Source organism: Lygodium microphyllum, chromosome 30 (assembly GCF_053477565.2).
Source record: "Lygodium microphyllum isolate KBCC chromosome 30, Lygodium_microphyllum_v1.1.10, whole genome shotgun sequence".
NCBI lineage: Eukaryota > Viridiplantae > Streptophyta > Polypodiopsida > Schizaeales > Lygodiaceae > Lygodium > Lygodium microphyllum.
Window position 1 is genome coordinate 31957731 of NC_141164.1, and position 72089 is coordinate 32029819.

The window sequence follows — 72089 nt, forward strand, 5'->3', positions numbered from 1 at the left end:
ACACTCTAGCTTTTGCCTCGAGTTCAACCCATCTCCCATATGCAAACAAACTAGCACTCCCCTAGGGAGAGAGCATGAAGGGTTTTTCCTTGAGGGTACAAATCAATTTGGGAACTTGTAAGTTTCACCTCCAGCTAACATCCTCTATGGTACCCAGGTTCAATTTGGTAGCTTGTAAGTTCCACCTCAAGCTAACATCCTCTACAGTGCCCAATTTCAATAGTCCAATTGATTCCAAATGGCCTCCCACTGGCAAATCTTAATTCTATGAGCTATATCTAATCCACATTACCTCTTCATGCCTAGCCTCTAATACACAAAACAACTTCGATTCCTACAATGAGCTTCAACAACTTTAACATCCAATTTGAGATCTAACAATAGCCACTACTCTCCTCACAATGATTCAACAACTATCCATGACATTCATCATCTTTGGTGCAAGCTAAAGCGTGCTACCTTTGACAATGAATGCCCTGGGATGGATACTTGTCTAGGAGGGAATAATGTTAACTGTAAGATGAAGGGCAGTAGAACCACAAAGAAAAGTGTCAAAGACACATAAATGTGGAAAAAGTGTAGAAATTACATGACACAGTGTACAAAATCTGAGTAACGAGTAGAGAACATGCAACAAATATGAGAAAATCAGAGACTACTTTAATTTTAAATGAACTAATACAAAGATGGCCCTATCCACCCCATACACTTCCATTGTGAAGCTTAGATGGCAATCTAGATAAATGATAGGTGAAGAGCTTAAGGGTACTTGGAAAACTTTGATTGGGTGAAAGGTAGATTGACGATGGCTTTAGAAGGGTCTTCCTTTTATAGCTTGGGAAGGTAGTCTAGTTAGGTTGTTCGACTATATTATGAATCTTTCCTAGTGGATCCCTAATAACTCCCACATCCCATAACTCGATGCATTATACCTCGAGTTGCTACCAGCATGACTACTCTATCTAACCCAAAGGCTAGATCCACAAAGATCACCTTTTTGCCATCTAGTCACATAGACTTCATTTGACATACAAGTCATGACCCACCCAATTATCCATGCTCACACATGGCTTCTCCTCATAATGGGGGCCTTACAACTTAGAGCACCATGAATCATTGGTGGCACTTTACGAAGGTGGGGCATGGAGCATATCTAACAAAAAGTAAAAAGGAGTAAATAGAATTGCAAATCAAGTGAAAGGCACAAATACCATAAATTTTGGTCAATGTCCAAAAAAACAATTATTTGTAATATTATTTTGAGAGCTCGGCATAGCACCCATGCAAATTATAATAGTTTCTACCAAGAAGAAAGACCCATAGCTCGGTAAGAGCATGGGCACTAGCTTTCATTCACTTTTACGATAGTCTATATAATCTAATATGTATGAAGAATAAACTAAAAATGATTGACTGGGGCCAAATAGGAGAGACTAGTGTCCAACTTGAGTGGAAGCCCAAACTTAAAATCCCATGTATAAAGACTTGAGAGTATACTTCTTCTTATTGCTTCTAGTCTATCTACTTGTGCTTCATCTTGAGAGTGAGTGAGAGTGAGATTGTGAGAGTGAGGGACTGGAGAGGTGAAGTCTCTTCCTTGCACGTGCTCTATCTTCTTACTTGTCTTGGGTGAGAGGTGGATTGGAGAAGGGATTGGGTGTTTGCAAGTTGAATCAAGAGCCATGGAGTAGAGGATACTGATCAAGTACCATCACATGAATTGAGCCACCATTGAGCTTTTGTAAGGTTGTGGGTTCACTAAATCCTTATTCATTTGTTTATTCTTGCTTTTGTATGGTTTGGGTGAAGAATTGACAGATCAATGATTTCAGAGGATGCATAGGATATATGAGAATTAGTTGTTATATCAGATGAAGCACGTGAAACAATAAGCATTCTATCATCTGATAGTCAACTTTGTGAAAGCTCTAACAAATGGGAAGAAGATGCATAAGCAGCCTCTTAAGAAAGTGAAAACAAGAAAGCTTACTTTCTAGATGCAATACAAGCTATTATTTTGCCACATAGGGCAAGAGGTGGTACACCAAATGTGCAAATAGAGGGCACAAGTGATGCTTCAACTAGTGAGTAAGAAATAGTGAGATTTATTGAGTAGCATGTTAAGAACCCCATGATGCCTCATTAAGAAAGAGTGGAGGTTAAAATTCCCACTCCAAGTCAGCACATTATGGGCAGTCTCATATATGCTATGATTGCCACTTTTGCTTGGACATTGCATTTGTAGTGGGAGTAGTGAGCAGCTATATGTTAAATGTTGGCAATAAGCATTTGGAAGCAATGAAAGGCATTTTGTGGTACTTGAGTGGTATAAGAGATATGTGCATATGCTTCAGGAGATGTAGTGATGGTGTACTTGGACATAGATGTAGGCTATACACGAAATGTTGACAACAAAAATTCAACCACATGATATGTTTTTACCTTGTACAGTGGTGCAATCTCATGGATATCTTCCTTGTAGAAATGTGTGGCATTATCTACCATTGAATTTGAGTATATTGCAACCACAAAGGCATGCAAATAAACCATATGGCTTATTCATCAACTAGGAGGCTTGGGTCTCAGTGAAAACATGCCATTGTTACATAGTGATAATTAAAGTGTTATCATGTTGGCAAATAATCATGTGTTTCATGTGAAAACCAAGCACATAGAAGAGTTGGGCTTATCAAAGTTCATATTCATGATAACCTTGTAGACTTTGTCAACGATTTTGCAAACAATAGATGGTTGCATGAACATCTATATGTGAACACTCAAAACAACACTTGATGCACTCAAGCACCTATACATGTATATTTGCACACATGTGCACAAATTTGACATTGCACTTGCACCCTTACATGCCCTAACACTAAAACAAGTGCACACACAACTTGATGGTACTATAATCATACAAAACATGCACACAAAGAGCATATGTAGCAAAGAAAAATTAGTACAATTCTCTCTCTCTCTCTCTCTCTCTCCTCCCTTCTCCCCCACTCCCCAATCTTTCCCCTTTCTCCTTGCAAATCCCCAACCATGCAAGCAAACAAACATGTACAAAGAATGTTTCTTAATCTTACATGAAAGTGATGAACTAAGTGTCTTATGCAAGAGAGCAAAGATACCAAATATTTATGAATAGATTGTCATTCATAGGTAGAGACACCCTTGGGTAGGCTTGGCCCTTGAGAATGTGCATGGATGGATGCTCATAATGCTAATGTATGGTTGCTTACTACTTCAACACTGAGCTAAGTTGGTAGTGTGCTAAACATGCATTATTGAGGGACGTGAACCATGTCATTGCACTAATGTGCAATGCTTTGAACATGTTGGGGGCACACAAGCTTTATGGCAATGACATAAAGGCCTTGAAGTCACCAACACGCAACCTTGCCTAGATCAATCATCCTTTGTGTGTGGAATGGTGGAGCTTGCAAGTCTACTGTGACCACTAATGGTGCCATAAGGGTTAAATAGTCAAGGATAGTTTGGTATCAAGGTACAGACGACTTTGTGAATGCTGCATTGTTTCTATGAGTAGCAAGTGATGAGTTGTATGCAACAATGACTTTCAGCTTATAAAGGGCCTAAAGATGATGAATAGAAGAGCCAAGTCAAACTCGACTAATCATATATTGTGTTAACAAAGATGCTTTAAGTGATTTGGAGTTGGTTATAATGCTTTTTGTATGCTTCTTTCACAAAGATACATAATGAATTATTGAAATTGTAGTCTCTTAACATTAATATATGTAGATGCTAAATAATAAATTGGCTATCATAAATGTATAAATCAGTGGGGTTTTAAATAACATTATGCACGAAGCGTGCTCAGTGCTATTTGTCCATCTTTTGTGAGCAAAGGTGCCTTCCTTGGAAAACTGGGAAGCAAATTAGAAGGCAGCTCAGCTTGCGAGGCCTCAAAAGACTACAAAGTGTGTGTCCTTGGCCATGCTAGCTAGTAGCAATGCTGATGATAACGATGTTGTGTAAACATGTAAATGTATAATTGTGCATACGCTTGTTCAATCAAATGCATTCAGCACAACACAACCACCAGAACCATACAATGTTGTCAACCATTATTAACATTGCCATCAATACAATAGCAAGACACACATACTCATGAGGCCGTGCAATGCGTGCATGAGGTGCCACTGCGTGGGTAATTTTCTGGTTATCATCCTCATCAGAGATGGCGTTCCTGCCATGGGTTTCTATGAGGGCTTTACGGCAAAATGCAATGAATAACCGGCCTGATGTCTTGTTCTATCAGGAGTCACAGGGGCTTTCTGATTTCTGCAAGGAAGCTTGCAGCTCATCATCTTCTGCTGCAGAAGCAGCTTGTGTACGTCAATAGGCGGGGGGATTGGATGCTGCCGTGCTTCCGTGCATCATCATCATCATCATCAGCATCAACGTCATCATCATCCAGGAATTTTCTGTGTAGCCTGCTACCAGAGACGAGGCCCTGGCCCCATGTCGGATTGCTGCCGCTCCGCCCGTCGCTGTCCAAGCGCAGCAGGAAAAATATTGCAGCCTCCACCAATCCAAGCAGCCTGGTAGCAGGGGGAGGGCCCGAGGGCCTCCCTCATGTCGAATCGCCCCCGCTCCTCCTGTTGCGATCCAAGTGCAGCACGACAAAAATCGCAGCCGCTGCTAATACGAGTAGCCCGGTAGCAGATGGGAGGCCCGAGGTGTTCCTCCCTCCTGTCGAATCACTTGTGCTCCGCTTGTCAGGGCCCAAGCACAGCAGGAAAAGGATTTCAGCCAATGGTAAACTGAGTAGCCTGGCAGCATACGGGTGGCTCAAGTGCAGCAAGAAAGATATTGCCGCTGCTGGTAATACAAGTAGCCTGGTAGCAGATGGGAGGCCTGAGGAGGTCCACCCTCCTTTCAAATCGCTCCCGCTCCACTTGTTGGGGTCCAATCACAGCAGGAAAACGATTGCAGCCACTGCTAATCTGAGTAGCCTGGCAGAAAACGGGTGGCCCAAGCCCCCCACTCCAGTTGAATTGCCCCCAATCTGCTTGTTGCGGTCTGAGCAAAGGAGAAAAAGAATTGCAGCCAGTAGCTTGTTACCAGTAGGGAAGAACAAGGGCCCCCCTCCGATAGAATCAATCCCCCTCTGCCTGTCACGGTCGGAGCGATACAGGAAAAAGATTGCAGCTGCTGCCTCAGTGGCAGCATCACCTGGTTTCAACCTTGATGGCTCAAGGATCCCCCTCCGGATCCGACGCCTCCTTGGACTGAGTGAAGTCTCTCAGAAGAAAAAGATGAGGATGAAGAGGAAGTGCCATGGCCCCATGCAGTTTGAGGACCTCACAGCCAAGGTCCCAGATCACTCAGAATTGCCCTTTGCCTTCCGGTGGAGCTACACGGAGATTCCTAAGGTTGCTCCAGTTGGATTCCGAGAGAAGTTTTCTCCCTTTGGCCCTGGGAGGCTTGATAGGCCCTGGGATGGGGAGGCTGCGGAGCCTGTGCCTTCTCTGCCACTTCATGTGCCTGAAAAGCCCAAGAAGGAAAAACATGAGCTTGACTCATTCAACCCGCCTCCTCACAAAAAGAAGATGAAGCCCATTACACCTCCTGGGCCCTTTTTGCCAGGTGAAGGGCCTAAGAAAGGGAGGACAAGAGAGGAGATTCTTGGTGAGCCTTTGACAAAGGAAGAAATCAGGGAACTCGTTGAGAACAATTATAAATCCAGAAAACAAATCAATTTGGGTATGTTTCAGGGTTCACTGTTGATCAAACTATCAAAGCATTTTCTAATACCCAAATTTATGAAGCTGCTGAATTGCATGTATAGCGATTCCATCTTTGTAAAGTGGTGGAGCAAATTGGATCACCCTGTTGCACATATGAAAGCTTCAACACAAAACAGCCATTCTGTGAATGAATGTTAAGAGATAGATGCAGCTTATTGCAACTTAATCGATGCTGAAGAGCTGGATGCGGCCTTTTGCAACTTAACCAGTGTTGTCTAGTCCCTAGCCTAATACCATTTGAGAAGCACATGTGTTGGCCTTAGAAGTGCACCAAAACTGGAAAGTTGCATGCCTTTTCTAAGGAAGTTTTTAGTTGTTTTACTTTGGGGCTTTCTATAGACATGCTTCTTCACTGATATTTCTTATAGATAGGCAACTATCTTCTTTACTTGCATGCAAACCTACCATCTAGATGGATTTATGAGGTTTGTTAGATAGATTCTTTTTCAGCGTTAATGATTGTGCCAACATGTCTTATGACTTGAGAGAATTCGTGTGAGTGGCTGACAAGAAGATTATTCACCCACATAGAGGGCTGTCTATATAACCCCAAAAAGACACCTACCGAGTAGACCAATGCACCTTAACTGCATTCATCTGCTGCATGCAGTACCTATAGGGAGCTCTTACCTAATCCAGTACTAAATGCAATTGTAGTTTGAAGGTTTACTGAAGCAATGCCAGTCTCATCATAAGATCAATCGCAAATGACTGTTTGCAAATTTATTAGGGAGAAATAGTAAGAGCTGAGTACCCCTATAGGATACTTGGAGCTTCCATTGAATGTTGGGTGATTAAGAGCGTGTTTTATGGGTGATGGATTAAAGACAAGTGACCTTGGAGGATTGAATATCAAAATGTTCTAGTGGACATCTATGAAACTAAAGGGAAAAATTCTTCTATGACCTATGAAGGACAAGGACAAAGTGTTAAGATATCGAGCTTCACTCGTGATACGCCAGGGTGACCGTTGTGTATTTATGTCACCGACTTGTCAGTTGCAGATGCGGTTGGTACACCGCCCATGAATAATAGCTAGATGACAGCTATTCTTATCTACTCTAGTTCGTGGCTTAGTCAGTATGCCACCTTAGTTAGTTGAGTTTGGTTTGAGACCCATATATATGATTCTTCTATTTCTATGTATGAGAGTTCTTTTTGGCTTACACAACTAAGAAGAGGAAAACTGTTTTCAGCCTCCATCTCTGTGTGTATTCCCCCATTGTGCAAGCAAGAAAGCTTCAAGTGAGACTCCTTCCTTCTCTCCCACAATCTTGATATGGTATCAGAGCCTTGTTCGTGGTAAGGAGCTCAAGAAAGCAAGCCAAGCTCGCGGTGTTCTAGTAAGAGGAGCAGTGTTGCTTCATTTTCTGTTTTGGGAGCAGATCTCTGCAGGCAGTACAACCGGAAATTGCAAGAGTGCATTGTCTCAGGTTGAGACGCCCTTCGCGGTGAAGCAAGAGGGCAGTATATGCTGCGGGATAGGGCTTTAGCCCTTGGCGACCCTATTTTTTTGATTTGAGGCCATTTCGGGGCCTGTTTTGGAGGCAGAAGTTTTCTGCACGCACTTAGGAAAAAGCCCTGTTTTATGTTGTGCGATCACTGTTTTACAGGTCGGTGGAAAGTTACCACAGATATTGCATCGTATGCTCGTGTGCAGAGACATTGGGAGTTACAGAATCATCCTTGGTTCTTGTATATGCAAAATCGTCACTAGGAAGTGACTGTGTGGTCAAATACCACTTTCGCCAGTTTTGCAGATTTGCCGTGTTCTTTGCAGTGACAGAATTTTTTGCAGTGTTCTGTAATGGCGTCTGATTCTCTTTCACAGATTGTCACTGAAAAGCTTGACAAGAACAACTTCCAAGCATGGAAGTTTTGAATGACGAATTTCCTTATGGGAAAAGGATATTGGGAATTTGTTGCAGGAAATAAAGAAGAATCAGTTCTTCCTGATGTTCCCAATCAACAGCAAATGTAGGCATTTAAAGTATGGCATGAGAGAGCCAGGAAAGTTATGTACTGGCTGTCTATCAGCATTTCAGACTCTATGATTGTGTATATTCAAAATGCAAGTACACCAAAGGAGGCATGGGATACTTTGTAAAAAATGTATAGCACAAATACGCAAGCCAAGAAAATGCAGCTCAAGCAAGAGTTGCACAATGTGCAAAGAGAAAATATAAGCATCAACGACTACCACATGAAGGTGAAGAAGATTGCAGATGCACTTGCTTCCATTGGGTCGCCAGTGGAAGATGATGATTTAGTTTCTGTGACCTTGAATGGTCTAGGAAAGGATTATGCACAGTTGCGAACATCCATTTCCGTCTGTGAAAGATTTCCTGATTTTGAGGAGTTGATTGCTCTTCTAATTTTTGAGGAGCAGAGAAATGGTGGTGCATCTTCTTCAGGAGAAACTTTAAAAGAAGCTGTATTCTATTCAAATGTTGGAAGAGGTAGAGGCAGAGGTAGAGGAGGCCGATTTGGAGGCCGTTGTAGAAATCAGAATATGCAGCAAACTCAAGAAAACCAGTCCTATAGAGGAGGACGTGGTAACTCTAGAGGCAGGGGGAGCCAAAGAGGTCGTGGTGGATGGCAAAGAGGGCAAAATGCAAACAGCAATGTTGAATGCTACTACTGTGGTAAAATGGGTCATATGGCTAAAGACTGCTATAAAAAGCAGAATGATATCATGAATGGGAAATTGCAACAAGGAAATTATGTATCTTCTAGTAGACAGGGTGATGACAGAAATGAGCATTTATTTATGGTGCAGCACATGAACAATTCTGTGACAAGTGCAGAAGAAAGCAACGATGTATGGTATGTTGACTCAGGTGCATCAAACCACATGACAGGTCATGTAGAATGGATGGAGGATGTAAGGAAAATGGAAAAATCAGGATTTGTGGAGACTGGTGATGATACTGCACATCCTATTGTGCAGATTGGAAAAATTCCTTTGTCTATGCAGGATGGGAAAAAGAAATACCTGTCCCGATGTATTTCATGTCCCGAATATCACCAAGAATCTGGTTTCTGTTGGTCAAATGGTTGAGCAGGGCTTACAGGTCAGATTTAATCCTCATGGATGCTTTGTTGAGGATATGAAAAATAAAGGTCGCTTGATAGCAAAAGGAAAGAAGAAGGGCAGAATGTTTACATTGGATGCAGACATGCCTGAATTGAGTGCAGCAATGTTTGCACATGGGACCTGTGTAGTTGCAGATATTGATATTTGGCATAAATGCATTGGTCATGTTAATGTACAGTGACTTAAATCAATGCAGGCCCAAAATATTGTTGCAGGATTGCCTAAATTCAAGGTTGCAGAAATGCATAAGGTATGTGAAGCCTGTCAATTTGGAAAACAGGCAAGGAAACCATTTCCTAGACATGTTCAAGAGAGTAAGAAGCCATTGGAACTAATCCACTCTGATGTGTGGACTACTAAAGCTGCATCTCTTGGAGGCTGTTATTATTTTGTCACTTTTATTGATGACTATAGCAGAAAAGTTTGGGTGTATTTTATGAAAAAGAAAAGTGAAGTTTTTGGGCAATTTAAAACTCTTAAAGCTATGGCTGAAAAAGAAACAGGTCTGCATATAAAATGCCTAAGGTCAGATGGAGGGGGAGAGTACCTCTCAAATGAGTTTGTAAGGTTCCTGCAGGAGCATGGCATAAAGCAACAATATTCATGCAGTCATACCCCACAACAAAATGGAATTGCAAAAAGGAAAAACAAGCATATTGGAGAGGTATCTCGTGCCATGCTTAATGAAAAAGACCTGCTAGATTTTTATTGGGCTGAAGCAGTTGTTACAATAGTCTATATAATGAACAGGACTCCCACTGCAGCAATACATGGGATGACTCCAGAGGAGAGGCGTACTGGTAGGAAACTAGATATTTCTCATTTGAAAATTTTTGGTTGTATTGCCTATGTACATGTGCCAGATGAGTTGAGATCCAAGTTGGATCCAAAAGCTGAGAAGTGCATCTTTATTGGTTACTCTCTGCAGCAAAAAGGATATAGATGCTATAACCCTTCTACTCGTAAGTTTACAGTGAGCAGAGATGTTGTTTTTGATGAGATGAGTAGCTGGTATAAACCAATAAATGTGATTGATGATGTAGATTCACAAAATGGTAATGCTGCACAAAATTCACAGCAGCAGTCACAAAATATTAGTGGACCTGGAGCGTCCTCTAGCAGTGGTTCACATTCTTCGCCATGGACAGGCAGATTGAGATCAGGAGAATCTTCTCAAAGCAATGCAGATAGTGGTATGCAGGTATCACGAAAAGGAAAAGAGAAGGTTGATCAGCCCATGTTTGATGTGAATGCAGGTCACTCTTATGTGGATGGTGAATCCAGTGGCTCAGAACAGAGCATTGATGATGAGTTGGGTATTCATTCTATTGTTACACCTGGAGTAAGGAAGACCAGGGATGTTTTGAGAGCACCTGGGAGTGAACCTATTTTGCGCAGGTCTACGAGAGCTAGGTATCCTGTGGATAGGCTGAAATATGATGGATTTACAGCCATTCACTATGCATATATGGTCAAAGTGATACAGGAACCAAAACCCACTTCTTTTGAGCAAGCCATGGGAAAAGAAAAATGGAAGAAAGCCATGGATGAAGAAATGGATGCCTTGGAAGCAAATGCTACATGGGAATTGGTACCTTTGCCTAAATGTAAGAATGCAATTGGCTGTAAGTGGGTTTATAAGGTGAAGCACAATGCCGATGGTTCTGTGAACAGATACAAGGCAAGATTAGTAGTCAAGGGGTATGCACAAACATATGGCATTGACTATGAAGAAACATTCAGTCCAGTTGCAAGGACGGCAACAGTAAGAGCAGTCATTGCTATGGCTGCATCAAAGGGATGGTCTTTACATCAGATGGATGTAAAGAATGCCTTCTTGCATGGTGATTTGCAAGAAGAGGTCTATATGGAGTAGCCACTAGGTTATGTACATGCTGTTCATCCTGAGTTTATTTGTAGGTTGAAGAAAGCCTTGTATGGCTTGAAGCAAGCACCTAGAGCATGGTCTGACAAGATAGGACAGTATCTTGTCACTATTGGCTTTCAGATTTTCAAGGCAGATTTCTCACTTTATGTGAAAAACAGAGAAATGTATTATGCTACTTGTCATTTATGTTGATGATTTGATTATGACAGGTGACAGTGATGAAGATATCCTTCATGTGAAAATGCTATTGAAGCAGAAGTTTGAGATGAAGGATTTGGGAGAGCTGCGTTATTTCTTGGGCATTGAGGTGATTAGATCACCAAGTGGGATACAGCTCTTGCAGAGGCAGTATGGATTGGACATGCTGTCCAAATATGGGATGACAGGCTGTAAGTCTATTTTAGTTCCTTTGGAGCAGAATGTGAAGCTGAGCGCAGATGCAGGTGAGCTTCTGGAAGACCCTACTATGTACAGACGCATAGTAGGAAGCTTGATTTATACGACTATTACCAGGCCAGATTTGAGCTATGTTGTTGGATTGGTAAGTCAGTTTATGCAGGCTCCAAGGAAACCACATTTGGATGCGGCTAGACGCATACTCAGGTATGTGAAGTCCACATTGCAGTATGGACTATTTTATGAGACTGGAGTTCAGATACAGTTGCATGGATACACTGATGCTGATTGGGCTGGTAGCATTTCTGATAGACGATCTACCAGTGGATATGTGTTCTCTTTTGGGAGTGCTGCAGTCACTTGGAGCAGCAAGAAACAGCCTACAGTTGCCTTGTCCAGCATAGAGGCTGAGTACAGGGTGCAGCAATGGCTGCATGTGAGGTAGCTTGGTTGCATAAGCTACTTTATGATATGCATCAGCCTACAGATGGGCCAGTTGTCATTTATTGTGACAACATGAGTAGTATATACTTGGCAAATAATCCAGTCTATCATGCTAGAACAAAGCATATTGAGGTGCACTATCACTATGTGCGGGAGAGGGTTTTACTAGGTCTTATTGATCTAGTTTATGTCAGCACAGAGGATCAGGTAGTTGACATATTCACGAAGGCATTGGGCGCAAAGAAGCTGCGCAAGTTCAGAGATCTGCTTGGTGTGCAGGAATTGGGATTGAGCTCGAGGGGGAGTGTTGAGATATCGAGCTCCACTCGTGATACGCCAGGGTGACCGTTGGGTATTTATGTCACCGACTTGTCAGTTGCAGATGCGGTTGGTATACCGCCCATGAATAATAGCTAGATGACAGCTATCCTTATCTACTCTAGTTCGTGGCTCAGTTAGTATGCCACCTTAGTTAGTTGAGTTTGGTTTGAGACCCATATATAGGGTTCTTCTATTTCTATGTATGAGAGTTCTTTTTGGCTTACACAATTAAGAAGAGGAAAACTGTTTTCAGCCTCCATCTCTGTGTGTATTCCCCCATTGTGCAAGCAAGAAAGCTTCAAGTGAGACTCCTTCCTTCTCTCCCACAATCTTGACACAAAGACCATGATGATTGTAAAGGCAAAGCCAAGAAGGGTGATAACTACAAGAATCAGCACAAAGATTTTGTGAAGCATGAAGAGTGAAGGATAATTGTCCCCAAAGTTGAAGGCGAAGAAGGCACATATGGCTTAGGCTATGCGTGAACTCTCATCATCTTTTTCTTTTTCTTCCTCTATATCTATTTCTTCTACTATGTTAAGTTCTCTCATATTCATAGAGCTGCAGTCATTACAAACTATGCAAGGTAGCTTGTGTGTTGGTTGCAAGTATCATTTAGGTGTAGCAGATTGTGATGTGGTGCGATCTTGCTTGATAGTGAATCTTGGGATGTTGTGGTGAGAGACAAGTTTGTGCTGAAGTGTTAGTTATCTACAGATTTTGGTCATAGAGATGGTGTCTGAACCTTCTTTAGATAGATTTAATGCACATGTAGTTATTACAATATTTGTTTCTTTTGTTGACCCAATTAGCAGGTGGATGCTGTCTTGGGTATCCCATCATGTCATCAAGTATCTATGTGGATGAGTGTGGGTAGTGCCTCATTGTTAGTGGGGTCCCTAGCTCACATCTCGAGTACTGGAATTGTATGCTTGATATAAACTTTGGTCGCTTTTTGAGAAATCAAGTCATTCAATACAATTTCCCTCCAATTCTATTTTTGGTTTCCATTTACAGCCCCAAAAAGGCTTTCTAGGTGTCTCTCAATAGAGTCGGGGAGCCACTTGAGAGACTTTACTGGGCACCACTCGAGACATAGTTTGTGCCTAAAAATACGGTATGGACTCCACCTATTCATCAACACATTATTCCTTTCAACGTTCTATCACTCTCCTCTATCCTCTCCATTGCTCCTCACACCCCACCCGGAGAACATTGCAGTTTGTTGTCTCCATCTTCCTCAATACTAGGCGCACTGCATTCCAAACCTTCCAGGCTGCGTTTTGGTTTGCAGACACTCTCTCTCTAGGAGGTGTCATCATCCATCGATGATCTAGTGATTGGCTTTCTCTTGCTGGCTATTGGTCTTTCTTGTTGGCATCAGCTTCCACATGCTCCAAACATGTGCATTTGACAAATTGTGGCCTCTACATGCTGCATTTGGCTGTCCATCACCAATTGACCTTCCTCATCACCAGGCGCCATTATCCCAAGCTGTGTTTTCTGTTTGGGCACTCCTTGGCATTGGCTCCACCTTCAGCAGACACTTGTTGTTTCATCTAGGTTGTGTTTTGCAGTTCTTGACCCATTTGGGGTTAGATTCCTTCATCTGGCAAGCCGCCCTATGATTCTATATTCTTTGTCCATAGTTGGTGATCTTTTTCCTCGACTCCGACAACACTAGAGGACAATGTTCTACTCCCTCGACAACTATCCTTCATCTTCAACATTTACCTTCTATACCCTATTGCTGAGAGCATTGTGTCTCTCTCCCTCTGTAGTGCAGATTTCCTATAGGTGTTGTTGCTTGATCAAACAAGATAGTGCAGTCATCTTTAGATTTTTGGCTTCGCTGTATGAGCTTGATTCACTTAGCATAATTCAGTGATTCATCATTTATCTTCTTCTTCTTCTATGTTTTCTCTGCTGTACATGTATTTGGATCAAATCTTGCTTTTATTTCCTGAAATTTTGGGCTGAAAAGCTGAATATTCAGCCTATTATTTACTTTCATAAAATACAGCATTAGTACTTCGCACTTTGCTGGAAAATGGCCACTAATGCCTCTAGCAGCAGTGACACTAAATCCCTTCTTGAAATCAAGAGGTTTGATGGCACTAGCTTTGATATGTGGAAGGATAGGATGCAAGGCATTTTGTTTCTCAAGGATTGTGATGATGCTCTTTTGGAAAACAAGCCTGTAGCTATGCAGATGAGGATTGGGCTAGACTCAACAAGAAGACCATTGCATACATTAAAGTGGCTATATCTGATGATGCACTTACAGACATTTAAGTGTCTTGATATGGCTTGTTATATGGAAAAAGTTAATAGATACGTATGAAAAAACAACTCCACTTAATCAAATGTATCTCACGCGCAAGCTTGTGAATATGGAGTTGGATGAGTCTAAGCCAGCATTTGAGCATTTGAGTGTTTTCACAGGGATTTCAAGTCAGTTGCAAGACTTTGGTTTATAGTCCTTCAATGATAAACTCAAGGCTATTTTCTTGTTGATGACTTTGCTTGATAGTTAGGAGTCTTTGGTTGTTTTACTTAGCAACAACCCTACTTTAACCTTTGATGGTGCTAGGGGCTCTATTCTCAATGAGGAGATCAGAAGAAAGTCTAGTGGAGAAAACAGTGGTTCGGCCTATCATTTTAGAGGCAAGTTAGAGAAGAGGGGTAATGCAGCAAATAAAGGCAAAAGTAGGAGTAAAAGCAAGGGCAAACAATAGGATGTTACTTGCTATCAGTATGGGCGTGAAGGACATAAAAAGCCCGATTGTGGGTACTACAAGAAAGAGCAAGAAAGAAAGAAACAACGAGGAAAGAAAAAGAAGGATGATATGAAAAATGATGACAACTCTCGATCAAAAGAAGTTGCAAATGCAAATGTTGCATCTAGTGTGGTCATTGAAGAGCTCTTTGACACTGGAGAGATACTTGTTGCAGCCTCATGCAATGATGTAGATATCATGGCAATAGTAGGTGATATACACATCACCAAAAAGGAGGTCATGGATGCTTTACTTTCAGCTCATGATGGGCTGTCCCAATTATGAATAGTGGACAGGGGTGCCTCTTTTCATGTTACTCCCTCTTTGGAGTCGTTTTTAGAATACACTGTAGGTTGCCTAGGCAAGGTTTACTTGGGCAACAACTATGCATGAGATAGAGGGTGTAGGTACCATTCACTTAGCTCTTGAAAATAGCCAAGAGCTGATTTTACAAGATATGAGATATGTATCTGGCATAAAGAAAGTCTATTGTCAGTTGGGCAGCTTGATGCAAGAGGATATTTTACTACTTTTGGTGGTGGATCTTGGAAGGTCCACAAGGGCTCTATACTGATTGTTAAGGGTAGCAAAAAGGGGACTTTGTACTATTTGCATTGTAAAGCATTACTTGGCAAGTTCTTGGCTATGGCTGAAGTTCATTCACAGATGGAACTTTGGCACAAAAGACTTGGCCATATGAGCGAGAAAGGCCTTTAGGTTTTGTTCTCTTTAGGGAGATTTGATGTAAAAGGCTCTGGTCTCGACTTTTGTAATAATTGCATATATGGAAAACATGTGAAGTCTCCTTATTACTCTGGTGTTGTTAAGAAGTCCAATGCTCTTGATTTAGTACACTCTAATGTGTGCACTATGCCTATTATTTCATATGGGGGTGCATGATACTTTATTACTTTTATTGATGATTTCAGTAGAAAGTCATGGGTGTGTGTGTTAAAGAGCAAAAAGGAAGTGTTGGATGCCTTTAAAAGGTTTCATGCTTTTGTTACTACACAGAAAGGGCTTAAGTTAAAAGCTGTAAGAATGGATAATGGGGGCGAGTATGTCTCTAATGAGTTCAGAAGGTTTTGTGAGATGCATGGCATTAAGAGGGAGTCGATAGCCCCTTACAATCCTGCATCAAATGGTGTGGCTAAAAGATATAATCACACACTTTGTGAGAGAGTCAGATGCATGCTGTCCATAGCTAATCTCCCATAGTAGTTCTGGGGAGAGACTCTTAAAACGGTAGTTCATGTATGCAATTGCTCTCCCAATTGTGCATGGGAAAATGGCATTCCTGAAGAGGTTTGGTCTAGCAAACCTGCTTCATATGACTGTTTGTGTATCTTTGGTTGTGATGCCTTTGTGCATGTTCTTGTAGATCAGAGGACTAAACTAGACATGAAATCCATCAAGGGCATCATCATGGGATATGGAGATGAGGGAGAGATGGGTTATAGAGTTTGGCTTCCTTAGGGCAAGAACATAGTACGTAGCTGAGACGTAGTATTTAATGAGGCAAAGTTGCTGAAAAATACTACACAGGGTGACCTTGACAAAAAGAAGGTCAAATTTCAGCATGAATGGCCGGCCATTCAACAGCCATTAGCTAAAGATTCTATTCCTTTTGATGCTGAAAATGAGCAACAACGTATTGTACTACAACCAGAAGATATTGGACAGCAAATAGATGCACAGGATGGAATAGGACAATAAGAAGAACATGCTGAAAATAGGTAACAACAGCAAGAAAATGTTGAAAATTAGCCACCAGGTGATGGTGTACACATACTTGATGATGTGAACCCATTGCCTAACAATACAGATCATTGGGTAAGAAGGTCGAGACGTGTTAGAAAGCAGTCATAGAGGTTTCAGCCATCTTTGGATTGCATTTATATGGGCTGAAACAAGCCCCTAGACAGTTGTATAAGAAGTTTGATACCTTTATGCTCAGCCATGGATTTAAACGCAGTCATGCAGATCACTGCTTATACACTAAAAGGGCTGACGATGGAAGTCTTATTGTGCTGGTCTTATATGTGGATGACATGCTGATTGCAAGAAAGCATAAGAGTACTTTGAATACTCTTAAACGGCAGCTGAGTTCTCAATGAAAGATTTGGGGGCAGCTGAATACATTTTGGTTATGCACATTAAAAGAGATAAGAGGGCAACACTTGTTGTTTCTCTCATAGGACAAGTGTTTTAGGAAAGTACTTGACAAGTTTAATATGGCTGATGCTAAGCCTCTTGGTGTGCCTTTACTGTCACATACAAAGCTTAGCAAAGTTGATTGTCCAAAGGATGATGCAGCTGCTAGTGCTATGAAGGGCATACCTTATGCATCAGCTTGTGGTTCTTTGATGTATGCCATGGTTGCAACTTGCCTTGACATTGCTCATGTAGTGGGAGTCGTCAATAGATTCATGTCTAACCCTAGCAAGCCACATTAGGAAGTAGTGAAATGTATCTTTAGATACTTAAAAGGTACACAAGAGAAGTGTATATGCTATGGAAAGGGTACACTAGAGTTGCAGGGATTTTGTGATTCGGACATGGTAGGGGATCTTGACACTAGGAAATCTACCAGTGGGTATGTCTTTACTTTGGGCTGGTGGGGCTATCTCTTAGTGTTCAAGGTTGCTGAAAATTGTGGCACTGAGTACTACAGAGGGTGAATATATTTTAGCCAGAGAAGCTTCTAAGGAAGCTATTTGGCTTGGCCGTTTGGTCAAGGATTTTGGTCTCTCTTCAGGTACTTCAATGCTTGGTTGTGATAGCGAGAGTGTAGTATGTTTGGCTAAGAATGCCATGTTTCATGCATGTACCAAACACATAGATGTTTAGTACCACTCCATTTGGTAGGTCTTTGATGATGGTCTTTTTACGTTGACTAAGGTCGAAAGCAAGATAACCTTCCAATGTTCTCACTGAGAGTCTTGTAAAGACTCAATATGAGCATTGCATCTGATTAGTGGGAGTTGGCTTGCTTAAAGGTACCGCTTCGAGCCTTGAAGTGGGAGGTTGTTGGACGTAAAGTCCCTTAATCTCCGTGTATAAGCTTATACGGGTGTGAACACACTCTTATTTGTACCCTAACATATAAATACATTTTATTCTTTGTATATCGGGATGAGCTGGTACACTCATCTTAGGATTCTCTCACTCTCACACTTAACACTGCTATTGCTTCACTTCTGTCTCGCATTGCCATTGCGCACTTATCCCAACACAGACACGATAGTGCATGTAAAAAATAACAGATATGCTTTGATACCATGTTGAAAATAACAGCATGCCCTGATACCATGTTAAAAATTATAGACATGCTTTGATACCATGTCAAAATAAGCGATAGTGAAGAGAGACAATAGGGTCTTTGGGGAGTAAGACAGAGTGTGCACGGCAAACACTGAGAGAGAAGAGAAAGTGCCGTACACTGAGAGAGAAGAGAAACTCAAAAACACAAGAAGTGCATAGTGATCCTGCATTGAATCATGCTATGAGAAGAAAAGCCGATACAGCGGAGCTAAATCTCAAAAGATAAGTGCATTGTTTTGTTTGAATCAAGTGGCGGCACATGTGGGAAGTGTGCATAATGAAGGGAGAAAACACAATCCTCCGGGCAGTGGGCTATCAAAGTAATCACTAGAAGGTGAAAGACAGCTACCAAGGGAGTGGACCATAGTCCTCTGACGTCGTTGGAGATGTGGAAGATGATTATTAGTTGTCGAGGGAGCGAATCGTAGTCCTCTAATGCTGGGGAGTGACCTGGGTAGTAAAATGCAAATCCCAGAGTATCGGAGCTGCCAAATGCAGGGAGAGCAGCCCAGATGTATTCTCCAGGTGGATAATGATGATACCAAATGATGGAAGATAAGCTAGGCATGCAAAAATGCAGGTCCCAACAGCCTCTAATGATAGACGAGGTGATGGAAGAGAAGCCAGGCTGCAAAAACGCAGGCCCAAGCAGCCCTTGTGATAGACAAATGATGAAATCACTGATGCTCGGTGATGTAGGCTGTTGCTTGAGGCTAGGATGTTGATGCCAAGCTGGAGATGATGATGCTAGGCAAGGAGAGGATCTCCACACTGAAAAATGCAAGTGAAGGTGGAGCGTGATGGAAAAGGGTGTTGATGCGAAGTAGATGATGGTGATGTCAAATGGAAGATGCTTCTAATGCAAAGCCTGATGCTGGAATAGAGCGCCTGAAGCAGAAGAGGAAGGGTGAAGGCAGTCACGAGCCACGAATCGCAATGTCCTCTTGAAGGGGTGTGAGGGCAGTGGAAGGGGCTAGTGAGAGAAGGGTGTCTAATGATTGAGGAAGAGGAGTGAAGAATGATTGAAGAGTGGTGAGAGTGGTAGAAGTGAAGAATGAATGAAGTGACTGTCTATTTATAGGCATAAGTTGTCTAGGGTGGCACACCACTGTGTGGGTGCCCATTGAGAAAGTGGCCAAAATGTGGATACTGTCAGTGCAAAACTTTAAATGAAGTGTGTAAACTAAAGAAGTAGTTTCTCAACACTTCCTCTCAGGTTAAAAAAGGGATGAAGAAAGAGCAAAGAGAGATACAATGAAGAATAAGAGGATTGTGGAAATCCAAGATTGCGACCTGAAAGGTAATCTGTAGTAAGGAATAGTAGACGGCTTGAACTGTAGAACCCAACTTCACCTCGCAAGAGAAGAAGCCACTAGCTCCGTGACTCCATGCTGGAAGAAATTCGAAAGCCTCGTCACTAAGTCGTGGTTGAACCTCCAAGGGTCTGATGTAGGCGTTACTTGAAGATCCTGGGTATCAATAGGAGAAAAGTCTTCGAAGACGGCCAAATGGTGAGCGGCGAACGTCAGAATGAGTAGGTCTCCCCTTGAGGCTGGAGATGCAAGGGCCCCTTTGAAGCCGAACAAGTAGAAGCCCCCTTTAAGGGCAAAGAGAGTACATCCCCCTATGTGAAAGATTGGGAATCTAAAAACTCATGGATCACGGACTTCGAATCATCTAATGACGAAGGAAATGCTGCCGGTCATGGCAAAGAAGGTATCTAGGGTGTCGAACTCCCAGAGGTGGCCTCTCAAACCTGAGTAGTCGAGGGTGGGGAAAAGGGAGGCTCAGGTTGATGAGCCAAGGGTGGGCAACAATCACCATATCTCTGTGGAGTCGATAGGGAGCCGAAGTAATAGAAGGGGTCTAACAATCACTCTCTCGAAGGAGCAGGACTGCTGAAGGGACGGTAGCCAACAATCATTCTCTTGGTGGAGCGAATTGCAGAACTGTGGGTTGTTGAGGTGGCATTCCTAAAACCCTAGAAGAAGTAGAAGCAACCTCTGTAATGCATTGCGGAGGTCATGAGGAGGCCGTGGTACCAGTTGATCCGCACGTGGCTTGAAAGAGCTTAGTGTGCATCGGATGCGTCTTATCACCTTGAGCATAAAAATCTTATTGCCTTGAGCATAAAAAGCTGAAAGCCAGTGCAGAATAAACTCTGTGGCTGAGAAGGGAGAGGTGGCACATCGAATGCTTGGGGGTAGAGGCATATACTCTGGTGGGGTAGGGAGCAAAGGTCCATGTCGGCAAGCATCGGTGAGGGTTCTAGTGATGCCAGAAGAGGAGCATTCAATGGTGTGTCCATCTACCTGTGGAGAAGTCATAGCACCGGAGTGTCAACATATAAAATGGTGGGAGGGTGGGAGAGGAAGAGAAGGGTATCTCTATCTCTTGGTGATGCAATGGAAACGAAGGGGCAAATCAGTAGATGATGCCGAACTCGCAATCTGTCTTTGCCTTCTTTGATGAACAAGGTCTATAGCTCTTTGAGCTCCTGCGCTTTGATACATGTAAAAATAAGCAACACTGCAGAGAGACGGTAGGGTTTGCGGGAAGTAACACAGAGTGTATGGCAAATACTGAGAGAGAAAAGAAACTTAGAAACACAAGAACATGGTGATGATGCACTGAATCATGCTATGAGAAGAAAAGCTGATGTGGCAGAGCCAAAGCTCAAAAGATAACTGCATTATCCTTTTTGAATCGGGCGGCAGCAGGTGTGTGAAGGGAGTGAAACGTAGTCCTCTAGGCAGTGGGCTATCAAAGTAATCACTGGAAGGTGAAAGACAATTGTTGAGGGAGCGGACCGCAGTCCTTTGATGCCATCGGCGATGTGGAAGACGATCACCAGTTGTTTAGTGAGTGAACCGCAGTTCTCTAATGTTAGGGAGTAACCTAGGCATCAAAACGCAAATCCGAGAGTGTTAGAGCTATCAAACTCGGGGAGAGCAGCCTAGATGCAAACTTTAAGTGGATAATGATGACACCAGATGATGGAAGGTGAGCTAGGCTGCAAAAACGCAGGTCCCAGCAACCTCTATAACAGACGAGTGACGCTAGGTGATGGAGGAGAAGCTAGGCTTATGAAACCATCCTTCCTTCCGTGGATGGGTGGTAATTTCTAATTACAACTTAGTTACAAATGTAACATTTATTACAAAACCAAGAAATGCAAAATAACTTACAATTTTGGACAATGGATACCTGGTTGGCCCCAAAATTGGCGCCCCTTTTGGTATTTCTTTAACTTAATTGAAGAAAAAGTCGATGTACGATGGGATTCTCCCAACCCCTTTCGTTATTCGAACTCCCCTTCCTGTCCAAAATGAGTTGCAAGTCTTCAATCTGATTTACCCCTTGATTGGGTAGCCAATTGGCGTTCACCCGCTTTGATGGAGATGAAAAATGTCTTAGATTCATTGATTTGTTGGTCGCTCCTCTTGAATTTGATTGAAAATAGCTTCATCCCTGTTGAATCCAAGTCTTGGAGCTTCCAATTTCTAGCATGCTTTCAAGGTTGCTGCTAAACCCTAATTTCTGCCGCAGCTTAGTGTAACAGCAGAGAAATTTGAAATTTCTTAGCCTTTGGTGATCTCAATGCTGTAATCTTCGGAGCAAGGCTGGGAGATGAGAGAGAATACTGTGGAGAGAGAAAATTCAGACTTTCTTCGCGAAGGACTGAAGAAAATCAGTCATTTACTGTTGCTGCTTATCTCAATAGCTTGTAGATGCAAAGAACTGAAGAAAATCAGTCATTTACTGCTGTTGCCCTATCTCAATAGCTTGTAGATGCTGTCACCTGTAGTTGATTGGTCTTTTCCTGCCCTTGGCTGCCTCAGAAGATCCTCCAATGGCTGCAAATCAGATTAGCAACGTCTCCTCCCTCTCTCTTGCAGGCTGAATGCACTAAAATGCCTCTGTCTCCAGCCTCTAAAGACGTTTTTTAGTCTTGCATGGGCTTTTTTGACTAGTGGCAGCCTTTCCAAATGACTTTTTAAGCATTGTTCATACTTAAATATTAATTTTCAGTCTTTAAATACTGAAAATTAATCTAATAATTATTTGAATGCCGAGAAAAATAATCAGATTGGCCAATAATTAAATTGGCTAGGCAACTTCCATTCCTGAGTGTCTCTGCGCCATCTTTGATTATCAAATTGGTGTTAGGTACCATTAAACACCACTTCTCTAGTGTCATCAATTGACACTTGTGGCCAAATGAACGACCTAGGCCAACAACTGGCTCTAGATACCACCAAGTATCTATGCGGCATATCTTATAGCAACTTTTACTTTTGACATCTCGTGATTTCCTCAGGACTTGGGGTCGTAAATTTACTCTAGTCCCAATTACACCTCACTTGTGCAACATTTACTTAACCATGTGATTAAAAATCAATCCACATGTTAGGTGAGGTTTCGAAAATACATGTCCTCATGACAGCCCTCCCCTTCAAATCCTTGCAATCGTCCTCGATTGCACTACTAGTGGACTAGAATTTACACAAGGTATCATAGTTAACAAAACATTGTGCACTGTTGCTCAACCATTCCATATGTCCAACACATATTGAAAATTACCAGCCAATCAGAACATAACATAAGACTCACAAAGAATCTCAAAAACATTGCCAGATTATCATGTTACATGTCTATTTCTCATGAGCTCAACTCATTTGGCAAAACCAAACCATACCATAGCATAACCAAGCATAAACCATAGCTAAAACATTAATGGCATCATAACATATGCTGTTGTCCATGGAACCAAATGTAAATCATTGAAAACTAAGCATAATCTAATCTTAAATTGATCACTTTGCTGATGGGAAAACCGACCACACACTGCTGCAAATGTGACCCTAAACTGATCTTAAACTCATTGCAAAACTGACCAGCAATCAATGCAAAAATTGATCCCAAAAGTGACCATAAACGATTCTCAAGTTGATCAAAGACTGAGTTGAAACTGATCAGAATTTTTGTCTCAAAATTAAGACAAAATCCATGCCAAATTGATCATAAGCTGATGTAAAAGTATAGTTACAGTGCCTAGGTGAAACTCATACTCATTTGGATACATAGTGACTAGTATTCTAAGTAGTGACCTCATGGCAAACATAGTGTCAACACAGTACCTTGGATGCATGCTGAATACATTCGAGATTCACTACATACGAGAGCTGTCCATAACTGGAGGAGTGGAAGTGCTACCTCCCCCTTGAGCATCATGCAATACTTCGGACCCTTGCTCTGCTGAACATGACGGAGCTCGAACTAAAATCTACTCTAACTGAAAGGCATCTAGGTAAAGCTGTAACAATTGAGGATGGTTTGCCAAGTCATCCTCTTCTATCGTTTGGCATCCATTGGTGAATAATTGTGAAATTTCACCAAGTATCTCCTTGAAACTTTACCTTTGACCTTTCTTTTCTTATGTGCCAAAATCTGCTTGGGTACCAAAATCTCATCCAACTCCTCAACCTTAGGCTGAATTTCAACAGACATTTTCTCTTGCACATCACCATGAAAATGCCTCAACAAGTTGACATGAAAGGCATTGTGTATATCCGTCAATGTGGAGGTAAATTCAGCTGATATGCCCAATCGCTGGTCTTCTCCAACACCTGGAAGGGCCCATAGTATCTCATACTCAACTTCAAATACATTCTTTCTCTTCCTTTCATCTTTTTTAGCCTTGCCTTTTCAAAGCGCAGCAATACATAATTACCCTATGCAAATTGCAAAGTATGTATGTGTCGATCAGCTGCTCTCTTTTGCTTTTCTTGGGATCTCTGAATTGCATATTTTATTTTTGCATAGGCTACATCCAAGTTTTCCACATAGCGATCAGTCTCAAAGGTCTTATCCTTTGTTTGCAGAATAGGTGGTACCTTTTTGCTACCCTCAACTATCTCAAATGGAGCTTTGCTTGTACAACTATGCACTGTGTTGTTGTAAGCAAACTCAACCAAGGGCAAATACTGCTCCCACTGTGTCTTGTGATTTGAAACATAGCACCTCAAAAGATCTAACACATTGGAATTTACTTTCTTAGATTGACCATTTGTCTGTGGATGGAAGGATGATGAGAATTTCAGTGTGGTATCCATATTCTTAAACAATCCCTTCCAAAATAAATTGGTCATCCTCAAGGGTCTCGATCACTAATGATCGACTTTGGCATACCATGATACTTAAAGATGTGTTGCAAAAACAATCGTGCTATATGATTAGGCTTTATTTTTTTTCTCACCGGAATAAAATGAGCTTGTGTCTAAACCTGCAAATAATAGTCCATATCCGATCATTTCCTGTAGGTGTCTTAGGAAGCTCAAACATAAAGTCCATTGCAATGATCTACCAAGGCCTATTTGGAATAGGCAAGGGCTGCAATTAACCGAGCATCTTTTGCCTATTATTCTTTACCTTTCGATATACGATGCATGTCTTAACAAACAGTTCTACATCATGTCTCAAAGCCGGCTAATAAAAGAAATGTTCCATTGCCTTGACCGTGGTATCAATACCTCTTTGTCTTGCATACGGAGGAGCATGACTTTCAGTGATAACTCTGGCCCCTAATTGCTTTGTGACACACAATCATCCACGCATCATTAGAACCATCTCTTAGCATAAAGTGTTCATGCCTTTGGCCATTGCAAAGTTGATCATAAACATTAGCAAAGTTCGAATTAGCAACATGTTGCTCTTTCATGGTATCCAACTCAGTGTGGTAAACCATGCTGACGGCTAAAGGAACCATGAAACTAGCCTTCCTTCCGTGGATGTGTGGTAATTCCTTGATTACAACTTAGTTACAACAGTAACATTTATTACAAAACTGAGAAATGCAAAATAACTTACAATCTTGGACAATGGACACCCTGTTGGCCCCAAAACTGGCACCCCTTTAGATATTTCTTTAACTTAATTGAAGAAAAAGTTGATGTACAATGGGATTCTCCCAATCCCTTTTGGTATTCCAACTCCCCTTGCTGTCCAAAATGTCCAACAAGTCTTCAATTTGATTTGCCCCTTGATTCGAGCAGTCAATTGGCCTTCGCCCGCTTTGATGGATATGGAAAATGCCCCAAATTCATTGATTTGCTGGTCCCTACACTTGAATTTTATTGAAAATAGCTTCGGCCCTATTGAATCCAAGTCTTGAGACTAACGTGGTTAGTGCCTCATTGTTGTTAGGGATCCCTTGCTCATGCCTCAAGTAGTGGAGCTTTATCCTTGATTTCTTCAAAGATCTTGCATGTCTCTCATGGGACCATTAATCAATAGGCTCCTTGCTACATTGCTGGATATTAGGTATGGGCACCCTTAGTATTGATTACAACCTTGGGTCACTTAGCTGACTATATATAAATGCATCCTTGTGTTAGGGTGGTTGAGGTATCCTATTTATAGGCCATAGGAGCTTATTACATTAGTAGGCTCCTTGTTACATCATTAGATATTCAGGATGGGCATCCTTAGCATTAATTACAGCCTTGGGCCACTTACTTGACTAGGTATAATATAAATGCACCTGTAGGCTAGGGTGGTCAAGGAGTCTTATAAACAAGCCCTAAGGGCTTATTTGTACCACATCTTGTGATATCACCACACTTGGAATCTAGGCCCATTGACCGTCTTGTCTAGCATCTCTATTGGGATGTTGTGGGTTGTAAAGAAATACTCGAGCAAAGAAGATAAACACCAAGTGTATGGAAAAACACAATGATAGAATGATAGAACTTAAAGGTGAAGAGTAACTCAGAATGAAAGCAAATGAATGCTGAAAACACACTATGCCAAGTGAATACAATAACCTCAAACCTCTGTTTCTTAGAGTGAAGCAAAGTAGCAATGAACCGAAGAGCGTGTCATATTGTGAATGGATTTTGAATTACAGCAAAGAGCCTCTGTATGCAATCAGCCACTGTAAGTGTAGATCAAAGTGATGAAATTGTATGGACCAAGTTGATAAATAGTAGTGGCAGCATGGCGGCTTGCATAGGTGTGAATATGCCAGATGGCAGCTGGAAAACACAAGCTGGACAGCTCCAGAAGATGGTGAAACATCCACCTAGGATCCAATCTACACGCATGAAATGACATAAGCTATATCCACGAACATTTAGGGTTGGGACAGTAGAGTCCTGTTTGTAGCACTCAAGGGCCCTATTGTGCACATTATTGTGTGATCATCACTCTTTGGACTCTTGGCTCATTGGCCGATGCATTTATACATTGGGATGGTTTGGGCTGGTGGTATGGGACGCAAACTCTTGGGACATTGTTGTGACTGGTGTGTTGGCTTAGGGGTGAGCCCATTTGGCTCTATCGCAGGGAGGTGAGTCAAATGTCCGTCCTCTATATGTTCATGGATATAGCTTGTGTCGTATCTCATGTGTAGATTGGATCCTAAATGGACATTTTACATGTGCAGCAGCCTGAAGATGCTCTGCGTCATGCAGACGACTGCCTTTATGCTGGAAAGACAGTTTTCTGCTGCCTAGGACAGGTGGAAACAGAGCCTGAATGGCTGGTGGCAGTGCGAACTGATGTGGACAGGTTGCTGATGAAGCACTTGCAGCAAACACAGCAGTAGGTGCTGTTTGAACAGGTCTCCTGGAGTTGGGTGATGGCTGGCTGTGCCATGACTTGAGGTATCCACTAGTGGAGGGTTGTAGACCTATTTATAGATGTGGATCCTCCCAAAAGTTTGGGCGTTTGCTTTTGGGACATAGAAACCTTGGTATAAATTGAGTTTTGGGGCTGTTTTAAATGAACTAATAAGGGTTTAAGTGGTAGTTTGTGTTGAGCTAAAATATGCATTACTTGCTGATTAGCCACTTAAACAGCCCCAAAACACACTAAAAATGCTCTTTTAGAGTAAAACTCTAAAACGAGGAGCGGTTCGAGAGAGTTTAGGAAACCCTAAAACGGGGAGCGGTTCGAGAGAGTTTAGTGGAAACCCTAATTTTTGGGCCACCCTTCCGTATCTATAAATAGACAGGCTGCCCCCATTCAGCCATCATCCTTGTTTGCAAGTTACACCAGCCCACACACCCTTGGCTGTTGTTGGCTCCCAGTTTTCAGCCTACAGCTCGCCTCCATTTGCTGTCCAGCCATCATCGACTGCAGCCACATTATCTTCAGCCTGTCCATTGGTGTAGGCGACAGCTCTTAGTTGTTGGCGACTGCTCCAGACTGTTCTAGACTGCTGTTCAGCTTGCTTTCCATCATCTCCAAGGTCAGCTAGCTTGCGTTTTCAGCATTGCAAGCCTTGATACTCTCACACACCTTCGATCGGTGGTACACTGCTGTGTTTACCAATTTCCAGCTTCCAGACTGCTGCATTTTGGTGACTAGCCTGTTGCCATTCACTATTTAGCACTCCTACACTCCGACTGGTAGTCATAGACTTGGGATCCGTCTTCGGTGGATGTCACGCTTCGACATTGCTCTGCCCTTGAGCACACTGTATACTCTTACATTCATTTACATAATTCATTCTCTTCAGAGTTGTGTTCTCTCTCTCCCTTCTTCTGTTTGTGTTTGAGTTTTGAGTTTTGCATTTAGGGTTTGAGTTTTGCCCTCTGTGTCTGTGTTTGTCTCTTTGTGTTTTTGTCGTGGTCATACACTTTGTGTGTTCTCAGTGCAAACCTTAGCAGTTTCCTTCACATGGTATCAGAGCCGGTGCTCTCGTAAAGAGTATCCTGTGGATATTATGGAGAGCTAGTCTTTGTGCGAGGCACATAATACAACTCGTAACTGAATCACAATGTTCCAGATACCTTCTTCTCCAGTTCCTATGATGTCTTATCAGACTTCTCCATCATTGGAGGCCCTGAGATGGCATTATGGACTCGGTGAGGAGGACGACACTCCACCTTCACCAGATTTCACTAACACAACAGAGGACTTTGAGGAGTACTATCGCAACAAGTATGGTGATATTTACATCCCTCCTAGTTTTGCTACCACATCCGGACCGGTTGGTGAGGCTGGCCACCTCTCCGATCATAGAGGACATACGGCATTCGGAACGTCTGGCGATCCATCTTCATCATCTTAGCCAGGTCCAATGTCAGGTTTGTACAATTCTTTTGTGTTGCATGAATCAGAACCTTTACTTGTTTCTTCTTTTGAGGTACAGGATTCGGATGGCTTTGCGTATGTGAACTTCAATAAAGGGGGGCTCACGAAGTAGACGAAATTTAGGTACATCTACAGCTTCTGTTTCATTTGAGCATATCACATACACTTCTCACTTCCCTCCCATCCTATCCTCTTCTATATCACACCCCTCATCATCTTTCCAAAACCTTGGATTACACTCCACATCTGCATCACACACCCTAGGGGTTGGATCTTCCATCTCCGCTCCTAGCACATTTTCCTTCTCCACCCCATTCTCTACCTCTTTGCAACATGGTACTTGGTTAGGGGGAATGCCATCCTTTAACACAATGCCTCTCACCTTTTAGCAAAGGAGCACACCCATAACTCTTGGGTTGATTGTGATGGGCATTCCCCTCACTATCCCTAGCTTCACATCTCACATGACCACTCATACGCAGGGGTTTCCATCCTGAGTTTATGATGTGTTTTCACACTCTCCTTGGGTTACACCTACGCAGGGATTCCCATCTTTTGCTCACCATGTTCCCGTTCCACCTCCTTGGGTTCCTCATGTGGCTACCATGCCCATGCCTAGTCAACCCATCCCTATCTATGGATCCACCTTACACTACACGCATGCCTGGTGGGCACTCTGAGGCCCATTCCCAAGTGTACTCCACTGCCCCATTCTACCCACACTATATTTTTTCACACTATCCATCTTTGAGCACTACCACTCCTGTTGCAACTGCCAAGAATGCCTTCACGAATAAGACACGTTTTAATGGGTCAAATTTCATCACTTGGTCTAATTTCATGCGACAAGTGCTTGAGTCTTAGGGTCTTTGGGACCTCCTCATTGTTCTAGAGCCTATGCCGGACCCTCGACTAGCTCATCCTGATTACATCCGTCAATGGAGAGCCCGCATTGCCACAATCAATGTTGAGCTGATGCAAGGATTACTTCCTGAGTTTCACTCTCAGTTGTAGCACTTCCTGCTCACGTCAGAGCGTTGAAGTCACCTTCTCGACCGCTATGCAGCTCGTGATTGTACTGGGCGCATCAATCTCGACTTTGAGCTTTAAGAGTTCTCTATTAAGGAAGATGATGATCTAAAAGTCAAGCTGACTGAATATAGGTGGTTACTTCCCGAGTTCGCTACTACTGGGTCTCCAAAGTTAGATGATGATAAGGTTACATTCTTCTTGAATAAGTTGCCTTACAAGTACTTCAATTTCATTCAACACATCATCTCCCAACTTAGATTGCCAACCTTCTACGAGTTTGAGTGCCAATTCTTGCATTACGCGAGGTTGTATAATCAAGTCCACAAAAAATCCTCATCACAGTCTTATTCAGAGCGCAGAGGGGGTTGGTTGCCTCTTCTTCGGGAGGGACAACTACTAGTGGCAAGAACTCGCTATATGCGAAGGCAAGCCAATCAAAGGGTGACTCCTCTTCCTCAGATGGAACCAAAGAATCTAGACCTATCTAGCAGTAACTCCGTAGGAAAAACTAATTTTGCATACATTGCCAGAGAGCAGGCCATGTGGACGAGGAGTGTCGCTCCAAGGCCCAAGGTCTTCCACCTAAAAAGCCTTAGCAGACCGCTACGGCTGCATAGTTCAGTGAGGCTACGCCTTTCGCTCCTGCTTCATCTGCTCCTTCAGCACTTGCCGTTGCTGTTGGCCATGTGGCTTGAGTACAGCCTCAGTAGCCTATCTCTTTCACTACCCTTGAGGGATTGGTTGATTGGTCTGCAAGTTCCAATCCCGTTGCACTTCATGTATCTATCTCATCTTCCTCCCTACCTTCTTCGACTCGCATGTCTCTAGGTCCTTTCGAATACCCTAGGTCAGTCTAGCATTCATTTTTCGCACTCTTAGATCGGGCCCATGGGATTCATTATCCTTACTCTTTCCAAATTTTTTGTCTTCCGTTGCATTTACTCACACATAGACACATTCATTGCATTTATTTTTGAGTTAGATTTTCTTTCTGTTCTGTTTTGCTTTGGAGCATCTCACCACTAACCTCTGTGTTTGTAGATTCTCATTTTTTTTGCAGGGTTTTGTCTTTCAATGTAGGGCTAACTTACAGATTGCTTTGATCCTCCTTGGGCTAGAGACGTGGGGATGCATACCGTTGCTTTCATGGTTTCATCATCCTAGGAGTGCTTGCTCTTCTTTTAGCATAGCGGTTTCCCCTCCCGAGGCGGATCGTGCAGCATCTCTCTCGATGCTATCATGGCAGTGACTTCTACCTTGCTCTTCTAGCGGGGTGTTTCATCCACTTCATCTTCTTTCATTCCTTATGGTTATTGGCACCATATGAAGACCGACATCAGGCTCCTCTTCCTTCTTCGGCATCTACATCCAGGTTGAGATGGGGTTGCTACCCTTCTTAGTATTCTAGAGGCTTCAGCACTTTGTCTTCGACATCGGCTTCTTCCCCCTGTTGTACCTTACTCTTTGCATTGCATGATTACATTATCCTTGTACTAGGGCGCTTGGGCAAGTGAACAACTTTCCCACGAGGGACATTGTCCAAATGGCACCTGTTGCATGAGCATTCTTCAGTATGTACATACTTTGCATCTCATCGTGCAGAGCACCACTTGCGTGGATCCTAAGCTGTTTCCACCGGCAGCTGTTGTTACTATACTACCATCCTTTTTCATCACATGGATACCTCATCATCTATTTTTCCTCGTCATCGACACCTTGAGTGGATAGGTTAGCTTGTACTGTTTTGTGATGTGTCGGGTGTACCCTCCCTACTCCTATCTTTTGGGTCACTTTTACTCATTCGGCCGCATCCCATCAAATTTACTTCACTTATCACATGTAGTTTCATCAGCCTTTGTGACATTAATGTGACATTAAAATGATATTTAATGTGACATTAAGGTCACAAACATTAAATGTCACTCCTATCCTCACTGGGGTGACTACTTGGATTTCCTTGGTAAGATAAACTATCGCCTCTGTAGTCTTGGTAGGCGGCTGGGTAGCCGACGTGCACCCTTTGTCCGATGCCTTGGTTGCTTTGGGGTGGGACGCCTTGGGGTACATACACATCACAATGGCTAGCCTAACCTTTTAGCTTAGTTTTGGGCCTGAGAGGGAGTGCTGAGCTAAAATATGCATTACTTGCTGATTAGCCTCTTAAACAGCCCCAAATCACACTAAAAATGCTCTTTTAGAGTAAAACCCTGAAACGAGGAGCGGTTCGAGAGAGTTCAGTGGAAATCCTAAAACGGGGAGCGGTTTGAGAGAGTTTAGTGGAAACCCTAATTTTTGGGGTGCCCTTCCACATCTATAAGTAGACAGGTTGCCCCCATTCAGCCATCATCCTTGTTTGCAGGTTATACCAGCCCATACACCCTCTGCTGTTGTTGGTGCCCAGTTTCCAGCCTGCAGCCTGTCTCCATTTGCTGTCCAGCCATCATTGACTGCAGTTACATTAGCTTCAGCCTGTCCATTGCTGTAGGCGACAACTCTTAGCTGTTGGTGACTGCTCCAGACTGTTGTTAAGCCTGTTGTCCATCATCTCCAGGGTCAGCCAACTTGCGTTTTTAGCATTGCAGGCCCTGACACTCTCACGCATTGTTTCAGCTTGCTGTTTACAACAGACTGTGCACAGTTTCCAGCCTCCGATCGGTGGTACACTGCTGCGTTTACCAGTTTCCAGCCTCCAGACTGCTGCGTTTTGGTGACCAGCTTGCTGCCATTCACTATTCAACACTCCGACTGGTGGTCACAGACTTGGGATCCGTCTTCGATGGACGTCACACTCTGACATTGCTCTGCCCTTGAGCACACTGTACACTCTTATATTCATTTATAGCATTCATTCACTTTAGAGTTGTGTTCTCTCTCTCTCTCTTCTTCTGTTTGTGTTAGAGTTTTGAGTTTTGCGTTTTGCGTTTAGGGTTTGAGTTTTGCCCTTTGTGTTTGTGTCTGTCTCTTTGTGTTTGTGTCGTGGTCGTACACTCTGTGTGTCCTCAGTGCAAACCCTAGTAGTTTCCTTCACAGTTTGATGAGCGGTTGTTGACCTTTTTTAGTTTAACATGGGTTGGTCATATGGGACATCAGCCCTAATGACACAAATGTGGCTTGCTATTGTTGGTCTAAGGCTTGGGAAAAAGCTTGTTTACTCTAAGGTGAGTTGATGTTCTTTCGTCTATGTTTCATTCTAGATGAGATTGGCTTGTGATATGTCTCGTGTGGGTTAGATCTAGGTTGGTGTTTCATTGGTATTTGAGCAACAATTTGCTCTTTACACATGATGCAATGGCAGGCAAAAGACTCTTGGAAGCTTATGAGACTATGATGGTTTACACTTGATAGGTCAAAATTTTCGTTGTGAATAGGGTGGTGTGGGAGTCGAGACACTACTATAAGAGAGGTAGACATTGGTGACATGTGCAATCAGGTGGTGGATTTGGTGAGATGAGATTCTCACCTTGTACTCATGCTCAGAATAATCGATGATTGATGCCATTTATTGATGATGGAAAGGATTGTGTGCCAACTTTGGACTTTGTCGGTGTAGGAGGCAATCGGGTGGTGGATATGGTGAGATAGATTCTTACCTTGTACTCGTGCTCGGAATAATTAATGATTGATGCCATTTATTGGTGATGGAAAGGATTGCATGCAAAATCCGGTATTTGTCGGTGTAGGAGGCCTCAGGAGCTACCACTCCAAGGCCATGATAGACCTCATTTGACTCTACAAGTAAATTCGGGTAGCACTTGCTGAATGTAAAATTAATTCCATATTTACATTAACAATAATGGCAAGAAGGAGAGAGGTGAAGTAACATTGACATGGAAGGCGATGGGATGCCTAGATTCCACACTACTTGACATAGCACTTCAATGTGCTAGCTGAGGAGGAGGCTGATGTTGGTTGCAGGCTGGTTGTGTTTAAAGCAGCATTGTATAGGCACATGTCAAAGCGAAAATACCAAGCGTACGTCCTGTAGATGTTAGTAGTCATGTCATTTCTTGTCTCTCTTTGTATCCATTTCTTGGTTGTGAGCCTAAGTGTGAGTTAGAAGAGGACGTGCAGAACTCTAGCCCGAGTCGTGCCCTTTAGTTCACTCATCCCTAGCATGTTTGTTCTGGTAGACCCTTGGGCACCTTTTATATGTCAACCTATCCCACATGTACTGACCACTTTTGCTTTTTGTGGCAGCTTTGGCTTTTTGCGGTCCTTTTCCTTTGTTGGCTAGACATTCCTCTATGGTAGTGGTCTTGCTTTCTCCTTTTAGGTTTTTTGGCTGCTGGTTGGCCCTTTTCTATTGTGGGTGGCCCTTTTGCTGCTGATCGGTCATCTCCTATGCTAGGTCCATATTTGGAGGCATAGATACATCTCTAAGCTTTTGTTGGAATTTGGCAAGGCTTCTTGCAAACCTATCCCTTCTCTATGGATCCGGAGTCCAAACTTACTTCAGCAGGTGATTGCCTTTCTGACGCTGCCCCCTATTGGTGCCTCATTGGATCTCTCATTTGGCTTATCCACACTTGGCTCCACATTTTCTATGTGATAGCCTTGTTGTCTTCTTTCGTGAAGATTCCTTTAGGCTCATTGGCAAGCCACTCTTTGCATCTTGCAATACTTATAGGGGACCTGATCCTACGGGATCATGTATCAAGAGGGGAACCACTCTTACTGGATGGAGCGACTCTCATTGAGCTAGAGACGTCGATACTCAACATTTGACTATTGGATTTGCCTTCTTCCTTGGATCTAGTATATTGTCTTGGAGTAGTAAGAAGCACCCTACTATGGCTCTTTCATTGATGGAGGTTGAGTATCAAGTATTATATTCAATTGCACAAGAGGTGGTGTGACTTTGTTGCATGCTTGTAGAGATTAGTTTCCCTTAGTCGAGACCTACCTTGCTATGGGTTGACAACTAGAGCACTCTTGCTCTTGCAAAGAACCTCATGTTTCATGCTCATGGAAGTTAGATTGAGATTTAGTATCATTATGTTTGAGAGCAGATTTCGGAGTTCGAGTAGTGGTGGCCTATTGGTGAACAATGCAGTGGATATCTTCATGAAGCCTTTGTCTCAAGCTTCTATGCTTCGTTTTATGCACATTTTAGGCATTCAACCACTCTCGGGATCTAAGAGAGGGTGCTAGTGTGCCAAAAATTGGAAGCTCCAAGACTTGGATTCAACAGGGCTGAAGCTGTTTTCATTCAAATTCAAGTGGAGGGACCAACAAATAAATGAATTTTGGGCATTTTCCATCACTATCAAAGCGGATGAAGGCAAATTGACTGTCCGAGTCAAGGGTAAATAGATTGAAGACTTGCTGGTCATTTTGGACAACAAGGAGAGTTGGAATACTGAGAGGGATTGGGAAAATCCCATAGTATATTAACTTCTTCTTCAATTAAGTTAAAGAAATACCGAAAGGGATGCCAATTTTGGGGCCAACAAGGTGTCAATTGTCCAAAATTGTGAGTTAATTTGCATTTCTTAGTTTTGTAATAAATATTGGTGTTGTAACTAGGTTGTAATCAGGGAATTACCACCTATCCATGGAAAGAAGGCCGATTTCAAAATATATGTGGCTAGGGGTGTATACTTAAGAATTTAGTACTATGAAATGTATGTCATTATGGAATATATTGAACTCACTCCCCCCCACGCCACGCTTTTCTTACTTTTACAATTGGAGGGGGAAGTTAACGGGGGCCCACCCCTAATGTATACGCTTATGTACTTTTGGGAAAACCCCGCCTTCCTTGCACTTACGTGATTTTGTAATTTGTCCGTGGTGAATCCCTTGGGTATACTTTGAGCATACAAGGTACAAGGCAACATATATGGAGGCAGTGTGTGTGTTACAACTACATGTCAGTGATGTAGAGCGGTGGAGATTGGGGGCACGCTGGTGGAGAATTTGCAAAACAAGGATGGGGCTGATTGGTGGGCAGCCTTTCTATTTATAGATGTGGATCCTCCCAAAATTAGGGTTTTGGCTTATGGGACACAGACACTTCGTTAATTCTCTAGGAAACTTTGGTAATCTTATGTTTTTGGGCTGTTTTAAGTAGCTAATTAACGTTTTAAGTTTGTAATTCATTTTTAAAGCTCAATAGATAGATGTCTAATAATGCTCATTGTTTCTTCAGGAAGGGATGGTTTGACTCATAACATGCTAATCAACTTCCATTACTATTGGAAGCGTGACCGTATAGTACGGGTAAAATGCAAAGGAGTGTCGACTGTCGATATGGACAGTGTGATTTTTCAGATAGAGGTGTGATATTGATTTTGAAACATGCTAATGTGAATTTGCTTATTTGTTCCTATGTTGCTGTGGTGTCAAAATGTTTTCTATATAGTAGATAGAGTGTAGAGTCACCAATCCTTGTTATAAAGTCAAATATTTGTAATGGCTTGGGTTGTTTTATTGAACTGTTAGAAGAAAAAAAAGCATACAAGTCAAGAGCTTAACTGTTCAAGTGGATTTTGTGTGAAGCTGAATCTTCAGATCTACATAGGTCTGTGTAATGGGTGCTAACTTATCACCCTTATACTTGGTAGATGGTTGTTCATTCTTGGGACTTTGTACTATTCATGGATCATATTCAATCTGGCCTGGTTGAACTCTCGTGGTTTCTCATAGATGTAATGCAAAATGCCTTGTAAAGTAGAAGCCTTCAAAATAGGGTACTGAAAATGTTTGAAAATTTATAAGGAGATGTTTGAAGTAAGGCAGTGTATGTTAGTTTCTCTGTGCATTATCCTTGCATCTCAGGATAGACAGTTAGCTCCATAGGATAATTAGAGGCAGACCTTTGCTGATTTCCATCATGAGGAGCTGGTTATGCTCAGGGTGGTTTATGTATACCTCATTTGTTATGATCATCATTAATAATGGTGGGAGCACCACCAATAGGGATCATGGCGAACAATGTAGAGCAAGTATCTTTTGTGTCACATTTGTTAGTGTTGGTGTACATTTCGTCGGAAATGGAGAGAGAGAGAGAGAGAGAAAGAGAGAGAGAGAGAGTGAACACAAGACAGTGAGTTGCCGAGTGGGCTGCAATCTGACACTCAAAAGATGCAAGTACTAGAATGATAGCCCTCTTCAAGGCAATAATGTTTGTCATGGGGTGGCCCAAGATATCGAGCTCACTAAGGGGAGATACTCATCTCTAATGGCAAGTGATGATGGCTTGAATCTGGTAGAGGTAAGGATACTGTGCACGATGACGGGGTGGTGGGTTCCATTCTATGCAGAGTGTGGGTGTCCGGTCTGGTGTGACCCCGTTGACTCATGGGTGGTGTGGTGGTGCTGCTGTAGTGGTAGCTTATGTAATAGCAGCATGTAGTGAGCTAGCTCTGGAGCTAATATTGAAAAACTCTGTAAGAATTGGCTCACTTGTCGACTCTGCTTGTGTTTTTGTCTTGCATCTGAGAAGCTTCTCTCTGTATGCCCGGAACTCCAATAAGAACAATCTTAGGCATCTTTGGTCCTTGTACTCCATCACTCTGTGGAGAGGCCCAAACCCCTCCTAAAAAAGGCAATGGAATCTCTCTTTGATCTCATAAAATACTGTACATCTACAAATAAAATGCTCCTCACATGCAAGCTCCTAGAGGCACAATTGGCAGATGTGTGCATCCTTAGACGTGTGTGTACCATCCTCAATCCTGAGCTAGTGTAATGATGTTTGCATTTGTCCAATAGCACTTGGTATCTCATGGGAGAAGTGGACATCCATGTATACTAGCTTGACAATGAATCACTGTTGACATATGTAGAAAATGACGATATTGTGCCATTTTCGTACGAAGGGGCTCTAGGGGATACACCTATATATGATCTGTACGAGTCTTCACAATATCTGCCATAATAACTTGATTCCACTTTGTATGCGTGAGATCGAAGTATGGGTAATCCAAATTGTATTGGAGTGGTGGGAGTGCATCTGCCATCCATCTCTAATCCATTTGTCTTGAACCATGATTACATCTCCACATACCAAGAATATGTATCCCCACTCTTTGCTAGCTATTTGGAGAAAGTTATTGCCAATCGTGGATATCTATATCTAGGGAGCTCCCATATTCTCTATAAGCAAGTTACGGTATGAAATAATGCATCTATGACCATAGGTGCGAGTCGGAGTAGAGATTGATGAAGAGTAAGTGCTCAAAACACAAAAATGACATGCTGTAGGTGCAAATGCAAATCCGGCCGATGCTGGTAATTGAAGAAAAGCAGGCTGGAAACGAGAAGTAGTGGTCTCTGGGGTTGGAACTAGTAAACAACAATGTAACCGCTTGAAGATGATGGTAGCTAATCACTGGTAGCAGTGGGAGGTTGGGCGACAACTGTAGACCACGTAGTGGTAGCGGTTGGGGACTGTACAGCTAGTGGAAGAGGACTGATGGCTGAAACTTGCAAGACAAGGATAGATTGAATGGTGGGAAACATGTCTATTTATAGATACAAAAGGATTAGGCTTTTACTTATGAGTCATAAACTATTTAGGATTCAACGAAAATTTTGGTAATTTACATGTTGTGGGGCTGTTTTAAAGAGCTAATAAGTTTTTAATGTATTTTTAGCTCAACAAAGTCTGTTGGGAGTATCAAATAGCCATAATTTAGTCCAAGATTCTTGGCATTGAGCATGTGCACATTTTTCCTCAAGTGCTCCAAGTGCAACATAACATCTATCCAATGTACTAGCTGTTGCATCTCACAATGAAAATTTAAGTCATGTCAATGTGACTCTCAGATATACATAGGACCTAGTGTACTTAACTATATCCTTGTCAAGAGTAAATTGACGTCCTGCTCGGGTCACCCAAGCTTGTGTGGTATTAAACACCATTACCTTGGTCTTCCAAAGGCTCACTATTGATCCTCTATCCATGCAAAATGCTTGCAAAACATCTAGGTGTCTTTGCAAGCCTTCCAGTGAATTTGCGATTAGTACCACATCATTCGCATACAACAAGATGGGTATCAATATGTTAGCCAAAAGCTCACATGAAACCAGCCTTCCTTCTCGGATAGGGTGGTAAATAACTTGATTAATCACTAATTACAACAAGCATAAAGTTCACATAAATTGAAATGCACACCTTACCACTTTAATCTTGGAGAATGGATAGCCTACTGACACTCCTTCAATATTTCTTTAGCTTTAGTTGCAAATAGATGGAGTAGAATTGAGATTCTTTGATCTCCTCCACTAATTCAAGTGCCTTTTGCTGTCAATAATCAGTAAGCTGTCAAATCAATTTTCTCCTTGGTTTGCTCGAGGATTATGTCACCATGCAGAAAAGCTGTTTCAACATCCATTTGGTACAGCTCTAAGTCCAATACAACAGTGAGAGCAAAAAGCACACGTAGAGTGGTCATCTTCACAACAGATAAGAAGACCTCTTAGAAGTCAATCCCTTCCTTCTATGCATACCCTTTGGCAACCAATCTTGCTTTGTACTTGGGTTTCCCATCAACTGTCTTAACTTTGTAAACCCATTTGTTTGGAAGAGGCTTTCTTCCTTTGGGCAACGACACAAGATCCCAAGTATCATTGGCATGCAGAGATTTAATCTCTTCTTGCATAGCTAGCTCCCACTTATTACTGAATTTGCATGACTTAGCCTCTTTATATGTAAGAGGCTCACCCTCATCTGTAAGCATCACATAGTGCAAAGAGGGGTCATACCTATGTGGTTGCCTTCTTAAACATGTAGACCTGCGTACCCAATGATCTACATTTTCAGGAATCGGGTCTACATCTGGAGGTATGTTATTTTCAGCATTTATTGGTTGCTGTAAGCCATTTTCAGCATACTGTTCATGCTGTACAACACCTTCATTTTCATTACCAGCACCTGCATTTCATAATCAACAAGTCTATCTTGCTGTCCATGACCTCCTTGTGCTTGTATTTGCTGTCCATAATCATCTAGCTAAAAAATAACCGGGTGATCATCAGTTTCAGCCTGTGGTACAGCATCATGAGGCTCATCATCTGAAGTAATAGGTGGCTACAAATTCTGAAATTTGACCTTTTTCATATCTTCATTAGAGGCTAAAGTACCTTTTAGCAAAATTTCCTCATTAAACACAACATTACGGCTGCGAATAATTTTCTTAGACTGAGGTAACTACACTTTGCAGCCATATACACCCTCATCACCATAGCCCTTGAAAATATTTGCCTTTTGTGGATTTCGGGTCAAGTTTACTTCTTAGCTCATCTCTAACATGCACGAAGGCATCACAACCGAATATTCGTAAATGGTCATATGAGGCCGATTTGCTAGATCAAACCTCCTTAGGGATGCCATTATTTAAGGACTTTTTTGGAGAGCGGTTGCAAATGTGAACCGCGGTTTTAAGTGCCTCTCCCCAAAATTCATGAGGAAGATTAACAGTGCACAGCATGAACTGCACTCTTTCACATAAAGTCCTATCATATCTTTCAGCCACCCCATTTGAAGAAGGGCTGTAAGGAGTTGTAAGCTCCCTCTTAATTCCATGCAAGTCACAAAAAGACTTGAATTCAATATATGTGAACTCACCCCCATCATCAATTCTCAAGCATTTCAGCTTTCTACCTGTTTGAGTGGTCACGAATGCATGAAAAGTTTTAAAAACAACAAACACTTCGCTTTTCTTTTTCAATAGATAAAACCCAAATCTTCCTGGAACAATCATCAATAAAAGAGACAAAATATGCAGCACCACCCAACGATTTCACGGGTGTACTACATACATCAGAATGTACTAAGTCCAAGACATTGGACTTACGAGAGACACCAGAGTAAAATGAATTTTTCATTTGCTTTCCAAATTGGCAGTCATTACAAAAATCAAGTTTAGAGCCTTTTTCATTAACTGTCTTCAAAGAGGTAAGGACATCAAGTCCTTTTTGGCTCATATGGCCCAATCTCTTATGCCACAACTCCAAATGACAACCAATTTCAGCAAGGGCAAGTAGCTTGCCATTCAAAGCTTTACAATGTAAACAATACAAAGTGCCCTTCTTGGTTGCTTTTGCAATCAGCATGGAACCCTTTTTCAATTTTCACAAACCACCACCAAACAGTATAGTGTAACCAGGCAAGTCAAGCTGACCAATGAATAGTAAACTCTTTTTGATGTCAGGCACATATATGACATCTTTTAACACAAGCTCTTGCCCATTATCTAAAGACAAGTGTACAGTGCCAATTCCATCAATGCTGCAAGCATGGTTATTTCCAAGGTACACTTTTCCATAACTGCCTGCATTGAACATAGCAAAACACTCCAAGCAAGGAGTTACATGGAAAGAGTCACCAGAGTCTACAATCCAAGTCTGAGTGATACCATCATCAACTGACAAAAGTACATCAATCACATCAGCCTTCGTAATCTGTGTCACGAGGACGTGAAAATTTGATGCTTTGCTTATGTTTAATTGACATTTAATTAAAGGATTAATCAAATGTGCAATTAAAAGATGCACATGTGAGGTGCAAGCTACTTTTTTACAGTTGAAGGCCCAAGGACCCTGTGAAAAAGATGGGTGTCAAAGGAAAAAGTTGTAACAAGTTATACTTGTTAGAATCTTAGGTGAACTATGGGTCAGTTTGCCCCTAGGACCATTATTGGCCATTAAGTGTCAGTGGTGACACTAGGGCCTAGGCATTAATTAATAGATTAATGCATGTCCAAGGGTCAATTAATGCATGGGACCACTTTGGGTTGCAAATGGCGTAGCCAATTAATTTTGGATGAGCAAGGTCAATTTTCTAGGCATGGATTAAGGGCTGAATTAATTTTCAGAATTAATTAATTCTGAAAATTAATTAAATGGTTGGAAATTGCTGAAAATGGATTAAGAAAGTTGCCACTTGGCAAAACTTGCCCGTGCAAGTAGGGGAAAGGTTAAATAGGGCTAAAGGGAGAGGGGAATCTCGTTTTTTCATTTTGGAGCTATTGGGAAGAGGTGTTGGACTGTTGTTGCTAGCTTGTGGGGCCATTTCCCAACCATTGGAGACCATTTTGGTGATGGAGATTGCATATTCTTGACCTTGGGAAGCTGAGCAGATGTCTTCTGCTTCCCAAAGCAGATGCATAACTCCTTTGTGTCTTTGAGGTATCTCATAATATCTTTCACTGCATCCCAATGCTTCTTGCTAGGGTTTGCCATGTATCTGCTAACCACTCCCATTGCAAAGGCAATGTCAGGACGTGCAACAACCATAGCATACATCAAATTTCCAACAGCTGAAGCATATGGTATCTTGGTCATTTCAACCTTCTCATAATCAGATGTAGGGTTGTCCTCTGCATTGAGTTTCACATATGGAGGCAATGGAACCCCAATTGTTTTCTCTCCTTCCATATTGAAACGCTGCAAAACCTTGGAGATATACTCCTGTGGAGATAGATAGAGTAAGCCTGTTGACCTATCTGTGAGTATTCACATGCCAAGAATGTGATTTGCATCACCAAGATCCTTCATGTGAAAGCTGCCATGAAAACTTTGCTTCAGTGAGTTCAAGGCATGAGTATCCCTGCTAGCAGTTAGGCTGTCATCTACATACAAGACCAAGGTAATCAGGCTATCATTTGCTGCCTTCTTGGTGTACAAGCAATGCTCCACTTGACTTCTATGGAAACCTTGAGACTGCATGAATGTATCAAACTTATGATGCCATTCTCTTGATGCTTGTTTTAGCCCATACAAACTTCTTTTGAGTTTACATACCATCTTTTCTTTCCCTTTTTTCACAAATCCTTCATGCTGCTGCATATATATGTCTTCATGCAGATCACCATGTAAAAATGCAGTCTTTACATCCATCTGTATGAGTTCTATATCTTCAATTGCAACCAAGCCCAAAATGGTTCTCAATGTAGTCATCTTGACTACAGGTTAGAAAATCTCATCAAAGTCAATTCCTTGCTCCTACTTGTACCCCTTTTCAACCAATCTTGCTTTTACTTTGGTGAGGAACCAGAAGTGACCTTCATCTTGTAAACCCATTTGCATGGAAGTGTTTTTTGCCCTTTAGGTAATTGCACGAAGTCCCAAGTGCCATTTTTCTCAAGAGATTCCATCTCTAATAACATGGCTTTATACCATTTCTTGCTATCTTGTATGTCCATTTCTTCCTTGAAGCAAGACGGTTCACCACAGTCTGTCAACATGACATAATCAGCCACATTGTTTGCACTAGGAACAAATCTGTCAGGTTGTCTAGCAGCCCTAGACAATCTCCTAACCCAATGATCTTATTTGCTGGCTGTTCCTACAAATTTCCATTTTCAGTATGCTATTCTAGCATTTCAGCCTGCAAATCAGCATTAGCAGCTTGCTGTCCTGGCTATTCCTGCATATGTAGTGGCTCATTATCATGGGCAATAGCTGGCTGATCATTTCCAGCATCATTTTTTGCATTTACAGGTTTATTTACAGCAGGTATTTGCTGTTGTACAGCAGGCACATTTTGCTGTCCGAAAGGTATTTTTTCCCGGAATACAATCCTACGGACCTTCTTAGTCTTTTCGAACTGTTTATGCATGCGATCTTCCCGAAAAATAACATCATTTTTGTGTACTACTTTCCTTTTCTCGGGATCCCACAATCTATACTCCATTTCACCCTCGTCACCATCCTAGGAAAATGCATTTACAGGACTTTGGCTCAAGTTTGTTGCGTTTATCTTTACGAATGTGCACAAAAGCCTCGTAGCCAAACACTTTCAGGTGAGCATATAAAGGTGGCTTGCCTGACCACGCTTCTTGGGGAACTCCCCCTCCCCCCAAAGACGTGTTTGGTGACCAATTAATTAAGTGAACGGTTGTCATAACAGCCTCTACCCAAAATCCATGGGGTAATGCAGCATGAGACAGCATCGTACGGACCTTATTCTGTATGGTCCGATTCATACGCTGTGCAACTCCATTTTGGAGTCGATTATGAGGGGCAGTGAGCTTCCTCTTTATCCTTTTGCTGTCACAATATGCTTGAAAGGCCTTGGACACATATTGCCCACCATTGTTAGAGCGAAGAAACTTAAGTGTCTTATCAATTTGATTTTCAGCCAATGCCAATAATTTTTTAAACTTGTCGAGCCCTTCATCCTTGCTACGAATAGGGTAAACCCATACCTTCCGTGTAGCATCATCAACAAAGGTGACAAAATATTTCTTTCCCCCTAAAGATAATCCTGGCATTTGACATATATGTGAATGTACTAACCCTAGAGGAGAAAATTTCAAAGAAAGAGACTTTTTGTGAGATGTCTGTGCATGTTTACCATAAATGCAATGATCACAATGCTCAAAATCAGCATAACGAAGACAAGGCAAGTAACCCAACCGAGAAAGTACTTTCATTTCTGTTTGACTCATGTCCCCCAACCGGCCATGCCATAAAGAAACAATTGGCTGCTCGGTCATGGCAACAATATGGTCACACACACTAGATACATGAAGTGGATACAAAGTATCACTCTTGCAACCTCTGGTAATAACCCTAGATCCCTTACAGATCTTCCATTTTCCATCACCAAAGGTGGTATGAAAACCATCATCATCTAGCTGCCCTATGCTAATCAAGCTCTTCTTGAGCTGAGGTATGCGCCGTACATGCTGAAGTATAAAGACAGAGCCATGCTGAAACTGCAACTGCACATTACCAATACCTGCAATGTCACATGCATAGTTGTCCCCAAGATGGACAACACCATGTCGACCCTCTATGTAGGTAGAGAACCACTCTTGATGAGGGGTGACATGAAAGGAAGCACCTGAATCGAGAATTCAGGTATGCATGTCATCATCTGTATCTGCAAGTAAAGCATGTGCACCAAAGTGTGAAGAGATAAAAAGTACGTCACTCCCACTATCACTGTCACGAATGACTACATTCATTTCTTCAATTTTTACAATGCTCTTCTTAGGCTGACTGTCCTTCTTCTCTTCCTTACTATCATCTTTCTTCTTGCCCTTTCCTCTCTTTTTTCCATTCGTAGTAGTCACATTTAAAGTGACCCTTCTTGCCACAATGATGGCATTCAACATCTTTGCCACGTGATTTACTGCGTCCCTTGCTATCATATTTGCCTTTCTACTGTGATCTGCCCCTCATATGCAAAGCACTTGAAGATTTACTGGATGCATTGTTCTGCCGATTCATTTCTTCCATGAGTAGAGCACTCTCTACATCAGCATACAAAAGGAACACATTAGAATTGCTCATAGCAGTCCTTAATGTATCCCAACTCTCTGGCAGAGTGCAAAGCAAGAAAGTAGCCTTAAATTCCTCATCAATCATACAACCAGTTGGCTGAAAATGGAGTTAAACTCACTCAAGTGAGTAGACATTGCTGTACCCTCTTTCATACGCAAATCCATAAGCTTTTTCAGCCAATACACTCTGCTTGCAGCACTCTTCTGTGCATACAGTTCTTCCAATCTAGTCCATATAGCATATGCAGAATCCAAACCTTCAATGTTAAACAACAAGGCATTAGAAATCGATAGCTCGATGGTTAAGCGTGCAAGCTCATTTAACTCATCCCAATCTTCCTGTTTCATGTCCGTGGGCTTTGCTTCTTGTGTTTTGATTGGCTTTGCCTGCTTCTTTTGCAATAGGATATTGTAGCACTGCTTTTCCCAAACTACAAAGTTATGTGCTCCTTCAAGCTTCTTTATGTGCATGAGATTACTGCTGTCAATGCTGCCAGCCATGATTTTTAGCCCAAATGTGACAAAAAAATCAGCAAATGCAGGCCCAAAACTGTCATCCAAGTGACTAAGGTACAAACCAGTACCAACCAGCAATAAATGACCACGTAGAAGCACAGATTTTAGATCTGTAATTAAATTTTCAGAAGCACCAAACCATGTGCTACAACATTCCACAACTGATTACAGCTGTTCCAGGGGCATATGCATCACATTCCATGAGAAATCCCAAAATTTTAGCTGCAATTTCTGTTGTACATGTACCCACGGGCATAAAATTTGACATGAATGGTCAAAAGCCCCAAAATTTTTGTGCTCAAAGCATCAACCACACATCTGCATTTTCTCTGTCATGCATAGAACAGGCCAGTTTTATCAAAATAGAGCAATTTCAGCAAAACCGCCAAATTTCACTAACGAATCTGTCCCAATTGCATTAATACATGTTCTTGAAAGCATAAACCGGGAAAAATTAGCAAAATTTCACAAAATTTTTCAAAAACCCCAAAATTTTCAGGTCCTAATGTGCACTAATGTCAAGCAATTTGACTCAGCTGAATAGAATTTCACCAATATGATAAAAGCCCCAAATTTTATGGATCCAATGTTGAGAAAATTCACTTAGATGAGCAAAATTTCAATAATTTTGGCGAAATCCCCAATTCAAATATGCACAATGTCTGCAATTTCTGATGCAGATGCCTCAATTTTGCATGAACAGTACTCAGTCTGGAGAAGCCCCAAATTTCTGGGCCAAAATTGCACAAATCTGACCTTTTGTGCTTGTGCGTGCGAACCTTGGTTAGAGAAAGGAGATTGAAAAAAGATTTTTTGAAGAATTTTTTTTGGATGACAGGTCCGTTGACCCGTCAGATCTGTCCTTGCCCCGCTGGTCCTGTCCCTGTTGTGCACGGTGGTTGTGCTGGCCTGGTCGTGTTGGTCACGTTTGCACGGTGGTTGCCCCGTCCTGTCCTTGGAACGTCCCATTGGTCCAGTCCGTCGCGCACCAACAGCTGTCGCCCCACTGCCAGCAGCCGTCGGTGAGCCCGTGAGCCCCTCTGGTCTGTGCCTTCAGTGCCACTTTGCCACGCCTACAGCTCCCGCCAGTTGCCTGCAGTCACGTTTGTCGTCAACACTACAGTTGTCATGTACATCTGGTTGCCTGTCGTTCATCAGCTGGAGAATGTCCCTGTCGCACAGTCTCCACAGCCCGCCCTCTGCAGCTCACGACCTATTCAATGGCTACCTGCACGACCTGTCGCCCACGAACTCACAACCTGAGCTTGCTTGTCAGCTCCTGCTCGAACTCCAAGAAGTACGAACGCCTCAACCGTAGCTCTAATACCAGTTTGTAGTGATAGGTTAGGCACGAAGATCAAGACAGTAGGTGTTCGTTGTGCGCGGACAGACAGAGTGTGAGAGAACAATAGCAGAGAGTGAGCATGTTCGTAGGTACAATGACGAGTGTGTACCTTTAGGTTTTTAGATAGATATATATGTGTAAGTACAAGTGCCAAGGTGTGTTCACACCTGAGCACATTTAAAGGCACGAGGGCCTTTATTCCCAACAGTGGAGTAGGAAGAGATGGAGGAGGAGGAGGAGGAGATGCACAAGGAGATGGGGGTGATGGTATGTGCAAGGAGGGTGTGGAAAAAATGTGGGTTATAAAAGGAAAATAACGTGCACATTTTTTAAATAAAAGAAACCCTTTTAAAAATTCTATTTTGTGACCCTGTTTTGGGAAATGAATGAAATAGGAAGAGCGGGAGGAGGTGGTGTGTGCAAGGAGGGTATGGAGAAAACATGAGTTGTAAAAGAAATCAGTGTGCACACTTTTTCAAATAAAAGAAACCCTTCTTTAAAAAAAATGATTTTGCAAAATGAAAAGGAGGAGGTGGTGTGTGCGAGGAGGGTATGGAAAAAACATGAGTTGTAAAAGAAATCAGTTTGCACACGTTTTCAAATAAAAGAAACCCTTCTTGAAAAAAGTGATTTCACAAATTTTTTTCATTTTGCGAAATGGGAAACATTTTGCTTGTTTCGAGGTTGTGTTTTTTGGTTACTAAGGCACACATATGGAATAATTGTCATTTGGGCTGGGCAGCTGCAGGTTGGATCCGTCTCTCAATTATAAGCATAGAATTGTGACAATTTTTTATGAGATACACAAGATGTTCATGCAATCATGGTAGGGGGAGTTTGCTTTCACCAGGTTATTTGCCAGGTTCACTCCATGATTAAACAAGAATCCTGCCACAGTTTTTTGAGAAAGGTGGTTGGGACCCACAAACCATGTTTGGAAAGGAATATATTTCACAGAATGGAGAGGAACCCATTTTCTCCCAATGCTGGTTCGCAGTTTAGTTGTTTATCAGTTTTGTGATCAAGTTGTGAGTGAAAGAGAATTATTCTGCAATTTATACTGCACCATCTGATAGAGGTCTGCTGTTTATGAGGCAACACTGACATTTGGCAGCGTGATTGTGAAACCATAGTGCAGTAAGGAATCCAAAAGAGGATGGCAAATATTAGTCTCTCCAGAACTGTATGCTTGCTATACAACTGAAGATATTTCATTGCAGATTCAGTCCAACCATGCAAAGTTGAGTTGTCCCATTCCAATCTTTGCTTGGAAGTTGGCACACACCTACATATTATTTAAGGCCACCAGTCTGTGTTCAGTTGGATGTCTACCTGATAATGTCTGTGTTTTGTTTCCCTTAAACAATAATGTCAAGAATTTTAGGAATTCTTGGCTTTCATGGTTATTAATATCCTTAGAGATCATAATCTTTTCCATCAACTTTCTTACACAAGTGGAATCTTTTCCCATCTGAACTCAAAAAGAAAAGTAGAGGATCTTGGAAGTTGGGCAAGTAAGTTCTGTCTGTAGCATGTTCAATTCTTTAGTCATAGTATCATTTATAATGTCAATCGTCTTTTTCAAGTTGGGGCAAGTAAATGTGTCTGGCTTGGCAGGATAAGACAGGCGGAAAAATAATTGAGAGAGTCAATGGTACTCTATATGTTTTCAGAGGTCGAAATTACAACTATAAGGACCGGCCTCATATTCCAGTGATGCTTTGGAGGCCTCATTCACCTATCTACCCTAAGCTCATTCCAGATCGGCCAGGTGGCTTGAAGGTTCATGAGGCAAACCTATTGCGGAAGCGTGGTCGTGAGATTTTGCCATTGTGCAGACTAGGTGAGGGAGTTAAGGGATGTCAAATGCTTCAGAACAGGCTTTCTTTGTATAAAGTATTCCTAACAACAGGTTATCGCTGCTGCAGCTAAGAATGGCTACTATGGAGATCTAGTTCAGAATGTTAGAGAGGCCTTTGAAGTTGATGATCTTGTGCGGGTAGATTGTACAGGTTTGGGAAGAAGTGACTACAAGAAAATTGGCTCAAAGCTACGTGTGAGTTCCAGTGGAATGTTTAATATCTAATCAGAGGCAACGAAAATGCTCCTAGAATAGTCTCAAAACAAACCAAGAACTGAAATTGTTTCATCACCTCATTAAGTTATATTGTTTTGCATATAGGATCTGGTTCCATGTGTATTGGTGTCCTTTAAAGGAGAGAAGATATTAATGTGGAGAGGAGAGAACTTGAAGTCTAAAGCAGAGCTGGAACATAGAGAAGTGCAATTAACAATGTCACATGCTGATGCTGGTAACACAGCTATTTGTCAAAGTACAGCAATTTTGAATGCTGGTGCCAAAAGCACAGAGATCTGTCAACGCACGGCAATTTTGAATGATAATCAAGATTACGAAGAAGAGGATGAAAGATCCTTGAATGGCTTGATGTCTGGTAGCGACTCTGATGATTACGACCGTAAGGGATTGGTAATGGAATCAGGAAGCAGAAGCGACTCTGAGAACACTGACACATCAGATTGGTTCTCCAGTGCAGCTGAATCATCTGATTACGAGGATGCTGAAGCATCACAGTACTCCACTTAAACGAAACACAGGTTGGCCATCTGGCAATAGCAAGGTGAGAGATTTGGCAGACTAAGTAAATCATTTGACGTGTTATCCCTGTATAACAAGATCCTGGCCAAGGTCAGTACCTGTGACCCTGTTGATAGACATGGGCAAGCCAACACTACTTGTATAACAAGATCCTGGCCAAGGTCAGTACCTGTGACCCTGTTGATAGACATGGGCAAGCCAACACTACTTGTTGCTACAAACTATGGCAAGAAGAGTTTCACCACTAAAAGGTTACCTACATTCTGAGACATCAAGAATTACAAAGTGGTCAAAGGCTATTGGCCAACCAGTCTAAGACAGGGTACAATGATCGCACAGACTTCGACTCGACGCCTATACATTACCACAGAAAGACTGAGCTGGATTGAGATGGAAGTATTGACATTAAAACTTGTAAAACCAGAAACTGATTAGTACCCGTACTGAAGCAGAAAAGCTGCACTGTTTGTAAGCTCAAGGTGGTGTGTTTTGGGTGCCAAGGTGACAATGGCATCCAGCCAGGCTGTTGTTTTGTCTGGCAGGTGGTTATTCATGCGTAGTTGATACGCTTGGAGGGTGCCAAATTCATCTGTGACCTTTCTTTTTCGGCACATTATGTTGTGCAGCTTCTGTAGATTCTTAGCTATGAGATCCAATAATGCCTCATATCAAATGTGTGTCATTTGTTTTCAGGTTTTGCAACACACATGGCAAGCAGACTCACCATTCTTTCTGATACAAACATATGCTTTTAGTTTGAAGGGCTGCAATAAAACCTTTCTCGTGAAGGGATTGGGAATTTGGGAGCTTTACTAACTTCTTTTCACATGAATCCACAGGGAAAATTTTGCCAAAACAAACACGTGATTTTAATGTTTTCACATACAAGAAGCTTGCATTCATTTTGAAAGCAGTAATGGTTTAAAACACACTGATAAGTTATTGGGCATGCTTATAAAATATGGTGCATTTGTTTGGCTACCTTGACCTCCAACGCTGAAGGGCAGGATTGAAAAGTGAGTTTTAATGCTGCTCTCAAGGGTTCTTAAAAATTTTAGAGTGTTTTTAACATGCAGAAAGGTTCAAAATTTATATTACGCATGCCAGAAGGCTTGCACCGGACGGTTTCATAGTGCTGTAGAAGGGTGAAATATATTGAAGATCCTCTAATGTTGCCTGTATTTGATAACTATTTGTTGACACACATTGTCTTTGGTGTGTGAACCTATGACTTGAATTTGTGTCAGCTGAAGCTTATGTTTATTTTTATTGACTTTTACAATTAATCTCCTTGCCAAAGTTGATATAATTGTCTTTAATTCCATGGCCCAAAAATTAAGAATATAAATGCAATCTCAGCTCCTCTCAATCGTGCTCATCTAAGAGCCCAATTGCTTTACTATTGCCCCTTTTGATTGTGCTTATTTGAGAGCCCATTTCATGGGTGATAAGACATTCAAGGGTTGCTCACTCCACTCAATCACAATATGGATAACTCTATAGTGGAACACTTGAGACGTACTATTTGCAAGCAATGTATTTTTAATCATTTTTTTATTTTTATGTTAACATTCTTTACACAATCCAGTGGATCCTCTTTTTTGTAAGCATTAGAAAAACATTTGTACTTGTTATTATTTCAGAACATTTTAGTAATTAATATAATTTTTGCAACATTTATACTCATCAAAATTCAAAGGAACACTAGAAGATACAAATATGACCCCTTGGATATCACACAATCAAACTCAATTCCACAAACCCTTGTGGAATTGCACAATTTTCTTGGTGGCAAATTAAATACATGACTAGAACAATCAAAACTTAGAAAGCATAATTTAATCCTAAAGTCCTAGATGACCACACAAAGCCTTACCTACCACGTTTACTATCATCACAATGATACATGATGAAGAAAATAGGAAAATGCTTCTTACAAAAGTTTGCAATGTTTGAAGCATTTTGAATGACTGATCCCTTTTTCCACACATTGTCCAAGGTCATCAAAGGGAAAAGGGAAAATAAAGAGAAGATAATTTAAATCATGGTGGCATAAAAGAGAAATGAATGAATATATTGTAATATCGGCTAAAGTCAAATTGCCATATGAGACAAGTGAACAAATCAATGTACAAGTCCATGTTTGGAGTGTCATCTAAAAACTGAACAACATTTGTCTAGTTGAATGATGCATACCATGTCTATTCCTTCTCTAATAGGTTATAAAAGTGTAATCATGATGAATCACAAGTGATCTACTATTGACTTCATCCAACAAGTATGATGGGATGTAATATATCTTATATGGAGGGGGGTGAGGAGGGTCATAATACCTACTATTTTGTTGTAGGGTTTGTAATATCTCCTCCATAAATCTAGGGTTGCATGCTTGGATTTGAAAAATACATGCATAATTGGGGGGGGGGGGGGTGTTGGTCTACATTTGGGTAGTCCACGCCTTTTATTGGCCTTGATTTTTCATGCTTTTAGGTATTGTGAACCCTCGTGAAATGGATGAGGTGGGAGTAAGGTGTGGTGTGTCAGTGGAACACACACACACACACCCCCCTTGCTTAACAATATACAAAGATTAAAGGGTAGTTTTATGGCAACAAAGTATGTCATGGGCTTTCTTTGGAGGGTTTTGCAAAAGTACTGCAAGATATGCATTTTCATAATTGATAGAACATGTAAGAAAATGAGAGAATTAAAATTAGAAGGTGCACTATTTAAAGGAGAATTCGTCTAAAATGCATCCATATGTAAACATCTTTTAGAGGTTAAAGAACAACCAAGGCTCATACTTTTAGTTCAAACATGAATTGAAGAATATCACTTTTTGTTCGAACATAAAGGGGGAAAAAAAGGTTGCTAGTCTTATAGAAAGTAATAGTAAGTGTGTAAGAAAGGGTTTCATAGGCTTATAGATAAGTATTGATAGCTCAAAAGAGAGACTCTAGAAAAAAGAAAGGTGTGTACAAACTCTCAAAAAGTCTCGCGTGGTTAGAGTTCATTTCTTGAGGTAGAGGATTAGACGTCATGTTTGTATGCATAGACATGGTTTTCCAAAAGGTTTGAGCATGCGATAATCTAATTTGAGTACTATCTTGGTTGGGCATGTGATTTGAATTCAATTTCTATAATGATTAATTGTTAGCTTCGTATGTCAAGGGGATGTAGCTCAAATGGTAGAGCGATCGCTTTGCATGCGATAGGTAGCGGGATCGATGCCCGTCATCTCCACCTACAAGGTTCATTCAGTTTTGCAAATGGAACGTTTCCCGATGTGTTGTCGACCCCTTACTAACTACGCCATCTTATGACATAATTTTTGAAAACGGGAGCCATTGGTGGACTCTTGTTTCTTGCATCCATCCCTTTTACAAAAGTGAGGCTCAGCTTCAGAGTTTCCAAACCTCTTCATCGAAAAACCATACCATACAGCCATCCTTCTAAGAACATTCACGGTTGAAAGGCATTGAGCTAAGAGCATCTTCCTTCCTAGCAATCCAAACAAAGCTTTTGGAGAATTGTACCCCCATTACACGTCATATGCCATCCCTATACCTTCTCCCATGTAATGTTTGTTTCTTGCATCCCCCAAGGTAGGTGGAATACACCCTGATCTTGATCTTGGATTGTGGAAGGGGCATTGCCTAGATGTAGCCATCCATTGATTAAGCAAATCCCCAGTACGAACAAATACAAGTCTTCATACTAGCATATTGTTTTTGCATTAGATTCCGTATATATTGATCAGTGTGCTTAACCACGGATGATTTTACCAAGAATCAAAAAATGATTTCATATTGTCCCAAGCAAAAACCTTGTCTTTTATTTTCCCACATGCCTAATCAAATATACATTTTTAAAACAAAAACAAATACATTGCTATTTTTTGGCAATGTATTTCGTATCCTCACAATGCTCCATATAGATAAAGCCACAAATCCACTAGTTCATCCCCATGAATCAAATGTGACTTCTCTCATGACACACACATGCCTTATCGATTGCTGTAAAAATTGTTGGGTAATAAAAATATTTATGTAAGAGTAATTTCAATCGCCTAAGGACATCTTCAATACCTTATAACATTTCCTACACCAATATCCTTCAAATTAAGCCTAGAGAGCACCCCAATTTCTCTTCTAAACACAAACCCTTAAAACTTAACCTTAATTATGTTGTGGACCAATATCATTCAAGCCTAGAGAGCCTGTGATCTTCTCTACTAAAAACTTAATCTTTTCCTTACTACTAAATGAACTAGAGATATCAAAAGTATTGTCTTTGAGTGAAATGAACTATTGATACTCCCCTTGTCCTCTTTAATCACATAGGAATTATTATCAATAAATATTAGAATGAATTGTCATTAGCAAACGTCCTCTTTAATCACAGTGAATGATCATAATTTTTTTTTTCCCTAAAAAACAAACCATGTTAAGGGATAAACCCTTAATAATATGAGATGCTAAAAATTGATCCATATTCCAAGGAGAGAGGATCATTTCATGATGCCAAGGGACTTATTGATATCTCGATATAGAAATATTCTTGTTTCTTGAATCTTGGATATTCTTAAGTAGAGGATCTCTTTAGGGCACTAAGGGACAATCCTGCTTTAATGATCTCTTAATATAAGAAAATTCTTGTTGCAAAAAACTTGTATGTTAGTAAAATCCATATGATGCTGTCATAAGCCTTTCAAGATCGAGATTTGGCATCAAAATCCTTGTTTAGAAGAAAGGCAAGATCAATAGAAAAGTCATATTTAAGATTGCCTCATGGATATTTCTATTGTGGACAAAAAGCAAACTAGTTCATATGAAGAACCTCATCTATTGATTCTCAACTACAATTCTTTTGAATATAATGCTTTGGATAGGATTCGATAGGATACATTCAACATGGTTAAGAATCTCCAATTCCAAGTCTCAAAACTATAGAATGCTACATCTCTTGAAAAGACTATTGTATGTATCATTGCTGGGTTTCTTCATTTGCAAGTCTACATTTTTCATTTCCTTTTTGGAGTATGGTTTGCCACAAAGTAATGCAACAATCTTAGTACTTACAAGTTGGCACACATGCAAGAAACTCAACCAGTCCTTTCTAATACCTCTCATTCACTCAAGGCTCAATCCCAATATTACTAATGATTTACCTTGCAATATCCTTTTCGGTGGTGTGCTTGATCCCTTGCTCATTGTGACTTTAACAACTATAACATGGAGCCTCTTCTTAGGAACCAATTTGATGAAGTATGTTCAAAGACTCCTCTACTTTTGCAACTAGTGAATTCGAGAGTGCACTCTTGTACTATCCACTTTGACCCTTCTTTCTTTTGAAAGTAAACTTTCCATGTTGCCCAAGATTTTAGCAAAATTTTGATAATCATGGCCATAAACATTTCATTAAAGAGCATTATGATAAAAAAGAGCACCATTATTAGAATTTCTTCTTAAGTTACCTTGATTTCTTACATAATTTATTGTGCATTAGCTATTGTCTCAATATGTTTTTCCACTCGATTGGGTTGTCCCTACCATAATCCACATCCCACAAATCTTAGATCAAGGTCTATATGGTGACATCTTTAGGAGATGCCACCGTATTCCAATTGCTTGCAAAAATAGTGTTCCTTTTCCAAACCCTAGATCAACCAATTGATTTCATAATCATTCCTCTCAAGAGAAGTACTTGGCACATAAGACAAAGAAATTAGAAAAGGTCAAGACCCTTGAAACATAAAATTATATTCCAATGTATTTCCAAGAAGCTTGATCTTTTCTTCTCTCAATGGATCTTGCTCAAATTGAAGAAGTAGAGGCCCCACTCATGTTTAGATTGAAGGCCTTACAAGAACTTGGTAGAAACCTCTACAATGCACTTAATAAACTGCACAAGATAACATTGGAGGCTTGATGCTATTGGCTACAAGACAATGCAATCATCATAACAAGCATGGGGGTTAATATCTTCATGAGTATCTACGATCGTGCCCTCAAACCACCCCCCCCCCCCCCCAATGGATCTTGCTCAAATGTATTTCCAAGAACCTTGATCTTTTCTTCTCTCAATGGATATTGCTCAAATTGAAGAAGTAGAGGCCCCATCATGTTTAGATTGAAGGCCTTACAAGAACTTGGTAGAAACCTCTACAATGCACTTAATAAACTGCACAAGATAGCATTGGAGGCTTGCTGCTATTGGCTACAAGACAATGTAATCATCATAACAAGCATGGGGGTTAATATCTTCATGAGTATATGTGACCCTGCCCTCAACACCCCCCCCCCCTCTGCACCCCCGCCCCACGGAGCATGGAATAGGGGTCACAACAAACTAAGGTTTAGTATTAAGCTTGAAATGAAACCATAGTGAAAGTTTTTTTCTAATTTAAAATAGGCTCGTTTAAATTATGGCCCAAAAACCTACAAATTCCTAAGTAAAAGGCTACAAATGATTAAGGCTAAATGTTTTTTACTTCAAAAAAAGTTCTCTATGAACATTATAAACTCGGAGTCCATTTCCAATCCATTCTTTAAGAAAAAATTAGCTATTTATTGAAAATGTATTGTGAGTTTGTAGGCATTGTCTGTTTTTTTGAAAGAAAAACACCCTTAAAGAGCTATGCTAATCATGAAAGGTGATCAAAGGTGAAGAACGATGGACAGAGATGAAGGTGAGGAATTATGGAAATTGTAGATTATGAAAGTGAATGCCACGGATTTTGAAAACGAAGGTCAAAGATCATGAACCTGAAGGTTGGTGAAAATGAATGTCAAGGATTTTGAAAATGAAGAATTGATCAAGATAATGAAGGCTTTGAAAGTGTGAAAGTAGTGGAACTATATTTGATAAAGATCAATGAGCTCTTTGAGAAGCATTCAATCACTTTCCTTGAAGAAGCAAAACGTGACATGAGTTGGGTTGGCAAGATACTATGTTGAGTAGTGAGCCATGGTCTTTAAGATCTAATGATAAAGGAAAAGGGGAACCACAAGCTTTTTCCTTGGCTTACCTCTTGCTAGAAGGTTGGGTCTAGTTGATGGTTCTTCATTTCATCTTGTGTGTGTGTGTGTGTGTGTGTGTATGTAGTGAGAGAGAAAGACACATCACAAAGGTGTGCATATTTCCTAACTTTTGTCATGGTATCACAATCGATCAAGCAATAGAAAGCTTCACATATTGTAGAAGATCGAGAAGGAAAGCAAACCCAAGTATGAAAGCTTGATCCATTTCTTCTCTTAAGGTTTCTTGTCTAAGCACGACTACAAGTGCAGGTTTAACCACTCCTTTATATTGAGACAAAATTTGCTAAGTGCAAAGAGAGTGTTTCATATGTATATATGTGTGCATAGTAAAAAAAGCCTCATCTTGAAGGATCGTATATCCCCTAACTTTTTCAAATATTGTAGAATATTGAGAAGGCAAGCAAGCACAAGTACGATAGCTTGTTCCATTTCTTTCAAGGTTTCAACTCTACAAGTATGAGTTTAGTCATTGTTTAAGATTGAGATGAAATTTGGAGAGTGCAAAGAGGTCTTGCACCTACAAGGTCTCTACAAGACATTTTTACAAATTTGATAGACTTACAAATTTTGACTAGTTTTGCAAATTGTGTAGGTTTTGTACAAGTATTGGGTGTTATAGAGTATTGGGTTACAATTTGCATTACATATTTACATAAATTCAAAATCTCAAGTGTGTTTGGATTTTTTGTGCATTTTTAGAAGTTAGATGAAAATAATATTAATTAGGGGAAATTTGGACTCACTTTTGGGCCTTTTGCGCTCTTTGGGATTCTAAGGAATATTTCGTGAGGACAAATGAGGGTGAGGCTACCATTATGGAAATTTTGAGATTAATGTTTGGTCAAGAGGCAATACCTCAAGCATACAAACTCCAAATTTATCCAAGGTTGGTGTGTTAAAATCCTCTCATCAATTACTTTCTAGTTGTATGTTACATGACATAGTTTTTAAGTACAATGGATATAGTTATCCATTAGCCTCCTTTTTTAAATAGAACGATGACATGGAGATTCTTACAAGGTCCAAAAGTGAGTTCAAATCTCCCCTAATATGATTATATTGCTATAGATAAATGTTTGAGACTAGCTACAATGTCAACATAGATAAGTTAGATAAAGGCAACTATCATCCCTAAAAGTTTAGGATGAGTTTTTTGACATGTAAATGATTATGGGCATATCCGAGTGGAGATGAAAAACATCTAGTGCTCCCCAAATATCCAACAAAATTACAATAAAAGGCATGGAAAAACTAGAAATGAGAAAGAAAAAAATGACATATTCTTGATCTCTAAAAATATGTCTTATAGGATGATTGGACACATACAAGACCTCACTACCACAAAGAAAGTGTGGGATACATTAGAAAAGTTGTGTAATACCAATACAAAGGTAGATTCAACTCAAGAATGACTTGAATAACATAAAGGTGTCCGCAATCTCTTTGATTTACAATCCATCATTTTCTTGGTCATATGGCTTTTTGCATTGATCATTGTGTGATTACCTACTTGGGTTATCTCTAGCCTCTAAGCATAATAGTTTCTTTCAAATGGACTTCCATTTTCCATCAATCTTGATGTGATTTTTGCTCCATTGAGGGTTCATGGAGGCTCTTGTCAAAAGAAGTGATTAGTTATATTTTTTGTGCATTTTCTAGCAATAATATTTTCTTGAACTCTTTTAATTCTCCCATGTGTTTTTTAAGGATATGCTTATGCTCCTCCCATGTCATTGGCAAAGTGGTCCACACTTTGGCCATCGTTTCTTGAGACACTTCTATATTGATGAGCTCATAAGCTTGTGTTAGCAAGCTAAACGTGTTATCAATCCCCTTAAAGCTCATGAAGTTTGACTCTCATATTGCTTTGGATAGGTCTTGCCATTTTGAATAAATGTCTTTGTATAGTTACACTTAAAACTTACAAGAGGGGTAAGTTTTTTGAGGCATATAATTTTTTCTCATGGTATTTGTAATCTTATTTGAAATTAGATACATTGGTTTGGTTAAGTCCTTGGTTTTCGAAACTTTAGTCCCTCTATTGTCTTTCGGTTGCATACCTATTTGCTTCAATTTTTGGTTTACCTTGATGGGAGGGGTCAATGAGTCTTTTTACTTATCATAGATTTTTAGAATTTTACGAAATTTTAGCACCTTGTTCTCGAAAGTCTTTCAAGTACCTTCTATGGTTTGTGCATTATAATGGTCATCCTTAAAGTTGATGGTATGGGCATGTAAAATTATTGAGGATGCATGCTAGGGTGGGATCACTAATGAGCAAGCAAACAATCATAATGAGACATAAGTAATAACTAAAGACAACAACTAATATTACTCAAGCATAATGCAAGTACATTGAATGATAAAGATAGATAGAATGAGTGTGGGGATTAGTGCCTTTTATGGGCTTACAGTAGGTGGTATTGGTAGGTGGAAAAAGGTGGAAAGGGACCATGATATTCACCAACTGTGGTTTTAATAAACTATGCATACATGACCTAGTCTAAGTCTTTATTTGAAATGTGATCCTTTTTCTTGTTATTCATTACAAAGAGGCTATAGAGTGGGAGTGATTGCTCATTTCTCAACACCCCTCCTCAATCACAACCAAGAAAAGCACTAAAGGTATATAGAGGATGTCATGAGTAGAATCTTGCTAAGTGTAGACATGAAAAAATCAACCATATAAAGCTAGAGGCTGTCACAAGGCCTCACTAAGTGTGTAGAGGTTGTACTATGAAGGTTACATGAGGAGTACAAGAGCTTATGGTAAGAACATTAGGCAAGTGCACATACAAAATCTAAAAAAGTCTATCAAAAAATGAGTTGCAAAAGAGGGACTGGTGAGTCCTATCCTTTTGCCCTTGGGTGTTTTCTTCTTCTTCTTCTTCTTCTTCTCCATTGTTCTCTTCATCTTCTTTGACTGTTGCAAGGTATGCTCTTTGAGATATTTTCCTAGCATGACAAAACTTCTTAATATGCCTAGTTCTTTTACAAAAATCACAAACTATGCCCTTCTTCCTTTTGTCCTTCACATAGAGGAGTTGTTGGTCTCCTCTTGGGGTGCTTGCTTCTCCTTTGCTCTTGATCTTCTTTTCCTCTTCAAGGAGAGAGGCTTTGATGTCCACTAGCTTCAACTTTGGCATGTTGATTAATGTGGCAGACAGATTATCATACTCGGGCGGGTGGAAGACTTTTGTGGAGTACTCCAATGCAAATATCTTCATCCATATTTCAAGTTTATTCTTGCAAGTTGGGTCAACAAGCTTTCGATATAATTCAAATGTGTTGGAAGTGAGATAGTACTTTTCATATTAAGCCTAAAGAATTAAATTAGCATTTAGGAGGATTTAGAATGTGCTCCAAATAGGGTCTCTAATCTTTTCCATGTCTCTTGAGAGGTCTTACACTTATCAATATGATGAATGTAACTATCATCAAGCTCTAGCTTGATGATGGATTGATATTTATCATCATGTTTGTCCCATATTACTTAGAGTGCAGCTTCCCTTTGTTTTTTCTCTTGACCACTTGTGATAGACCACAAGCCTTTCTTCATCAGGATTAGTTTGATCCTTGTTCTCCATGTGCGGAACCTGACACCTTTGAATTGGCATGAGGGTGAATCTTTGCCCATTTTGATAGCAGGAGCAAAAACAAATAATCGAGGGTTGACCATCAAGAGAGTCAAATTTGAATGTGCCAAGAGACACAAGAAGCACCATTGCGAAAAAGCACTATGTGAGTGTCAAGAGATACTAGCCAATTGAACTTTTGATGTTGGATCTTGATGTTAAATCCCTTTAGTGTGGTAACTTTGTTGAGGATTGAGTGTTGCAGCATATCAGAGAGTCAGTGATATGATTGAGCAAATGGAGTGAGAAAATAGAGTGAAATATGAGCTTGGAGTTTTAATGGCTATGGTTGCCTTTAGGGTTTCTAACAGGTGACTCATTTTTTTCTTCCCTACAGCTCAACACGATGATTATTAGCCAAAGATTTTGGTGAGTAGGTAGCTTAGGGGTGTGAATTTGAAAGCCCTATGATTTAGATTGGCATTGTAGAGTATACCAGCTACATGAAGCATACGACCAAGACACAGATGAAAACATGCAACATGTAGAAGAAAACACAATGTAGAGTGAAGAGGGGCCAATGTCGCTCTGTGAAGTAACATGCACTTATGCCTAGAGTAGGAGAGGATACCCCCAAAAGAAAGCACACGTTAAAATGGCATGGTTGGAGAGATCTAGGTCATCTAAGACAACTAGGTAGCTATGGAGGTAGGTGAGGAAATCATGGAGAGGAGGGAACCAAAAATTCAATTTGTGATGACCTGTTTGACTTAATTGATGATTCTAGTTACTGATTAGCAATGAGAATCGCTTTGATACCATGTAAAATTATTGAGGATGCATGCTAGGTTGGATCACTAATGAGCAAGTAGACAATCATAATGAGACATGAGTAATGACAAAAGACAACAAGTAATATCACTCAAGCATAATGCAAGTACAACTGAATGAGAATGATAGATAGAATGAGTGTGGGGACGAGTGCCTTTTATACGCTTATAGTAGTAGGTGGTATTGGTAGGTGAAAAATAGTGGAAAGGGACCATGGTATGCACCAACTGTGGTTTTAATAAACCATGCATACATGAGCTAGTCTAAGGCTTTATTTGCAGCGTGATCCTTTGCCTGGCTATTCATTACAAAGAGGCTAGAGAGTGGGTGTGATTGCTCATTTCTCAACAGGGCATGTAGGCCATGATCTACTTTTGGTTCACCTTTTGAGTGGGAGTCCTATTGGGACTATATTGGTTATTTATGCTTGTGCTAGGGATACCTTAAAGCCTATGGGATGAAGTTTTTGGCCTACTTTGGTTAACTAAAGGGTGTAGTTACCTTCTAGATGTATTGAACTTGCAAACACCTTCTAGCACTCTTCTTGGCTTCACACTCTTTTATCATTGGGACTTGTTACTTATTTGTGCTTGTGATAGAGATATCTTCAACCTATAGGATGAACTTTCTAGTTTTTTGGGTAACTAAAGGGTGTGGTTATCTTCTTAGATGCATTAAGCTTGTAGCAACCTTCTAGCACTCTTCTTGGTTGCATGATCTTTTTTCTCTTCTAATACTACTGACCTCCTCTTTTAGGCTTCCTTTAAGACCCTTTGTTAGGCTTTGCTCTAGTTTTTGTACCAGAGATTTTGGACTTCCCTTTTATTACTTTTCCTATTCTTTCTTTTCCAAGTGGGGAGACTTGGCTCATCATTTTTTATCTTCTCTTGTCATCTTATTGTAGGGCCTCGCCAGGTCTATACCCTCTTGCTAGTGGCTACACTAGATTAATGTCTTTGTGGCTTTTTTTCTTTGTTTTTTAGTTGGTAATTTGATAGCTACCCTTATCCCTAGCAGATAGAGATATATCCTTTTTAAAATTTCAATCCACATTATAGCTTGTTTGTAATTTGTAGTGGTTGCCATGAAAATAAAATTTCAAATGCTTTCATGATTAGGCAACACATAGCACATAATATATATTCTTTTTGTTTTGATTGTCATTAGTACTTCACACTTACCTATAATCAAATATGGTTTGCCACTATATGCGTTGAATTTAGCAGTTTTTGACACTAGTTCAAGTTGATACATTCGTGTCTAGGATTCATAACTTAGGACTTGTGGTTGGAACCTTCAATCATCAATTGAAGTATCTATTACACAATCTCTTTTTGCAATTAATTTGATAGAAGGTAGCTTGAGCATATGATTGGTTGAGCTTCAAGGTTTAGCTCGGTTATCTAGATTGATCTTACATTGGCCATTTGTCGAGTTGCATTTCTTAATTAGCAAGGGCAAACTCTTGGCCATTGTTGAGTTGCATTTATTAATTGCAAGGACACACTCTTGGTCACTCTCAATTTTTGCTTATGGTGATCTCTTGCATTGGTGCCCATGTTGTGAGGATCTTTCTATCAAGTCTTTCATTGACTAGCTCACAATGATCCTTGTTCATGAATGGGAAGCTTAATGTAGCTAGGGCACACATCGAATTTCGCTCTTACTCTAGAATTGGAAGGTATTTGTTTACATTGTTAAACTTTAGCATGAAGTCTAAAACCCTAATATTCATCTACTTTAATAAATCTAAAAGGTACTTGTTTACAATGTTAAACTTTAGTATGAAGTCTTCTACTCTAATAGTCATTCTAAATATATGAGCTATGACCAACAACTTCAATCTAGATAGGAGATATCTAAGCAATGTATTTGAAGAAGCAAAAGGGGTAGACAATTTGGTCAAGAAAGAAGTAAATGTAAGCTCAGCACCCTAACTCATAAGAATCCCCAAAGTGTCAAATGAAAAGATAAGGAATCAAGCATACATAAAGAAAGAACTAATGCCCTAAAGGTGATGGTCTCTATCTAGTACTTGGGCTTATAAGTGTAAGACTCTAGATCAAGTCTTGCTAGGTGCATCACTTGGTTGGAAACCTACATTCACATGGTGTGTTTCTTAAGCCCAATATTTGGTCCACTTAGATACTTCATTGGTCCTCCTCCTTAATAGGCTCATAAAGGAAGAAGATCCTAACGCTGTCGAGCTCCAATATTCTTTTTTGTTATCCTTATTTTTGTTCTTGTAGAGGTAATACATTTATAGATATTTTATCAATCATGGCTAATCTTCTAGCCACGATAATATCATTTAGATGACTACATCAAGTAATGTGGTCATTAGTAGCTATCCTATCTTTCCATAAGAAAATACCAACTTGGCTCTTGCACAATTATTCCTCCTGTTCTAACTTGATTCTATACATACCAAGCAACTTTGTTAGTGGTGCAAACACTTCAAGTCTTTGATGTTATTTAAACCTATTTGTGAGGAGGCATGTGTGCTATAGTACAAATATTATGTATGCAATTTGGAAACTTTACAATAATGACATGGACCTCCAATTCAAAACTAGGTGGGGGCCCTTATACCTCCACTTTACGGGAAGTCACCCATTCTAGTATTGTTCATGGGAGTGCACCCTTAACTAGAAGTTTCCCACAATTGGGCTAGCCATCTAGTGCCCAAAAACCTTAAGGTGATGGATGACCTCTGATCTATCCAATTATGGAAATCTTCCTCCGTTTGGCCTAGGATTCAAACCTAGTCTCAACACATCGTTGTTGTACCGATAGTGAGCTAGTTTTCTCTAGCAAGTGTGGATTGCATTTCCAACACCTCCCCTCAAGCCACACCTTGGTTGAGGTCCTAGTGCCACCCAAGCTCATGAACCTGAGCTTTGATACCAATTTAAAAACTAGGCGAGGGCCCTTGTATTTCCCCTTCCTGGGAGGTCACCCATTCCAATATTGTTCATGCTAGTGTGCACTTAACTCAAAGTTTTCCACAATTGGACTAGCCATTTAGCCCCCAAATCCTTAAGGTGATGGATGACCTCCGATGTGTCCAATTATTGAAATATTCCTCCATTTATCTTAAGATTCAAACCTAGTCTCAACACATTGCCACTACACCAATAGTGAGCTAGTTTTCTTTAGCAAGTGTGGATTGCATTTCCAACACCTCCTCTATCATTCCAAGGAACGTTTGCATGAGGTCATGATCTTTCCCCCCCCCCCCACACACACACACACACACACACACACACACACACACACACACACACACACACACACACACACACACCCCACATACTTAATGCTCACACAATAATTATAATTCCACAAAAGTAATGTAGTGACACACGTGATTAATGGAGTGAATTAATGTAGCAATTTCCTTAAGTTAGCCCAATAGCCACCACAATCAATTGCTCTAGCCACAATCAATTGTCAATGCCCAACAATGGGGACACAACTATTAGTAGTAAATGGGGTAGTGATTTCTTATTATATAGATCAACGTAATGGAATCGACCAATTTTAATGCAATAGAAAACAATTAAAATAAAGGTAATGGAATTGGCCAAATGTAATGCAATACAAAGCAACTACAATAGAGGTTATGGGCTCGTGTGCATGGAAATGTAACACATGTATGATTGGTACTTTTTGTAAAAAAGGAAATGGGGCTAGCAAATACAACTAGAATTAATCATGGGGAATTAAGCCATGTGTTCAAGGGAGAAGTAGAGGAGAAATAACATGTAATGTCCCTATTACTTAGTTTATTTTAATGTGTGTATACGTGGTGTTGCATGTCCACACATGGAAAAACTGTAGAATCTCTATAGGATTTATAAGAAGCAGGACTGGTTTACTAGAATAGTCTGAAATCTCTAGTATCATGTTTAGATGACTTAATTTCCACTTTAGATGGATCCAAATAAGTATCTAATTCCAAGGATCAACAAACTACTTGATCGACTACAAGGAGCAAAGATTTTCTTCAAGATTGATCTTAGATTAGGGTATTACCAAATCAAAATCAAGTAAGAAGATATCCCAAAAACCGCTTTTAGCATGAGGTACAGTCATTACGAGTTTATCGTAATGTCGCTTAGATTAACAAATTCCCCTACTACCTTCAATAGATTAATGCAAGATATATTCAGACCTTATCTTAATGATTTCTTCCTTGTATTCTTTATTCTTTGATGACATCTTAACATATTCCAAGGATGAAGGAAGTCACGAGGCACAACTGTGGACAATTCTTGAGACAATACAGACTCGCAAGCTGTATGCTAAGAAGAAGATGTGTGTGTTCTTCAATAAGAAAATCGAGTATTTAGGGTTTATAGTTTCAGTAGAGGGAATTTCAATAGATCCGACCAAGGCCAAGGATATACAATACTCTGGCCTCCTCCAACCACCGTAAGTGAAGTTTGTAGCTTTTTGGGTTTAACATGATGCTTTGATTACTGCACCCCTCATCGACCTACTCAAGAAGCAGGTTGCCGTTAAATGGACCCAAGTTGAATAGTCTAGCTTTGACAAGCTCATCAAGCTAAGTTTAGTCATAGCTCCGATCCTCAAACTACCCGATCTTAGCAAAGAATTTGAAGTAGTGACCGATGTGAGCTCTCTTTCTTTGGGATGCGTATTCATGCATGAAGGACATCCAATAGCATATTCCTCCAAAAAATTGAAGACTCGCGAGAGGAATTATGCTACTCATGACTTGGAATTACTTTCAATTATCCACTCTCTTAAGTTATGGAGACATTATCTACTCGGGAAGAAATTCTCACTAGTAACAGACCATAAAAGTCTTAAATGGATCTTCACTCAACTAGATCTAAATATGAGGCAACGTCGGTGGATCGAAGCCTTGCAAGAGTATGATTTTGAGACCAAATATAGACCAGGTGAAGAGAATGTAGTTGCACATGCTTTACGCTGCAAATCATTTCTCAATACACTTATCTCAGAAGAACCTCCTAGAGCTTAAACACTAACTACAATGATATCAATGCCTAGCAATCACATCATTGAGCTAACCAAGGAGAAGGCAAATAATGATCCCAAATATTAGCAAATGCAGAATGAATCTTAAAATAAAGAACAAAAAACTAAGCTTAAGACAAAGTATCTTAACTTCTTTGTTGACGAAGGACTTGTCTACTTTAGGACAAGATTATGTATTCCTTCAAGTCAAGAACTTAAGAAGAAGGTACTATGGGAAGCTCATGATTCCCCATTTCTAGGACATCTTGGCTATGCCAAAACTCTAAATGCAGTTAGGAAAAGCTATGGCCGGGAGAAGTTAAAAAGTGACGTACTTAAATATGTAACCGAATGCTTGAGTTGCCAATAAATAAAAGCCAAATGACTTAAGCTGCGAGGAAAGCTACAACCACTTGATATTCCTCAAATGAAATTGAAATTCATTGGTATGGATTTTTTAGTTGGATTACCCTCAGTTCAAAGAGGATACAACTCAATTATGGTAATTGTGGATATGTTGACTAAGGTTACCCACCTTATTCTTCCAATCAAAACCATCTACAAAACCTCAAACATTGTCAGCTTATTTGTGAAAGAAATATTTAGACTTCATGAACTACCAAAAAGCTTTATCAACGATCATGATTCTCTATTCACTTCACATTTTTGGAAGGGATTATTTGAAGCTCCCGGTACATAACCTTGTTTTAGTACAACTTATCACCCTCAAACTGATGGGCAGACAAAGCATGCAAATTAGGTCATTAAATATATACTTAGGGCATATTGTTGCAAAGAACCCAGACGGTGGATACAATATCTACCTTTGGTTGAATTTTCTTACAATTCATCCTATCATCAAAGCATTTAGATGACCCCATTTCAAGCTCTATATGGGCAAGAATGCCTAGCTCCACTAAACTTCTCTGACCCTACCTTGAAGGTTAAAGCTTCTAAGAAGATGCTTGAAGAGATGGACAAATAAGTCAAAACCATCAAGCAAGATATACAAGCTACCAAGGATCGACAGAAAGCCTATGCTGACCTAGGGAGAAAAGAGTGAATCTTCCAAGAAGGAGACAAGGTTTTTATCCTTGTACGCCCAAAGTGGAGTTCTTTATCCTTGGGAAAATTCAAGAAGCTAAGCCCAAGATACTATGGACCTTAAAAAGTCATAAAGGCTCTTGGACCTAATGCTTATAAGCTGCAACTTCCTGAAACCTTAAAAGTTCATGATGTATTCCATGTAAGTCGCTTGAAGCCCTATGTACCTAATCCTAATCATATTCTTGATGATCAACAAGTATTAATGTTGAAGTTCAACATGATAGAACCTTGGATGTAAAAGAAAGAATCCTCACGAATAGGACCCTTAGAGAATATCTCGTCTAGTGGAAGGATTATCCTGAAGAGGATGCCACTTGGGTCGATGAGATAACCCTTATGATAGAATACCCCCAGTTTCTCTCGAGATGAGGACATCTCAATTTCTCTAAGGAGGGAAGAATGTAATGTCCCCATTACTTAGTTTATTTTAATGTGCGTATACGTGGTGTTGCATGTCCACACATGGAAAAATTGTAGAATCTTTACAGGATTTATAGGAAGCAGGATTGGTTTACTAGAATAGTTTCAAATCTCTAATATCATGTTTAGATGACTTATCCCACTTTAGATAGATCCAAATATATGTTGTGACTTATTTTGAAGGGAATAATTCGTCCAAGACAAAAGATGGAGAAAAATGACGCGATTTACAAAAATTGTTATTTTTGCCTATTTTTGATGGATTTTTGCAATTATGTCTGCGCAAGCTTATTTTGAGTACTTGGACGACTATATTCGGAGTTCATGTGACGAAGTTATGATCCAAATAAGGTGTAGATATGCATGAGGTAGAAAAAATGAAAATAGTAAAAAAATCATAAGCTTTAAAGCTAAATGCCTTAAGCTTTTATGAAAAAGCACATGTGAGAGGAAGTGGAGAAAAACTATAAAAAGGGAGGACAAGAAGGGGAAAAGGGCCATTAAAATCACAAGATGTGTAAGGCTTGAGGGTTGAGATTTTATCCCTCACCTTCTTTGATCTTGCCATCAAATTTCAGAGAGAAGGTTTGAGGACGCGCTTTAAGCCCCTCACCTACATTGAAGTTCCAACATTGCGAGTCACTATGGAGATTGTCTTGAGTTGAGCTTAAAGCTTCTCGCATTTTTGAAGATCGACAACAAATTTCCGTCCCTGTGGCAAGTGACTTCATGAACCCCCGCACGAATTCCGTGCGACATCTGGCTTCATACCAAGAGAGAGGGACAAGAGCAATCTTGATGAGGACGAGATGCTGATTGGGAAGGAGGAGACTCTATTTCATGAGACAAAGAGACATCATTCCATTCAACCCAAGGAAGGGGATATGCTGAAGATCTCTCATCCTCTTCTACTCTAATCTGAGAAGAGCAGACACTAAAGAACTCTATCCTATTCTATAAATCTAGTTAGAAGTCATAACTTTACTCTTGTCCCTATTCCGTCTACTAGAGAGAGAGAGATTATATCTATTCTCTCGCTCTTGTTGTATACTAGAGAAAGAGCTACCCTTGTTCTTACCCTTGCTTACCAAGGTGAGAGAGAGAGAAGTATTGCTCTCCATTAAGCAAAAAGAACCATCCACGAGGCCTACATCATGAAATCCCATGATAACCATCATCATCATTGTAAGTCTTACACCTTTGCTAGCCAGTATTACTGTCATGTTCTTCTTCTTCTATGAATCATATTTCTGTCATGGCCCTGAAGAAAAAGAATTCAAAAGAGGAAATCGCGAATGACCCTACTAATGTGAAAGTAACAGTTGGAGTTGCGAGCACGGGAGTCACTAACGGAGTCACAAGCGTGGATAACAACCCTTTACCAATTGCGATACCACAGCTTTTTCTAAAAATTTATATTCAAATTCAATAAGAATAAGACAAAAACATCTTATAGGCTAGAAAGTGCTAGGGAAACTATCAAAACCTAGAACTTAAGAGAAATCATGAGGAATTTTAATGTTAACCCCATAGAAAAGAAGACTAGTGAATTCAAGATGAATTTACTAAGAACGAAACCTTGAAGAAACTAGCCAAGGATATAGTTTTAATCTAGAAGCTCTGATAAAAGATTTTAAAGATCGAAAATATCTCTAAGTTGAATAAATGGACTTAAGGCCAAGAAACTCGGTTATAAGAACTGGGAAGTTAGAGACTCCAAAATCTAGATACCCTTAGATAAATTCCAAGGGGAAGAGTTCATTGTGTGAAACTCAAGTGTCGATTGCGACTCGATTAATCATCACGTTGCATGATTGATTGAAGTCATAATTGATTGAAGACATCTATCTTGTTTGTGATTTTCTAGATTAGGTCCTGATTGAATTAAGTATTGGAACAGATAAAAATTGAGGAGCCCTATACTCCCCCAAGGATAGGGGCTGAATCCCCATACCAAGAGGGGATGTTTTTACCGCCGCGGAAGCATGGACTGACTTCGATGGCAAGAGGTCTCCCAACAGGAACCGTATTAAAGTAGGAGGTGGTTAAGGTGCCAGGGGGACTTTGGCTAGTAAATCCTTTTCGCACCTAGGAACTACTTGGTCCCTTGTATGGCTCGAGTTCTACTTGGGACACCTATAAACACTAACTATAGGTGGATTTGATCTTGGTGATGTGTAGATGCGCCGGATGAGGGAGTACGTGAAATTGTAATTTTTCTCTTGTTAGGCTGGAAAACACACATTATGGAACATAATCAATAAATTTGTTTTATTCTGATTGTATATCAGTGAGTAAACTATGTAAACGAACAACTGTGCATAAAGGGATTTTAATTAATGAAGTTGCTTTTATATGTTTCACGTAATGTGGTAGGTAATTAGATAACTAAGAACTTCTATAGAGAGAAGCAGGTGGATGGATTCTTGACGAGAATCCAGTCCTATGGCAGAGTGGTCTCGGTTAGCCGAGAGTTTTCCCCAAAAACAAATGCTAGGAAGAAACTCAAGGAAGGGCCAATTCACTGACTTATCTAGGGTTTGGTCTCAGAACTCGAATTGTAAATTATCTTAGGGGAAAGGTATGGCGGCTGTGCCAGAGCATTGTGAGGGATTTCATAAATCCTTAGTCTAGTATTGAAAAAATGTGTTGTACTCCATGAATGAAGGGTAATGGCAGTCGCTCCTTCCAGACAAGAAGCCTCTCGAAGGACACATTCGAATGTGAGCTAGTTGTTGATAGGTGAATGTTAGATCAATTAGGAACCTTCAAGTCGGTCCTCTATGGGTAATGATAGGACACTTCCCCTATGGGGTAGACCTAGGGCTAACTAGCTGATCATTCTAGTTAGAGTACAGATGGTGAGGGTTGGAAGGTAAACTCTGGGCGACTACTAAAATGCTACTCGTCACGTAATCAAGGCGGGTACATTACATAACAGTCTAGGACTTGAGACCTAGGCAAGTCTAGAAAGTCCTAGTTTAGGATCGTGGGGAAGTAATACTTGACCTCTAGAAGCTCCAGGGCCCATTGATCAACCCTTTCCTCACTAATTCACCCACTCTTTGTAGTTCCTCCATGTTTTGAGGGCCTACAAGGACTTCTTCAAGTTTCACTACATGGTACTTTACAAATCCTCTCTCTATGCATTTCTAACCATTTTTTCCCCATTTTTAAATTATATTCATTGCTCAGTTGTGTGCTCTATGGCAAGGTCTCCAAACTCTAGCATGGCCCTAGGCTTCTACTACTAGAGCCCCTCCATGCCAAGTCCATGTACTTAGGCATGGAGGGGCTCTAACATATTTTGGTGCTTGTTTCTTTTGTGCTTGGTGATTTGTATATTTGACAAGAAGGGGGAGTTAGAGTAAATGAGGAGTCAAGATAGGAGGAAGTCAAAAGGAAAGCTAATGGGAAGGGAGGGTAGATTTGTCATCCCCATGCTCTCCATGTGAGCACCACCATGTGGCACAGCCATCATACTTCTAGTTGATGCCACCGTCTGTTGAGCTTGCAAGGCTTGCCCCTCCACCCCACTAATGCCCACAACTATACCAACTTTGAGGTCGATTGCTCCTCATACCAAGAAGATTTAGTTTAACTCGGTTCATCTTAGTTATTATCTTTAAACCAATCTTTCAAGCAATAGGCCTGCAAAGAATAAATACAATGTGGTTGGGCAAGAAAATGTCATCTAGCATAATAATTAAAATCTTTACACGTGCAACTTAAGGAAAAAATTTATTTATCTATTTTCTCTTTTTGACTATTTCATCTTTTAAAAAAAATTCAAATATATTTTGGATTCTTTTTAATGCTAAATCCAAGGGGGAAATTTTGAAAAAACCACATAGAAGCTTCCTAGAGGAATCCCATAGAATAAAGCTTTGTTTAGTGTTAATGGCATAGTTTGCCGTGTTGCAAGACTCAAGTCGTGACCATGCCTACTCTATTGTGTGGTGCTACATATTTATTGTCTACTATCTTATGCATGGTATGCAATATGTTAAAGTTTTCGTGAATGGCTTAATAATTGAAATAGTAAGTCAGTTAAGTTGCTTGAATTAATTGCATATTGTTGACTCTTAATGGATATGGTGTGTTGGCCGACTTATAGATGATACAAGGCCTAGAATAATAGAATGAAAAGGGTGAGAAAGAGGGTGTAGAAGGTGAGTACGAGGGGGAATAAGTAGATGACTTGAGCTAGATTTGGTGCTCTTGAGCTTGTCCTCTTCAAAAATAGTGGTGAAGGGGTGCTTCTAGTGGGAGGAGATGGAGGGGGTGGTCATGGAAGGGTTTGGTGGAGGATGAAGATCTAGGGGATAGAGCATGGGTGTAGGTGGTGGCATGCCCAATGGGCCTTGATGGCAAAATAGAGGCACTAGAGTCAAAGGAACTAGGTCCTCAAGTGTGGGATGACACTCCAGGCTTACTTAGGATTTGATCCATCTCATAGTTGCACTCATGCTTGCATGATACTTATAGCACAATAAGGCATGTACATACCCTTATGAAGCGCACATTCTTTTCTATGGTAAGATTAAAACTTGAAGATTAACTTGAGTGAGCCAATGATATTAGTGAGCCTCATCATTCTATCCTCTTCTTTCTTTTCCTTGATAGTAAGGTCAACCCCCTTGGAAGACCAAAGTAAGAAGCAAATCCCAATCACACCAACAATGGCCCAAAGTTATAGCATCATTTCCAACCAAGTGCCATGGGACTAGCATAAGTCTAGGAGAAGTAATGTTAACCCCTTCTAAGAAGATAAGACAAAGGCAAGATGTGCAAGGAGAAAGGCAAAGTTTAAAATAAGAAGGAAGTGGAAACCAAAGCATCTCTCAAGCACACTATTTACATTTAGTAGAAAATTATTTTGTAAAAAAGAGTTGGGGCTCACTCTTGTGCAAATTGTAAAAAGCTAAAAATATCAATCCAACAAGATAAAAAGGATATGTAAAAAACCAAAGAGTGTGTACAAGATAAGAGAAAACTGGTTTGAGCCAATAAGATGGGCAGGTGCCCAAAAATCATCGTGATTTCTAAAAGCAAATGAAAGGATAAGCTCATTATTGTGATGTGAAATATTGTGGAGCTCTCTTCTTGTTTACATATTGCTTGTATGACAGAGTGAGAGAGGGAGAGTGTGAGGTGAAGTGAGGGACTAGTATGTGAGAAGCTCTTACATCCTTTTCTTCTTCTTGTTCTTGTTCTTCTTCT

General features: G+C 40.6%; 1 protein-coding gene and 1 non-coding gene across 3 annotated transcripts; both read left to right on the forward strand.

The window, feature by feature from the left end:
- Nucleotides 1-4040: 4040 nt before the first annotated feature.
- Nucleotides 4041-49747, forward strand: LOC148009685 (uncharacterized). Of its 2 annotated transcripts, XR_015689791.1 has the most exons (6): nt 4041-5736; nt 35315-35442; nt 47881-48106; nt 48192-48319; nt 48446-48970; nt 49042-49747. XR_015689791.1 is itself a non-coding variant. In XM_087673463.1 (5 exons), the coding sequence occupies exons 1-5, from the start codon at nt 4272-4274 to the stop codon at nt 48866-48868; spliced, it is 2370 nt and encodes a 789-aa protein (XP_087529589.1). In that variant the 5' UTR covers nt 4041-4271; the 3' UTR covers nt 48869-49746. The 2 variants fall into 2 exon arrangements, 1 of the variants encoding a protein (XP_087529589.1); XM_087673463.1 differs by having other exon boundaries at nt 48446-49746.
- Nucleotides 49748-52050: 2303 nt separating this feature from the next.
- TRNAA-UGC (transfer RNA alanine (anticodon UGC)) lies at nt 52051-52123 on the forward strand. The gene has a single exon. It is a non-coding gene; the product is annotated as a tRNA-Ala (tRNA).
- Nucleotides 52124-72089: the final 19966 nt, after the last annotated feature.

Excerpts from the sequence above, each read along its gene's own strand:
- LOC148009685 (XM_087673463.1), top strand. The coding sequence starts at position 4,272 with ATGTCTTGTTCTATCAGGAGTCACAGGGGCTTTCTGATTTCTGCAAGG. Across the intron at positions 48,107-48,191 it reads TTTGCCATTGTGCAGACTAG|CTAAGAATGGCTACTATGGA; the intron begins GTGAGGGAGTTA and ends TCGCTGCTGCAG. Across the intron at positions 48,320-48,445 it reads AAATTGGCTCAAAGCTACGT|GATCTGGTTCCATGTGTATT; the intron begins GTGAGTTCCAGT and ends TTTTGCATATAG.